The 72,089-nt window shown below is 38.0% G+C and overlaps 1 protein-coding gene and 1 pseudogene across 5 annotated transcripts; both read left to right on the forward strand.

Moving 5' to 3' along the window:
• Nucleotides 1–4,906: 4,906 nt before the first annotated feature.
• VGLL3 (vestigial like family member 3) lies at nt 4,907–54,713 on the forward strand. Of its 5 annotated transcripts, XR_004287753.1 has the most exons (6): nt 4,907–5,629; nt 19,463–19,748; nt 27,459–27,986; nt 46,366–46,402; nt 52,327–52,404; nt 54,026–54,713. XR_004287753.1 is itself a non-coding variant. In XM_032352156.1 (5 exons), coding segments are annotated over exons 1-5 (978 nt in total). In that variant the 5' UTR covers nt 4,907–5,503; the 3' UTR covers nt 52,328–52,576. The 5 variants fall into 5 exon arrangements, 4 of the variants coding, with proteins under 4 accessions (XP_032208047.1, XP_032208062.1, XP_032208039.1 ...); XM_032352156.1 differs by lacking the exon at nt 54,026–54,713 and having other exon boundaries at nt 52,327–52,576; XM_032352171.1 differs by lacking the exon at nt 54,026–54,713 and having other exon boundaries at nt 46,366–52,462.
• LOC116591743 lies at nt 52,374–54,713 on the forward strand (annotated as a pseudogene).
• Nucleotides 54,714–72,089: the final 17,376 nt, after the last annotated feature.

Here is a 72,089-nt window from a genome sequence, read left to right on the forward strand (position 1 = left end):
ACCCAAGTATGCTTCCTATGAGCCATAATTTCTAGAATGGGCTACATTATTAGGGGGTTGCTATCTATCTCCTATCCTAACCTATCAGGTTAGGCCAGAGGGCGAGTAAAATCAGCTGTTTGGGGAACTGAGAGGAGGGTTTGGATGCACAGGTTGAGAAAGCCAGGTGTGTGTATTGCAGATTCCATATGTTTTCTTACACTGATACCCAAGTTAAAGACCAAGCTGGCTGTCATCATTCGAAAAAATAAAAGCTGCTTTCCTTTTTGCCTTATCTTATCCCCAAGGGATATTGGGAAAAACCACTTCACGTTACCCCTCTAAATAAAACTGGTTTGGGGAGTTCACATCACCAAATTCCAGCTGAAAATGGGAAACATTCTGGGAAATATGGTGAGTGGGGCCAAAAATACAGTGAGTGTAAACCCCTGACTCAGAAGAACTGGGAACATTTAAGGTAATTTTGGTATTCTTTTGGAACTGCAGTGGCTGGAACCGAAAGGAGTGAGAGGTTAAACACCAATGGGTAATGTAAGATCTAGTTCCACTTCAGAACTGAACCCAAAAGGAAGTGGGACAATTTGAAAGAAGGGAGAGAAAAGATAAAAGCGTAAAATTTCAGGAACTTTAACTCAAAAGTATCAAAAACTTTAACTCCAAATTATCAAGTTCCATCTCATTATTATTTTATTCCAAGTAATTGTGACACCTGCACATACTAGACATGACAATGAGTACACCAGTGATCAGATCACATTCTCTGATCTGAGTGACTCACTACTGTTAAATGCAATTGGCCTACATTTTTTCTTCCCCACCCCTTTTCTGAAACTCCAAGATGACCAAAGAATGATCTAATCTAAAACCTCTTCTCTCACGTATATATATATATGCATAAATGGATATATATGAATATGCATGCATACATACATGTGTGTATGTGTGTTTGTGTGTATATATATATATATATAGAGAGAGGCATAAATAAATGTGGCATGTATGCACATAAATACATATGTGCTTATTTACATAGACTTAGCATGGGGAGATAGGGAGAGAACTGAATTGATTTTGGTTTTAGTGTGCCTTCTGTAGGAGACATGGATCAGACCACGTGTTTGTGTATCATTGAAAGATGTTGTAGACTAGATGATCTTTTTAATTCTTTTCCACTCTAAAACCCTAAACATCTACCAGGGAAGTCAGGTACTTTCCTGACAGGAATTATCCTACATTCTGTTAATGAGCAAGTAAAGCCTCCAGGCCTTAACAAGTTTTCTTCCCTCTCTGTCCAGTCCATGCTTCTTCTAGATTCTAATTCTGGGCAGAATTTTTCATTAGTCTCTCATTTTTCCCCTATCAGTACAATTTAGAAATGAAGGAGGTACTTCATTATAGAAAGATTTTGCCAAATACCTCCAGACTTTTGGGTCTGTGACTTATTAGTATCCAAGTACTATATCTTCGTCATATAATAAATATTTGCAACATACTAAAGGCCATATGGGGAACAAGGAAGATTCAGAAATTGTGGGTATGGCATTTTGGATTTAGTTTTGTTTTATTTTCTGAGTTAACAGATATATACTGAACATCTTCTTAATGTTAAATATATAAGATATAAATGTTCTCTGCAAGTCTAGTAGAGGAAATATATTGAACACATGATTATATTAAAAACAATAAGCTACAGATAATTAAGTTATTTGAAGATACAGTTGGAACTCTTAAGTGTTTAAAACAGAAGGCTTTCCATAGAGGAAAGGGTACTCTTGCAAACTAGTTTTGTGGCCTAATTTAGTCACTTTCCACTCCAGGTCTAAAAGTTTCTCATATTAGGAGGATCTTCTCATTCTAACATACAGTAGAAATCCTGATACAGGATCTGAAACCATGTTCCATGTTCTAACCTTCACTGATGTGCTTGGATCCTCCATGAATTTGTAAGCTCCTTGAAGAATTTTTTCTCCTTTTAAAATATTTTATTCAATGAATGCTTATTAAGCCAGGCATTACATGATTGAGATTCACAGATAAAAAAATCACAGTCCTGGGTGCCTGGGTGGCTCAGTGGGTTAAAGCCTCTGCCTTCAGCTGGAGTCATGGTCCCAGGGTCCTGGGATTGAGCCCCACATCGGGCTCTCTGCTCAGCGGGGAGCCTTCTTCCTCTCTCTCTCTCTCTCTGCCTGCTTCTCTGCCTACTTGAGATCTCTGTCTGTCAAATAAATAAATAAAATCTTAAAAAAAAAAATCAAAGTCCTTGATCTCCAGTAGCCATGGTCACGTTGTGGGAAAAAAGCAAATAGACCACTTCAAATCACGTAATCAGTATGGTGAGAGCAGGATTCAGAGGGTGTTGGAGTTGCAGAGAGTAGAGGCCTCAAAGCTGGTCTTCAGTGGATGTTTTGAAAGATAATTCTCGAAAGAACAAAAAGGAGTTTGCAAGTGAATAAAGTTGAGTGTGTTGGTACAGAAGTTCGGGTCATGCATAAAAAGGGAAGGTCATAGGAGATACCACGTTCTTTCCTGGAAAGGGAGGTCTCAATTCGCGTGGCTGAATGGATAGTTTATAGAAGATGATGACAAAGGGACCCAGAATTTAAAGGTTAAAGAGTTGAGGTTGTGGGGGCCTATTATAAATGTTTTTTAAAGTTAAACAAAACATTATTACTCTGTTGGATTTGCAGTGGCTGGGACAGAAAACAGTAAGAAGATAAATTGTGGAGGTGCCTGGGTGGCTCAATGGGTTAAAGCCTCTGCCTTTGTCATGATCCCAGAGTCGTAGGATGGAGCCCCCACATCGCTCAGCAGGGAGCCCGCTTCCCTTCCTCTCTCTCTGTCTGCCTCTCTTCCTACTTGTGATCTCAGTCAAATAAATAAAACCTTAAAAAAAAAAAAAGATAAATTGTGTGAAGAATGCATCAGAAGACAAAACTATTAGGGCCTGGAAATCAGGTAGAAGCCGCCTTCAGGAGTCTGGGTGAAAGATGCTGCATGAACTAAGGGTTATAGCAGGAGAGATAAATGATGAGGGAAGAGAGTCAGTACAAGTGTAAAGCTGGGATCAAGTGGACTCAGATTGGGACTGTGGGAAAATATCAGTGCTATCACGACTGAGGTTCCTATGGAACATCTGTGTGGAACCATCTAAATAGAAGTCAAATAGTTGAACCTGGAACACAGGAAAGGATGACCAGAGGATGTCATTTTTTGAAAAGGCAGGGACAACATTTCAAATAAGTTCATATATGTCTTATTGATAGGAGTGCTTCTTCATTACAAAAGGCACAAAATCCGAACTGTGAATGCCCTTCATAAATGTATTTTTAATATTTAGTAGATGAAAGAATGAATGAGTGAATAGGAGCTGTTATGAGTAGCAGAGTTCCTGTCAAATACTATAGTTATTTGAGTGTGTAAATGTGTGTATGTGTGAATATATATGTATTTATGTATGTGTGAATGTGTAGTTATGTATACACACATACACATTCATATCAAGTTAGCAATATATTAATACTGTACATCTCTGGTATAGTATATGAGTCTGCTAGGGCTGCGATAAAAAACCACAAGACTGGGTGCCCTGAACAACAGATATTTACTTTCTGACGTCTTTGGAGGCTAAAATTCCAATATGGGGCTCCTGGGTGGCTCAGTTGGTCTGCCTTAGGCTCTGGTCATGATCCTGGGGTCCTGGGATTGAGCCCCACATGGGGCTCCCTGCTCAGTGGGAAGCCTGCCTCTCCCTCTCTCCCTACTTGTGTGTGCTCTCTCTTTCTCTCTCTCCTGTACACACTCTCTCTCTGTCAAGGGAATGAATAAAATCTTAAAAAAAAAAAATCCAACTATCAAGCTGCCCTCAAGATTAGTTTCTAGTGAGAAGTCTCTTCCTGGCTTGTAGACTGCACCTTCTTACTGGCTGTCCCAAAGCCTTTCCTCTGTGCCAGGGTGGACAGGGATCGCTAGTGTGACGACTTCTTCTATAAGTTTACCAGTCCTAGATTAGGACCCCACTGTTAGGACCTCACTTAATCTGAACTCCCTCCTGATATGCTTTGTCTCCAAATACAGTCACATTGGGGGTCAGACTACAATATATGTATCTGGGGGGGAGGGAAACACAATTCAATCCATGACAACATCAGTACATAGGACATTCAGCTTGTCTTTTTCTCAATGGATAGTCTCTGTGAAAACAAACTGTTCTGTGTCATAAAAGGATACTTAAATAGAAGGGGAGAGATGCACTTGTTAAAGTTCAAAGAGTTAACTTATTTATAAGTTAATTATAATTCTTTTCTACTTCACCTGATTTTATCAAAATAGTTATATTCCCACAAAGAGATTTTTTGTTTTTTTGTTTTGTTTTGTTTTGTTTTTAATTTTGGAGAGGATTATAAGCCACTTGCAAGTAGATAAACCTTTAATAGCTGAATGAGTTTAATCAGTTGTTACTATTACTCTATGGAAACCGGGCAGGAAGAGCCAGAAAAGGTTGACATCCCACAAAAATTGCATACCATGAAGGTGTAAACTTAAAGCGAGATCACTTGTAGAAAACTGTGCTGCATTCTTGGCGTGTGCGCGTTCGTAATAAAGTTAACTTTCACTTACGGTTATATTTAACGCAGGGGCTAATCCCAGTTTATTTTGCGCCTGTTCTGTTTAACCTCTTTGTACACTTAGCCTTGGTTTAGCGCTGGCCTATGCGTTGGTGTTCCCCACTAAAAGCTCCTTGGGGTTGCGAAGCCCTTGCCCTGCCAGCCAGGTGACACAGGGCGGAAAGCCTGAGCTCTGAGGGCGCGGAGCCTCTCGCATACCGTTCCCCTCCCACCATCATCCCACCGCCGGGAGGCGGAGAGGGCTTCAAACTTCGCTCCAATCCGCAGCCGGCCCTCCCCGGGGTCCCCCGCTGGGCGACCCGCCCGCCGCGGACCGAGTTGGAGGAACTTTGCACAGCTCCGCGCCAGAGCCTGGAGCGGCGAAGTGCTCCCCCTCCTCTCCAGCGCCCCCCTCCCTCTGCCCCCGCCTCCCGGTCCTCGCCCAGGCGCGAGCTCCGGTGATAGGACGAGCCCCGGGCGTGCATTGTGTATATGCAAACCAGAGCCCCGGCTCCCCAGGGCTGCCCAACCCGGCCGGGGCTGCGGCGGCGGCTGGCGCTGCAGTGGGCGCTGCTGTCCTCGCCGGAGCCGGGCACTGTCATGCCCCCGCCGCGCGGCGGGCCCCTGCGTCCCGGAGCCGCTATATAAGCGCAGGGAAGGGGACAATCGGAGGGGCTGAAGATGAAGGTGCCCGCGCATGGGCCCCCACTGATTGCCAACCCCTCCCGAGCCCGCGCCCCGCGCGGAGCCCGCGGCCGCCGAGGACCCGCCTTCGCCGCAGTAGCAGCTGGAGCAGCGACAGAGGAGGCAGCTGCGGCGGTGGCGGTGGCGGCGGCGCCCGTCGCCCGAGCGCGCAGAGCGGCGGCGGCAGCTCGGGGGCCGCCGCTGCCCCGGCTGCCATGAGTTGTGCGGAGGTGATGTATCACCCGCAACCGTATGGAGCGCCCCAGTATCTGCCCAACCCTGTGGCAGCTGCAACCTGCCCCACAGCCTACTACCACCCGGCGCCCCAACCTGGCCAGCAGGTGAGTCACCGACCGGGCAGCCCGCCGGGGGCGGGGGCGGGGGCGAGGGGCACCGAGAGTATCTGTCTGGGACTCGGGCGACGTCCCGCCGGGACGGGTGGCGCGGAGGATGCTCTGGGACCTGGGGGAGCGCCGTTGAGCTGAACGGAGGAAAGGCTTCGGGAAGGGACCAGCAGCCTGGTGGACGGGTGGGGATTCGATGTGAGGCACTACCTGGCTTCATTGAGCTGGTGTCACTGGAGCTCAGAGCTGCTCCGCATAGCCACCTTAGCTCTTTGGGCTCAGTTCTTTGAAACCCACCAAGGGCATCTGTCTTAGGAGTATGTGAGTAAACTTACTTTAAATCAAATATTTTCTTTTCTTTGGAAAGGTGAAATGTTTTCAGGGTTTTCTTGATTAAGAGGATAAAATTGTGTCACCGACATAGGGGAGGCTACCTGGGTAGTGAGCTCATGGAATGACCTTTCTGGAACTTTAATGGAACAGAAATCTAATGTAATGTCTGTCAAATGTTACTAGAACTTCTCTGTAGAGTCTGTCTTCTTATGACTGTGACTGGGAGGGCAGGAATTGATCCCAAACTTCCTCATTCATTTTTTAATTCCATCAACGCGCAGAGATGTTATAGCTCAGCCTAGTAGAAGTGTGTCCCCACTCAAGAGGTAACCTTGGATCACTGGATGTTGGGTCTTCACCATGCTGAGAGTGACGGAGAATGCTGTGGATTAAAAGGGTTCTGGAAGCAGGGAGATGATATAGTTCTTTTAGAAGAGAGAGTAGGGTGTGGGGAATTTGGCACTAGGTACCCCTAGACATTCCTCTGTGGACACCAACAGAATGTGTTTCAAACCTCAGTTAGTGCTATAGAGAACACATATGTGAGTATGTGGCACTAGCTTGTACTGAAGTAGGGTCTTCAGACTCTGGGAATTCGGGAATTAGGGTTGATTTGGTGAAATTTTTAAAAATACAATTTATGCACTCCGAGGTGGAGACACTTACCAGGGAACCAGATGTGCTTCGGAAATTACCATTCACAGAATTTTTTAAAAAATTTCTTAGGAACCATATGTTTTATTATGGTCTTAAGGGTTTGGCTCTTTATTAAAACTTACATAATTAATTTTGATTTCTGTATTCCTTTTACTTGTTTCTTTGCTAGATTTGTAAGGCTACTCTTTGGAAAGAAATCATAACTTCAGTTTAGAATTTAAGGACTGTAAAATTCAGCTGATTCTGGAGCAGGGAACATGCCCCAGAGTTATTTGCTAAACAATATAAGCTTAACCGGACCAAGTAGGGCAAAAGAGGAAGGAACCCCATTTTATTGCTACCATTTTTTTTTTTTTTAATATTCAGCAGCCTTAGCATTTGAAAGCAAGATTACTTTTAGGAAAGAGAATGGGAAAACATTTTATAATTTGTGGTCGAAGATAGATTTAAACATTTTGGTTATGCTGTTTGCTTTTCTTTTATTTTAAACATAAAAGATGTTTGCTTTTAAACATAAAAGATGTTAAGTAATAGAGAAAACCATTTAGGTACAAATTGGGCAAGTGAGGCAAAGAGATGCTGGGTATCATTTTTATGTGTTTTATAAACAGTCAGTCCCAGATGAACCATCCTATTTCCTCCCTTCCCTTCCTTCATCTCAGGGACTGTAGAGGCTCTCAGTTGTCAACTGGAATGTAGACAAGCAACAGACTCACAATTACTAAGCATACAGAAAAGTATTTTTCCCCTTAAAAGATAACTTGAACTATGTAAGTTATGAATAGGGTTTTGTGCTATAGAATTGTGAAAATAATTCCATTAATATATGAATCTGTGGTGGAGGTTAGGGATTATAATACTCTTGAACTAGAAAATAAAATTCACATCGGAAAAATTATAAGTTGCTATTCATAAAATTCAGTTTTCAGTGAGAAAAACTCCAGTACGCCAACTTTTGTAACAGTGCTACAACTCGATCCCCAGATATCAGTCTTTTGCTGAGACCATCAACTGACTGAAGAATGAACTTTCTTTTTCACCTGAATCGTCCACATTGATAAGTTGCGCATATTAGTAAATGTCAACTTTACTAGACTTTAGGGTTCTGTAGGTATCCTTCAAATAGATAATTGGCTGAGATGACTTTAAGAACTTAGCTGAGAGGTGTGCTTGGAAATTTTCTTGTTACTTTTACAAAAATGGCTTGTTAGAGGATACTTTTTCTGTTGTTAAGTAAGGAAATGGACTCTAACTGGCTAGTGAAATAAAGAGACTTGATAGTGTAACTACTGTTCTTTTACTGTCAGGAGTTTATTTTGATGACCTATATTTTCTATTGGAAAAAAGAGTAAATCAGGAAATTCTTATCAGGCTGACAACATTTTTAGACTATGCGGTGCGTGGGTGAAGTGGGACTAATATTGACTTGGCCCTAATGCAGTCATCCGAGAATACATATTTTGGTTGTTTTTGCATTCCATAAGGTTTTATCATTATTATCCTTGAAGATTGTTTTCTCCATCCATGGGAAGTGACCCCTAATAGCATCTTGCCTGGGAGACAAAAATAAAGGCTACCATTCCTACAGCATTTGAAAACTTGATTTGCTGAGCAGAAAAAAGAAAAGCAGAAAAAGTGATAGAGTTATAAAGAAAGTTTCATAGTCACTAATAAAATGTTAAAAAAGAAAGCATTTCAGGTTTGTGTTCCTTCTGTAATTTGTTGTAGTGGTGTATCTTTGAGCTTATTTTTTCCCCTCGAATCCATATAGCTCAGAAGTCCTTGTAAGTTAGTATAGCATAATGGTTTATTTTTTTTCAAATATTTTATTTATTCATTTGAGACAGAGAGAGAGAGTGTGTGTAGGAACAGTGGGGAGAGGCAGTGGGAGAAGCAGACTCCCTGCTGAGCAGAGAGCCTGACGCAGGGCTCCATCACAGGACCTGGAGATCATGACCTGAGCTGAAGGCAGACGCTTAACCATCTGAGCCACTAAGGCACCCTATAATGGTCTATTATGATGGATTTTATCCACAGGTGTGTTTTTTCTCTTCATGTATGATCATATAGCTGATAATTATTTTTGAAGTAATAGAATATCATTCTCCAGGCGTGTGTACTCTGCTTTACCCTTAAAAGCACAGATACGCACTTGAAATTTTAAGTTCAGATTTTTTTTCATCAAGTATATTATGCATTGTAGGTAGTAATAGGTTGGTGTCTTAAAAAGCTAGTGAACTACATATATCTCAGGCAGCACTGTAATGCATTACTCAGGCATACAGTAGACTACATGAATCAAAATAATTTGTAAAAATGTCTGCAGAGTAAGTTTTATAGTCCCTGACATTAATTCCTAGAAGTTGCATGACTATGAGTAAATCTTAGAGTGTGTTTTATCCATACAGGGTTTGCTAAGAGATGCTAAGCTTTGTGGTCCTCATGCCCACCATCTCTTTAACATCTCCGCAAGAGAACTCTTGACTCAGTCTCTCAGCCCCTGCTCCGGAGGCATGATGACACTGCAGAACGTGTCCAGAAAGGAATGTGCTTGCATTCTAACAGTGACAGTAGGAACTAAGAGAAACAAATTTCCAAATATGTGTCAGGAAAAATTGAGGGAAATGATATAAAATCATAGATTCCCTTCATACCCGGGGGACTTCTCATCTTAAATGTAGACAGCCTGTTATTGTCTAAATCTGCCCCCCCCCATTTACTCATTTTGTCAACATTAGAAAGATACGTAAAGCTTTCAGAATCCTGTAGTTTGTTCATGAGGTGGTGAAAGCAGAAAAAAAAGATCGCCAGTTTTCTAATTGTGCATAGGGGTTTTTAACAATTATGCTCCAGGCTTCATATAAGTTATAGCGTATTTACTCTGTCCACAGCTGTGTGAATCTGCTTGCATGCTTTCACTTAAAAGAATTAAATGCTCCTAGGAGGCAGAACTCCAGTTATAAGTTTGTAAGGAGTGCCCCGCTCCCCAAACTATTTCTCTGGACTTTGATACCTTGGTTAGGTCATAAAACACACACACACACACACACACACACACGTAGTCAGAAGAAGACACCCTGAAAAAACATACTACACCCTTCCTTTTGCAAATGGGAAAAATGGATGCTCACATGGCTGAACCACCTAGCCAAAGATTTCAGAGTTAATGGTGACAAAATTAAGACCACCAGATGCCATGCTCCCCAATCTAGCATCTTTCTACCATGCCATACAGTCTTCCAAGCTTTTTTATTTTTTAATATTTTGCAATTGCATAATAGGCTTATTTTTGTCTTTAGTGCTCCAAATCAACTTTTTGATAAAGAAGATTAATATGCAGTAGATTCTTTGGCCTTGGAGCTTGAAATTCTTTCCAAGTCCTTGGTAGTGTATTTTTTTAGTTTAGGCATTCCAAAGTCCTTTTGAAAGCATTTATATTATGCTAATGACTTTTGCTATCCATTCTGCATCCTTTGTTGATGAGGCAGAATATCCACTTAGCAAATGAACATTTATTTATTTTAAAATAATCTTCAGGAAGTGGTATTAACAGTCAGCTTTAAGTGCTTCATATGTTACTGTTATTTCAACCTAAGTTTAGATTCATTAAACGGAAAGAATACAATTATATCCTAAATAGTCTCAATATACAGCCAACTTATTTAAGGTGGAGGATCCAATTTTCTTGCAACTGTAAGCAAGGACTTAAGTGGACTTACAAGAATTCATACAGGACTTCATTGAGAAAGAACAACCCCCATAATTCCACATTACACAACTTAACTTGACTACAGAAACTTAGAAGCTTAAAGTACCCAGAGTTTTATGCACCCAGTAACTTTGCAGCCAGAAAATTCAAAGCTGGAAAAAAAAAAATTAAACTTTAAAATGACTAAACTAACTGTTGTCTCTGGCAGTCAACCAGAAGAGAGATTACAATAACGATAGAAAGGGAAGGCTTGGAATCCGTACAATCATGCATAGTGGAGATATGTTTAGCAGAAAACCAAATGCCAGGATAAGGTGACAACTCTTTGGAAAGGAAAGGGTATTTTGGGCAAATGCAAGGAAGGCCTAATTCACCTTGCACTTTATAAAGTCTCCCATCTCATGAAATTGGGCATGGCAGGGACATGCGCCACAGCAAAGGAGATGAGGGTGTTCAGAGGGAAGAAGCTTGCCATCGTGCACAGAGACTGTTGGGGCTGTTGCAGCAAAGATGCTGAGCTGATCCCTTTGGATAGTGTATGTATTTCTGTCTTGTATCCTTCTGTGCAAAGGGAATGTTCAACGAGACTAAAAATATTATGCTCAGGATACTCAGGGCAGATCCTAAAGCGAACTTGTGTATTAGACTTTCTGTCTGTCATTCTAAAACTTGGGTGCTGAAGTTGGATCCCATTCCCATAGGCCCTACTTCCAGCTAGCATTAAAACACACACACACACACACACACACACCCGCCCCACAAAGAATCCCAAACTAATTAATCCAGTAATAGATAAAAATTTAAGGTATTATCTCCAGAAAAATATTTTCATTCTTCATTCAGGAAACAAAAGCTTTCTGATACTTGAATTTCAGGTTCTGGCAGACACAGTGAAGGAAATAATTGTGGGCAAAACTCTGCCCCTAATCTTTCAAAAAGCACCTCTTTAAGCAGCTGGTTTTCTGCTTTAACTATTCATTTAGGAAGACCCAACACTGCCCTGAACCAATAGACCCAAACATCTGCTGCTAAAAACAAGAAGTTGTATATGCCATATTTATAGATATCTCAATGGATACCAGATTTATGCCAATAATTTAGAAGTGTGGTCTGAACTGGGGTAACCAAACTATTTTTCATTTGTCTTGTGTTTTAGTAGAGAGGAGACAAAGAAAAGAAAGGAAGAATGACCTAAAGTAAACAGGTGTCCTTTTCTCTTAGAACTCTAATGTGGTAGTATGCCAAAACACTTGTCCTTGGCGGATGGAGTGAGGGGCGGGGCAGTTGTGGGATGTATCCTTTCTTCTTACTGTGAAGATAGATAAAGGAGATACCAAAGCTAATTCTTGGGAATTGGGCTAGATGACCCATGTCTAGGAATGAATTAGTCTTCAATGGTCTGTACGGTATTTTTGGCTGGTGTCCTGCAAAATCAGAAGAGGCAGCCAACGTAAGAATCAAAATTAAGTGTGAATTTGTCTAGGGCTCTAGCATGTTGCTTATTAGGATAGAGAGTTGGACGAGACCTCTGAGAGAATCGAGTCTCAAAACTCCTCATTTTCAGAGGAAGAAGCTGGAGGCCAGACGGTTTGGTGACTGACCCAGACTCACGGACTCATTTTGGTCAAATCCTCCTTTCTATTCCCACTCTCTTTCTCTTGCGGTTCCTTCCCATCTGGACTTCTTTGGACACAAGGAGACAATTAATAATTGACCTAATGTTACCTTCTTACTTTTATTTTTTAAAATATTAGCTACTTGGAGAAATTGGACAATTAGCTTTATGGATAAACTGTGAGGTTCTCTTTATTTACCACTGCCCTTACAATGCTCTTCCGACTAACTATGAGCAGCTTGAGTTTAATGATAGGCTATGACTTTCATCTTTGTGATGAATCCATGTCTTTGCACAATTACTGATAGAGAAGAGGAATTAATTGGTGATTCAGTGAATAACAGATGAATTTTTAAAGATGAAGTCATACCCTATGTCTAGTAATAGGATTATAAAGACGTATCAGAAAATCACATATTGGAAACTTGTTTCATTCAAAGTAGTCAGTTTGAGAGAGAACACATACCCTTGTGATGTGATCATAGCTTAAAATATTTTGGGAATGCAAATTTTGAAATTCTGTCTAAGTATGTGGCACATTTTTTTGGAACATCCTCGAAACTGGAAACTTTTCATCCTTGGAAGGGATGAGTTTGATTTTTGATAATGACCAGAATCATTGAGACTCAAGTGTGCTCAAAAATAGCTGGTCGAGTTAATAATATTTTTGGTTTGTTACTCCCAACTCTTAAGAAAAATGAAAACAAAACAAAATAAACAAACAAACACAGAATCTAGAGTTATGACTGTGTCTCACAAAATTGGCTCTGCTCACATTTCCAAAATAGGATTTCCAGAAAAATGGTGGGCAATAACATTATGTATCTGAGTTGCCAAGGGTACAATACCTTTTTTGGATAGAGACTTCAGTTTTATGTGGATGTATATCTATTTTGAAGAGCACTGCATGATTTAATAGCTGTAACTCTGTTATATGTTTACATCTCTATTTTTTTTTAATGTTATAAGTAACTTCGACTCTCCTTAGTTATGGGATGCATCTGATACCCTGCTGATTGTGGGCTTCTGTTTATTTATTCGACTAACCTAAATATATAGACATTCATTTCCTTTAGTCTGTTTTCTTGGCTCGTGTTTTGTAGTCAGACAGAAATAGGTTCTAATCCTGTCTCTGCCATTTATTAGTTCGATCATCCCAGCCAAGCAAATCAGTTTTTGCATTTGTAAATTGGAAACAATTATTTGGACAAAATATTTGTGTGCTTGTGTTTGAGAGAGGGAAGCAAAATATGATATGTGAAAGGTCTGTGGCATAGCTCTTCATCACGACCCACCCTCCCTGAACTTGATTCCTCCTCCTCTTCCAAACAGGCTAAGGATCAAAATTTCAAGTCTCTCTGATATATTTTTAACAATCTGTTACCAAGTAAATTCAGAAAAATATAATCAAGGAGCAGTCAGTTGCTTTTATGGACTTTACAATTTGAAGCATAGGGAATTTGAAACATTTATTTCAGGCCTAGCGGTCCTTTCTTAGAGGCATTGACCATGTTTTTTGAACATAAAATAATCATTGCATTTAGAGAAGAGAGCCAGTAGAAATTGGGAAAAGAAAGAAAAAGAAAAAAGAACGAAAGAAAAAAAAAAAAAGGACAAAGCTGTTTCCAAATATCCAATGATTCATTAAAATACTTTTGTTTTTTTAGGAAAAGAAGTTTCCACATATGCACAGTAATCATTTGGCATTTTGTAAGCTTAAGCCTTGGGGAGTTAGTGGTATTTGGCTCCTGACATGGAAGTCTCTCTTGTCAGACAAAATCCTTTCCCCTGCACATTCCTGTGAGAGTTTGTTCCTGTCGTGCCTTGTGGCAGGCTGTGAGGGGGCTCTCGCTATGGTCTGCATTGCCCAGGCCTACTCCTTCCTACATTGCTTTAACCTCTTCTCCTGAGTTAGTTTTCACTTTGTGGCTGCTAACTCAGTCATTGTTTCACCTAAGGCAGGGTCATTTTGCCTGGGGGAAAATTGTCATTACTCTGAAATGGGGATGAGCTAGTTCATGTGCACTAAATAAACCAATTTGTAGGTGTTGAAGTCCCTTTTGATGACGTCTTTGTTTTGGTTAACAATTCTTCAGAGCCTTGTAAGAAAAACATGAACATTTCTGAGACTTGGGTATTTTTAGGAAGTATTGTGCATCTTGAGGAAAAAAAAAAAACATTAACTAGATTGCCTTTTGACCTCAATTCAGGAAATCTAGATTCTGATGATTTGAGATTTATCCTCAACATTTTGAATGTTATATATTATTCTCAAGAAAGAATGTAACACCAGGCAAGTTTCATGCTAAGAAGCAAATACCAAGTGAATACAGAATATGGCAAAAGTGCACATGGATAATTCACTTAGTTCAATATAGGCAAGGAATTGATTTATTGTCACCAAAGCACAGATATCAGAAAGTAGCTAGCTAAGGCTTAAGGGTCTATGGAGGAGATATTAAGACAGTATGATTGTCAGCATATGAGTCAGTTACTGTTTAAATTCTGTTCCTGTTTTCTTTGTACTCACACTTAATATTTTTTAAATGTATGCAAATTGTTCAACATCATTAGTCATTAGGAAAATGCAAATCAAAACCACAGTGAAATACCACTTCGTACTCACTTGGGTGACTATAGCTGTAATAATAATTTTTTCAAAATCCAGAAAATAACAAGTGTTATTTTTCTACCAAGGGATGTGGACAGATTGGACCCCAAGTACATTGCTGGTGGCAATCTAAAGTGGTTCAGCTGCTGTGGAAACAGTTTGGCGGGTCCCTAATAAGTTAAGTGTAGTGTTACCATATGACCCAACTATCATACATACTTACCCAAGAGAATTGAAAAGAGGCGTGCAACTAAATACGTGTATACTCATAAGAGCACTATCTGCAGTAGGCAGTAGGTAGATATGACTCAAATATCCATTCGTGGATACATGGATAAACAAATTATGCTATATGCATGTAATGGAATACTACTCAGCTATAAAAAGAATGAAGTACTGGTTCAGTGTGAATGAACCTTGGAGACATTATGCTGAGAGAAAGAACCTAGAAGCAAAAAAGTCATATATGTATGATTCAGTTTTTATGAAATAGCCAAGATAGATTAATTCCTAGAGACAGAATGCGGATCAGTGGTTATTGTGGACTGGTGGGGAGGAGTCAGAACATAGGGAGTTAATATTACCTAGGTACAGAATTCCCCTTTGGGTTGATGAAATGTTTTGGAGTAGGGAGAGCTGGTGGTTATACAGCATTCTCAATGTGCTAAATGCCACAGAATCATTGACTTTCAAAAAGGTCAATTTTAGGGACGCCTGGGTGGCTCAGTTGGTTAAGCGGCTGCCTTTGACTCAGGTCATGATCCCAGCGTCCTGGGATCGAGTCCCACATCGGGCTCCTTGCTCGGCAGGGAGCCTGCTTCTCCCTCTGCCTCTAGCCTGCCATTCTGTCTGCCTGTGCTTGCGCTCTCTCTCTAACAAATAAATAAAATCTTAAAAAAAAAAAAAGGTCAATTTTATGTGAATTACACCTCAAAGAAAAAAAAATTTAAAAAAATTGGGATATCTATCAGGAGAGCAAAACTGAAAAAAGAAATACAGTACCAAGGGTAGAGAGGGATATGGAACAACAGGAACTCTCATAAACGGACTGTCCGTGTGTAGGTTGGTGAAAATTACTTGAGAAAACCAGCAATATCTGTTAGGGCTGAACCACATCCGTACTTTCCCTTTGGCCCAGCAATCTTCCTTTCAGTATATACCCCAAAGAAATACAGACGTATGTTTATTAAAAGACATACTCAGATGTTCATAGGGGTACTATTTGTAATAGCCCAAATCTGGAAACTAGCCAAATGCCTGTGAGTGGTAGGGCAGATAAATGGATTACTACATGGCAATGAGGATGCGCAGTCGATGACTACAGGCGACAATATGCAGGAATCTCGTGAACACAATATAGAGTGAAAGAAGCCAGACACAAAGGGTACATGCTATATGAGTCCATTTATATCAAGTACAAAAGACAGTTTTGGCAAATCACATTGATAGAAGTCTGGATAGTGGTGGCGGTGGCGGTTCAGGAGGTAGTGTCTTGAAGGAAACAGTGCCTTCTGGGGGTACTGATGACGTTCTAGTTCTTGATCTGTTGCTCGTTTCATTGATGCACTCAGTTTACGAAATGTGTGAACTATACATTTATGATATGTAGCCTTTTCTGTTTATATTGTTCTTCAATAAAAACATTAAAAAGTATGCAGATTCATTGCATTCTAGGAAGGTTTCAGGCCATTTGAGTACTTTAGAATTCTTATTTTAACCAGTGGTATTGATGGTGAAGCTAATCGTGTGTTCACGTGTGCGTGTGTGCTTATGCATGAGTGTGTGTGTGTGTGTGTGTGTTAAATGTAAGTATTTAAGTTGGTTCACTATAATTTGTGAAAATCGACTCACCTTTATCAGAAAAAAGTACTAGAGAATGATAGATAATGCCTTATATACTAGAGAATGATAGATAATGCCTTATATCCGGCCTATTGGTAGGTGTATCATAGGCTGTATTTTATTTGATAGTCTCCAAGCAAATGTATTTACTTATTAGAAGACCTGTCTTAAAGAGCTGGGAGAGGAAAAAAAAAAAACCATATCTTATATCCATTCAAAAAATTGTATTTAAATAGAGTCAATACATATATTTTAACAAAATCATTGGTGTTTGCTTATCAAAAGAAATAAGGTATCATTATATATTTATGTAAATGTGTATGTATATATACAGACATATATTACATGTATATGAAATGTAATGGATATAGGGAATAAATGCAACCATAAACAGAAGAATAACTTTTAGAAAATAGACTCATAAAAGATATTTTGATACAAGGCCGTTCACTTTTTGTTCACTTTTTCCCCATTTCATATTGAATTTTTCATATGCAAATTTTAGTTTAATTTATTTGTGTACAACCATTCAACACTTGGTCAAAAAAGTGTAACGTGAAATTTTACAACATTTAGAAAATTGTGTAATCTTAAATAAATTGAAAATCTATAGATTAAATTCAACTGCCATTAATTAATAAATTAAGATATTTTATTACTGCTATTACTGGTCATAATACTATGCTATCTTTATATCAGGATTTGTAGTTGTAAATCTTTTCCATATTTATAAAACTTTAATTTTATTTCATCTAAGAATTATTTGCTAATTGGGATAAAATAAAACATTGCCTTTCTTTGCATAATTAGCACAGCCCAGGCTCCTTCCTTTAAAGAATAAATGTTAAAATTGAACAAATGAAACAATTAGATTCAAAACCTGACTCTCACAAACCAATGCTGAACTAGACATTAACAGGAAAAAAAGCTCAGTTTCAGGGATAGTAATGAATACCAGTGGACATTGAAGTCACTCCCTCTAGATCAGTTTAAGCTCCTTTCATATATAAAAACAGTGCTGCTTTTTCATATTCCAGAGTACTTGGCAGAGAGTGTGTGTATATGCTTAATGGCATACTTCAGATAAATACACAGGCACACAGAAATTGTAGTGTGATTCGACTAATAAATTATAATATTTGTTTATTTTTTAATGGAATTTAAAGTCAGCAGTAATTTTAGAGGCCATTTGGTTCAACCCCCTTATTTTATACATAATCTTTGTTACCGTGGTGTTTTTGCTCTTGAAGTTAAACATAAACATGTTCAAACCTGTGCGACACAGATTGTAGGAAATATAACCGCACCGTCGTTACAACCAGCTATTCATCAACAAGGCATGTTCCCTCACAGGAATGAATTATCTATTCATCAACAAATGATAACCACATTGACACAGATTTTAAATATAAAGTAATGCATGTATTTATAAATAACAGCTCCTACATAATAACCAACAGCTCATAATATGCCTGAACATTTCAGGGCCCACCTCCCTCAAGAACAACATATTCATTGCTAGGGGGAAAGGGCTCAATTTATTGAATGATGCATTTATAATTTGGGGCTATAGATTTTTGAAGCTAGTAATTCCATTAGAAACACGAATCTGGGTTACATGTTTTGATAACATTTGCAGAACTATGTGCTTACGGAGTATTCTAGAATGATTTATTTTTTCGACTCACATTCATTTTCCAGCATGCATTTTTTTCTGGAATAAAAATAGTATAACAAAGAAACAGGTTTTGCAGGTATACAAATGATAGAGAACTCATTTCATCATTAGGATAGTAAGTTTTATAACCTTTAGCATTATCTTCTGTATATAACTCACGTTGAAGTTGTTACTTATAAAAATCATATGTACTCAATGAAAGACATTTGGAAATACTGAAAAGTAGGAATAACAACTAGAGACCTTACTAGCCAGAAAATGATAACATACAATTTTGGTGACTTTTCCTTCCCTGCGCTAGAGCCCTTGGGTAGGAGCTCTTGGGTAGATCATATACCATTTATTGAAATAGATACGCTTTATCCTTTCCATGGGATTCTGTCCTTATAAACACATATAAGTATACCTGCATATTTTTTTTTACACATTCTGGCTCCACCACTTTCATCCTCTGTGACCTTTAGCAAGTGACTTCACTTCTCTGTGCTTTTGTTTCTTCGCCTTTAACATATAGATGGTAGTAATAACCATGATGTAGAATTATAAAATTAACTGAGGTAATAAGTTCAAAGTTTTATAAGAGTGCTTGGTGTAATATACACTGATTATTATTACAGCTGTGATCATATGTTTTAAGAATATTTTAAAATTATCAAAATTTTGTCATTTTTATTTGAAAGCCACCCTAGACATTGGTAACACCTTGTATTATTTTCAGTAAGCCATAATATCATCTTTTTTCCCCTCCATGATAATGGTGGCAAGTGGAACATCTGTAAAATATGTTCCATGCAAAATGGATCTTCACACAGACTTAGCTTTGTCATTTTAGTTTGATTTTTGAGAAACGAGTTTGGCACATCTGCCAAATCCTTTTATAAGACGCTACATTCCTGTTTTTATTTTAGTTTATTTCATTTATGGAAAGCTCTTTTCTTCCCCACCCCTCCCCCCCCGGCACCCCCGCCTGTCCCCCATTCCTCTCTGTCCCAAACTATAATGTTGATGTATGTATATTCAAATTTTAAAATAGAAAATTGATGAAAAACTGGAAAAAAAAACTTTTTTAAAGCCGTTCTACTTTGCTATTTTAGATTATGAAAAAGAGAAACCAAACAAACCTGTCTGTTACACTCTGAAAATATATTGTCTGATAATGATAATTTACTTTTTTTTTTTTCAAAATTCGAAATAACAGACTTATTTTTTCAGGGTGGGAAGGAGAAGATTGGTTTGGGGAGGGAAAAGATGGAGTAAAGCACACTAAGAAGAATCAGTTTGCAAACATATGTTAATATTTAGATTTTTTTTTAAGTGAAAATTTAAGTAGTTAATGCTTTTTTACAAACTGTCTTTGATACCGTGTTTTGTTTATTCCATCCCAGAAGAAGTTAGCGGTATACAGCAAGATGCAGGACTCTCTGGAAGTCACCCTTCCCAGCAAACAAGAGGAGGAGGAGGATGAGGAGGAGGAGGAGGAGGAGGAGGAGAAAGACCAGCCTGCCGAGATGGAGTACCTTAACTCTCGCTGTGTCCTTTTCACTTATTTCCAGGGAGACATTGGGTCAGTAGTGGATGAACACTTCTCAAGAGCTTTGGGCCAAGCCAGCACCCTCCATCCAGAATCTGCCATTTCAAAAAGCAAGATGGGGCTAACCCCCCTATGGCGAGGTAAGAATTCAAAAGCAGATGCTCTCCAGGGCTCTGTCTCTGTTTCGCAACTGCCTGTACCAGGTTCCAGCTGGAGATTTGCCCCTGGAGGACGGATATCCACTTGCTTTTTAATTTTTAAGGACAGCAAGGAATTTCTTTCAGACAAACAGCTGGATCAGTTTTGTCACATGTGGAATGCAGGGTTGGAAAGGATGCAGTCACACCCCTTAAATTCCTCATGGAAAGTAGTGATGCAACCGGCCTGCGTTTATAGTGGCAGGACTGAGCTGTGAAGCGCCATTCCTTAAAGCCCCAATGGCCCAGTTTGGATCTCCAAATGATGGGTGTGCCTGGATCAGCTTTTAAAAATTAGCTCTTGTTCATTCCACTAGGTGCTACGTGGTGACATAGGAGAAATCTGAGTCTGACCCAGGAGTCCAAACTTTGAAAGCCTTCTGTGTTCTCTTGGTAGTTTTTTCTGTCTTGCTTTGTTGTGGGATGAACTCTTGGAGTTTACAATCCAGACATTATTGACTGTGTCTCCGTGGTTTAGACTATTGTTTTTACCTTGGTAAAAGTAAAGCAGTGGCCTATTGGATAGCATGTGGTAAATACTTTTAATATGTGTTTAAGGTGAAAAGTAGGAAAGCTTCAGTAAATTAGCTGGTTTTAATAAATTAGTCTGATATGTCAATAATGAATCATATTAGGATAATCTATCCTAGCAGAGAATTAAATACAATGCCTACTTTTTCTTTTCTTTTCTTTTTTTTTTTTTGGCATAATGGTATATGCAACCTACTAATCATTTAATTTGTAATACAGAAACAAGAGCCCCAAATTGTAGTTAGAAGTGAGTGATTTTCTGTAGCACTATAACAGGTTAGTTTCAAGTGAGGCGTTGTGCATATGCAAAAGCTCTACAGTCCAGTGTTTTTCCCATTATCTGTGCCACTGCATAGAGACCTTTGGACTGATGTCCAATGTTCGAGTAGAAAGGACATATAATAGTAATGTTTCTGTAACTGTTGTTATAATTTTCTTGGGACTATTGGAAATTTGGCCTTCAAGTTTACCTCCTGTCTCATTCATTGACATAAGCAGCAAATATTAAGGTCCTACTGTGTTCTAGATAGCGGGAATATATCCTCAAACTTGAGAGTCAAAGCCTCTACATTCATGAAACTTTTTGGTGGAAGAGACAGGTAGTAAGTAAATAATGAAATGCCTAGGTGTCGTTTTACTTAGGGTGATGATAGATACTCTCTCTGAGTTTGCTACATGTGGGCACAGATGGGAAGTTCAGGGAGAAGCAAGAGTGCTGCCATGAGCGTGATGAAAAGCAGAGCGCTAGCTAGAGATTAGGATTTTTATGACTGTCAGTTTAGTGTATCTGGGTAGTGCAAACATGGCAGCCTCTTCAATTTTCATCCCTCCCTCGGAGACTTAAGACTACATATATCGCATCTAGTTTTCTCACGTCATTTTCCCTAATTCCCTAATTCTCAAGATAATGCATTTCTGCCTGGAAAATCAAGGATGCAAATGAATTGGATGATTATGACTAAATTAGATGAATCAAGTTCATACCATTTATCCCAGATGAGAAAACAAAAAAGTTTTCAACGTAGAATTGATGAGCGTTAACTGTGAAATCTTTGCTTAGAGTTTCGTTATTTATAAAATCAGGGGGTTGAATTAAGTGACTGTTAACATCTCTTCTCCGTAGAGTTCTGTGATTTCAAGCGTATTATTAGAAAGTATTATTTACTTTCCATTATTGATAGAACTTTGCCATAACTATTTCTAGCTGCGAAATAGTCGGATTTTGATAAATACACATTACTTAGATGTGATTGAAAGGAGATTTACCAAAATGTAATTAAAGATTTAGAAAATAATATCCTTAAGAGAGGTCTAATAAATTGAGATTCCCATGTCTGCTGAAGAGAGTTACTGGTAATTTTGTATTAATTGCCGATGCAACACAGGTTTGGATAATGCAGTCTTTGGATTCTGTTCATTTTGGGGTTGCAATGTAGGCCTCTTACTATGTCTAACTACAACATGATTTTGGATTGAATACTTAAATCTCTCCGAGCTCAACTTCATCTATAGTATGTGTTTATTGATACATGTTTCCCAGGGTTATTGTAAAGATTTTTTGATAATGTGTATGAATGATTTGTGGCCCAGGGCTTTATGCAAGGTGCTAAATGATGAGAGAGATGCCTTTTCTCTCTTCCTTAAGTAAGTTTCCACTCATTTGGCACATAGAAAACCAACCTTGGGTTTTTTGATCTAGAAACACTGTTTTCTGGAAGTTTCTCTTTCTAGCAAAAAACAGTGTCTTGCACAAAGTAGCTGCTCAATGCTATTGACAATGTTGATGGCCATGGCGGTGATGCTTTATGCAGGAGCTGCTAACCAGCTGTATTAAATTAAAGGGTCTAATTTATAGCATGAAGTTTTTACTATGCTGCACAAGTGCTACAGTGCTACAAAGGAATTTAAAACTGAGTTATGTCTGATTGCAGAATGTATTGCCACAGTAAATCTTTAGACAAAGATAGAGTGTCAGCAATAATGGAATAATGGTCCTACACTAAGTGTGTGTCTTGATGGAGTTAAGAAAGTCCTCTTTTAGGTGTTTGTAGCCTTTAGGCAAATAATTGATAGGAAGTATTTGTACTTTACTTGGCACAATGTCACATCAATTACCTCTTATCCCAGTATATATTCTTATAGGGATTGAATAGGGCTTCTCAGTTGAGAAAACATAACAAATCTGATTGCCCTTTTATCCCCATCTAAATAGAAATATTGGCTCCAAATATGTCTATGTATTGATCTCAGTGCCCAAGTGTTATTACAAAAAGTGTGTGTGTGTGTGTGTGTGTGTGTGTGTGTAGGGAAGTGGAGCAGTGAGTTAACAAAATAAAAGTATCACTCAGGGAAAAACCTTGCTGAGTGGTGAACTTGGTATTTTGTTGCTGTTACAAAATAAATAGTTATTCCTTGGTTTAATTACGTAGTGTCTGCTTAGAGCAGCTCATTCTCATTGCGAAGACCTCTCACAAAGAGCACTAACCTGAAGCAGTAGAAGAGGAGAAAGGGAAGGAGGGCGTGAGACTGGGAAAGATGGCTGAGCGGCATCTCCAGGAGGCCCTGGAGGTCATTGCTGCCGGCAAGTTTAGGACACACACATGGAAGGTAAAGGAGGCCTGACTGAACATCATCATCCTGCCTCCTTGAAACTGCCATTTTAGTCACAGTGTCCATTGTGAGCAACTCTAGAGCAAAGTAACTGGAGGACAAACTTTGAACATAATGGTAATGCCTCATCCCTGAGTGACAGAAAACATTGGAAAATGTAGCCTTTCACCTCTGACCCAACAATTCGTTCTCATGGGAACCAGAATAAGAGGGTGGGAATTAAATGAAAGTATGGACCCTTTGGATTAAGAGTTGAGTCATATTTCTTTCACTGAAGTTAATAAAAAGGTAAATGTTATCTTTTAATGTTAATGTTTTATATCATTATTCTGAGAATATGTTTCCTGGGGATTTTAAAGGTGACTTAAGATAGAGGTTTTACAGCATTCTATTGTACCATTTTCCTTTTAACATAGCTTTCATTTTTTTTTTCAAAATTAAGTAGTAAAGTGTTTAATTTATTAAACACTTTATTAAGTAGTAAGGTGTTTAATTTTCAAAATTAAGTAGTAAAGTGTTTTATTTATGAAATTAAATGTTAAATTTTCTCTGGTTTAAATTGTTTACCCTTATGGAGTTTTTTCTTTTTTTTCAGAAATATTTAGAGCTAATATAAAAAGTATCTCATCTATTATGAAATTGAAAGAATAACTTGATGTTCCATGTTAAACTCTCCTGTGTCTTTTAAAGTATATTTCTGTATAATTCACACAGTGAGGTTACTGGGTATGCCTTGGGTGGGTTGTATTAGGCAGCATAACAATTTTGTCATTTTTGTTTTTTAGAAATAGGGGTGTGTGTGTGTGTGTGTATGTAATATTTTTAAATTCCCAAATGCAAATTGAACCAAAGTGTATTTAGACTTTTTGTATGTGTCATAATGTCAGTGCTGGCTGACATCATCCAAATATCGAGTACCACTGAGTCCAAAGTCACCACCGGGTGTTAACATCTGACAGTTCTGAATTGCCTCCACTAACCTGAAAAGTAATATTGCATGGTAATAGCTTGTGCACAAAATTTTCATATGCTTTTTCATCAAACAAATGTGGCTGTGATTAAGTACTCGTAAGCAAAGAGTCATGTAATGAAAAAAATTTACATACATATGAAATAAGTACACTGATTCCCAGGCATGAACCAAAGTATATCATCTGTTTCTTTGTATTAAGACATTTTTAACATCCAAGATACCAAATAGTGGTTTTGAAGTGTAGACGTCCATAAACATATTTTTCTCTTCAATATTGTTTCATTTACTTGAAAAATGCAACACTATCTTTGAAAAGGGCTGCAAAGATCTCTGTAGACTTTATATTAATCTCAGGAGATGTACAGACTGGGAAAATATTAAGTTGCTTCTAATTTTATTCTTCCCTGGGGCATTTTAAAGCTTTGTTCAGCCTTTATGGAGCACGTTTTTAAAAACAGATTTCCACTTCCATTGACAGTGTGTTCACTAATTACAATACAATTATTCATAAATAGGATAATATTTTGGGTAAGGAGTTTGTTCATTATTCACATTGGTGCATGCATATCCAAATGCCTAAGCATCTAAAAAATAAAATTGGGTCTAAGTATATATAAATGAAAGGAAGTAAAAGGAAAGTATCCAGGAAAATGACATAGACTCTGTAGTTTTGACATTTTAATGGGGGATTTTAATAGGGGGAACTCGGTGTCTCTGGCTCGCACCTGTGGGTGCATTGGGCTTAGCCGTTTTCATAATGGAATTCTGGCCCCGTCAGGAGATGAAAGTTAAGAGCAGAATGAAGGGTTTGCTACCCAAGGATTGAATCTGTGACAACAAAGTGGCACAGATTCAGGTTGGCAGAGCTGCACTATATAATCTAAGGAGCCTCTATTAACTTTTGCATGGGCTTTAATTTTAACATTGATAGCTCTCATTGTGGGTGTGACAGAATAGTCTACACATGGCCACCATTTAAGGCAAATCTGAATTTTCTTCTCAAGGCTTACACAACTTTCCTTGCAGGTCATTAGCAGCCACTTTTCATAGGTCAAAGGGAGACAATTCTGAAATAAAACAGACTAGCCCCAATGCCAGTAAGTTTGACCTTAAGTGTTACTTTCTGCTAGATGTGATGGTTACAAAGCGAAGTCATTCAATTAATAGTTTTCCTGGACTGTTGGAAGACTTGAAGAACAATGTGCACTTCCATCCTTTGCCTCTTGGAGAATATCATTATCATTATTTTGTTTAATTTCCCCAAAGGATTTGAGAACCTTGGAGATTTTGTAGGGGTGGGGTGGGAGGTGGGGTGGGGTGAGGAGGGAGAGACTTGAATGTGAGACACCAATGGCTGTCTGTCCAAAGAATGAATGGGGTGAATGATGGTAGCCTTGGTGTAGGGCTGACAGAGAGGGGGAGGGTCTGCAGGGCTAGTGCAACAGCCACTTGGGAAGCTGGAGAAAGGAAACATTTGAACACCGTGGTGATATCCTAATTAGTTAGTCAAATTATATATACAGTGGCTGGTTCAGGTTATGGAAGCTTTCCTCTGTGGTCAGAAAACTATGACCTGAAAATTTATGAAGTGAGAACATGGCTATGTCAGACTTCTGAATACTTCTGTTTTGGAGTACTTCTTGGGAGTTTCTTCACTCAAAGAAAAGATCTAGCTAGGTTCTCTTCTGTGGAACTTTGTATGAAAATACCATCTTATTATCCACGCATGACTCATGGGCTAAGCAACCTTATCTTCATCTATAGATAGACATCATAGGCCACTTCACAGAATGATAGAAACATAGAGCCAGAAAATATTTGGAATTTTAATTGAGATACCTCATATGGAAGAAACTGAGCCATGGAGAGATCAACAGATCCATTTGAGGTCATGAAATCAGATAAGGTAATTGGTAGGTGCTAGCTCTCTGGCTGAGCTCTCTAGACTCCTAGTCCTGAGCTTGTTCTTTTATAACCCCACCGTAGACAGCTGGCCGTAGCTGGAGTTGTGGATCTTTCCAGTCATAGATCTGACTGTATTACTCCCTGGGTTAAAACCCTTCAAAGCTCACTGGCATTTCCTCAGGACAGTGCCCACATTCATTACATGGCTGGCAAAGCCCATCTTAGCCTTTCTTGGACCCAGTCTGACTTTTTAGTCTAATTTTTTGCCACCTTCTGCCCACACAATTCTTTTTTTTCCTTATATGCTATTTTGTATATGTGTGTGTGTGTGGTGTGTGTGTGTGTGTGTGATGTTTGGCCTTTTACACATACTTTATTTGCCTAAATTACTCTTCCCAACCTCTTCACAAGGCTAGTCCTACCCACTTTTGTAATTTATTTTTTTTCTTAGGCTGCCTCTGTTCCTACTCTCTGATCTGCCTGTTATGGGAACCCCTACCAGGTCACAATGACATGTTTAGTTATCTGTCCCCTGCTAGATTGTGATCTTTTTGGCCATCCCTGACCTCCCTATGCTTGACACATAGTAGGTCATCTACAAATACGATGATTGAGTGGAGAAATTTAACTGAATAATTGTGGGGGTGGTTTCCCACTTTATCTCTAAGTGGTTTTTTTGTTTTTTTGTTTTTTTGTTTGTTTTTGTATTACCCCTCTGCCTAACCCCTTCTCCTACTTGTTCACCCTACTTGAATCTCCCCCACTCATGGTCATCACTGAATGCTAGATTTTCATGTCCCGGTTGCAATTGTGCCCTCTTATGGCACAGTTATGAAGTGTGCCAGCCACTGAGGCAGGCCACCTGCCTTCAGAGCCTCGTCTCTTACTTGCCAGCTGTGCAGTCTTGGTCTTCTTCCCTGCCTCAGTTTCCATCTCTCTAGACTGGGGGTAATAACAATAACTACCTTATTGGCATGACGATCCAATAGCATCATCCATGAAAAGCCCCAGGACTAGGATCGGGCATTTGGTCACTGTTACTAAATATCAACAACTATTATTCTCAATCAGAGACTCCCAGACCTCTACAGAAAAAATAAGCTTGGGCTGCACTCTTCTTGATGGGGAATGAGTGTTGGTGAGCGTAGGAAATTCAGTGTGATCATATTTCCGTTTATCACTTTCAGCATTAAAATGTGGTTTGAATGAAAATTGCATTTGCATTTATAAGAAGTTTGATAAATATCAGCATTTCCAATCTACTTGACTCACATACGAGGGCATAAGTTTCTTTGCCTGTGATGTTTGTACCTGTGACCTCTGCCCAGACCCAATCGCAGCAAACCACCCAGCAGGAAATGAAGCTTTTCAATCTCAGACTTGGCAAACCACAGCCCAGACTGTGACTGCATAAGCTAAGTGAACAAGGGGTGGGGGGGGGGTCACTCACTCAGCACCTTGCACCGTGTGCATTGACTTGGTATGGGATATCAGAGACTTGCCTAATATTGGTTTACCTCTGTGTGGGGAGAAAAGAGTGAATACTAATGAGCCGGCTTGTAAAATATGGGACAAGTAGAGGCAAGTCTATCCTGGAACTGAATCTTATGTAAATAATTTTTCTGTCTTCTCAGACAGCTCAACTCTCTCAAGCCAGCGGAGTAGTTTCCCGACTTCCTTTTGGACCAGCTCTTACCAGCCCCCATCTGCACCCTGCTTGGGGGGTGTTCATCCTGACTTCCAGGTCACTGCACCCCCTGGCACCTTTACCGCAGCTGACCCCAGCCCCTGGCCAGGACACGGGCTGCATCAGACTGGCCCGGCCCCGCCCCCTCCCGTGTCTGAGCCCTGGCACTATCCTTTGGCATCTCAGGTGAGCCCGTCCTACAGCCACATGCATGATGTATACATGCGACACCACCACCCCAGTGCCCACATGCACCACCGCCATCCCCACCACCACCACCACCCTTCTGCTGGCTCTGCCCTGGATCCGTCCTACGGGCCCCTGCTGATGCCCTCAGTGCGTGCGGCCAGGATTCCTGCTCCCCAGTGTGACATCACAAAGACAGATCCGACTACAGTCACCACTGCTACCTCAGCGTGGGCCGGAGCCTTTCATGGAACCGTGGACTTAGTGCCAAGTGTGGGGTTTGAAACAGGTGAGCTGGGGAATGTCCTCCTTTCCATCAAAAGAAGCCACAGTAAAGGCCTAAATATAGAAATGGGGAGGATGTTTTTAAATATTTTGAAATATTTGTTGTCTTCTATATAAAACTGAGCGTTGACAATACATCAACTTCTGCACTCCTTGCGGAAGCAGGGTGACTAGCTTGGGGGAGGTGGCAGAAATTTTTTCTCATTTCTTAAACTAGTAACCTGTGTCTTTGAAGTGGAATCTCTACTACCTTATGTTTACAAAGAATTGAACACACTTTTAAAAATCTCCGCTGTCTCTGCGCTCTCTGTACCATGTATATTGCCGAACAGAATTCAAAAGCAGTATGCTTCGGTAATTTTACCTTCTCTCCTCTTTGTCAGGTTTTACTTAGGATTTATAAAACTGCTTCCTGGGATATAAGCCATGGAATATAATCGTGGTCTTTTGCAAAGAATTAGGGAGCATATTTTAAAGAATTGGAATTCCCTTGTCTTCCTTCCTTTACCTTCTCCTCCTCCCTCTCTTTCTCTCGCTCTGTTTTAAATAGCACAAGACTTAAAAGACTCCTATGAAGTTTGTATTCAACAGATTTCGATAAAATTGGTAGGGCAAATGTTTCTTCACAGCGCCTTCAGCTCCTCTCTGGAATTCACTAGTTCTGAAAGTCATGGTGTTAAATGTTTGATCTTGGTTTTTAGATCAGACTACTCATCTTAATAGTATTAGTGGTTTTGAGTTCACAAAAATCAGAGGCATCAGAGGCTAAAACACAAGTCATTGATTACATCCCCGGAGTTTACATTCCGAAGTCACCCACCTCCACCTCCAATCCCAGGTTCTTTTCCTGGAATACTTTGTGATATATTAAGACATTTTTTTGTTTTTAAGATTTTATTTATTTGACAGGCTGAGATCACAAGTAGGCAGAGAGGCAGGAGGAAGCAGGCTCCCTGCTGGGCAGAGAGCCCAGATGTGGGGCTCCATCCCAGGACCCTGGGATCATGATGTGAGCCGAAGGCAGAGACTTTAACCCACTGAGCCACCCAGGCGCCCCATATTAGGACTTTCTTTCCAGAAGTTTAAAGAAGCTCATTCTTTTCTTAGTTTTTCTAGTTTTCTTAGTTTTATTCTTAGTGTGCAAGGTCTTTCACCTGGTTGCTGGTTCGCAGCAGAGGACTCCCTGGAGTAATCATTGCTTAGCATTAAGTTGCTGTGCCCTGACGTACATGAACATTCTTGTTTTGGTAAACTGGTTCTCTGCTGAGCTTTCCAGTGTTGCTTGTTGTTTAAACTGACCTGTTTCAGCTTCTTATTAAGTCCCTGAGTTTAAGCTGCTTCTCTGTGTAGAAGAGAACGAGATGGGGCTGATCACAAGCTTCCTTTCATTGCCACATACTATGCAGAATGAAGGCATTTCTTAAATGGGTTAATGCCCGGAATGGGATCGGATTAGAGTCCCAGTTTGGTAACTGCCATCATGGCAGCCAGTCTCTGGAGGCTCTTCCCTATCTCACTTCTGGGGTATCTATGTGGCCAGAGCTAACAGCGCTCTTAGTGGGCATAGGAAATATTTTCTCCTTTCGTAGTCAGTCCAGGCCGCTGTAACACAATACTGTACACTGGGGGGCTTAAACAACAAACATTTCATTTTCACAGTGCTGGAAGCTGGAAAGTCTGAGATCAAGGTGCCAGCACATTCAGTGTCGGTTAAGGGTCCGCTCTCTGCTTCTCGGCACTGTGTCCACGGCTGGTAGAAGAGACCAGGGAATTCTCGGGACTCTCTTTTGTAAGGGCACTAATCCCATTAAAGAAGGCTCTGCTTTCCTGACCTAATCACTTCCTTAATCATGTGCCCCCTCCTTAATACCATCGCTTTGGGGGTTAACATTTAACATATGAACGCTGGGAGGGTCACAGACACTTGGTGTATAGACTGTGCAGTGCCTAATATAAAGGGGAAAAGTGACGTGATTGCCGGCCTTTGCTCTCTGTTTCTACTCTGTCATCTGCTACCTACTTCTGCACTCCTTCTTATTTTGGGTGTGAGCTTTATTCACCTACTCATAGTTCAGAATTTTGACTTGAAATAGTCTTTGCAGGATGAAAAATTATGCTGCCTTTTGGAAGTGGAGAAGGGAGGATTTTTGTTCTTTTCAAAAAATCTACAGTGGACCCATTTGGGTCTAATATAAGTAGTTCTTAATACTTACTGAGCTGTGAATTAACATCTATTGAGTACCTACATATAAGGTATTGCCAGAGGTACTTTATTTATATTACTGCTTTTAATTCTTAAACTAAATCTGAGCTAGATGTATCTAGATTCATTAGCAATAAGGAAACAAGTCTCAGTTTTCCTATTTGAAAACTGCTTTTTAAATCTAAATGCCCAAGCTGGATCTGAACTAAAACCTACCCCAAATCTAAAAAGTTGCTAGGGTACCATCTCCCCATAAATACAGGTACATTTGACTATTAAGCCTATTACACTGTTAATAATAAGGAATGCAGGTTTGTCTGTTGGAAGGTACATAGTGTTACTCTTTGCCAGTGTGGTTTAGGATGATGATAGAGTCACCCCTGTCCCATAGCTTTGATCCAACTGAGAAAACAAAGTTGAAGAAATAAAGCAGATAAAGATCACGTTATTGGCATAATCATTGATCAGGCTGAATTGGAGGTCCTTGATTCGTTTTACTCCCACAATTGGACTTCTAGGTGTCTTCCCCTAAGATTAGATTTTGGGAGATTCAATCCTAGAAAATATCTAGACTTCAGAAAAGATTCCCTTAGCCCTCTTCCTTGTCATGTAGTTTAAAGCCTCATTGCTGTGAAAAGAGGTTGATGGTTGCCCAGATTTGCCTTGAAGAGCATGGTCTGTGGCATGAACGTGGTGTGCCCTCCTGCAAAGGGCAGAAGCAGGAGGAGGGTGTGCTTTTCAGGTGCTGGCCTGAAAGAGAGACTGGGGCAGGGGCTGAGCCATATGTACTCATTTTCTTCTCCTAAGGCCAGACGTCCTATCAAATATCGCATCTCTCTTTTTCTGGGAAGAGTTATAGCGGAGTGCTTTAGGTCAGTTTCCCCAGGAAAACAGACTCGAAGATGCAGATTTGATTATAGACCATTTATGGGGTAGAGTTCTCAGGAAAACATCTTTGTGCAATGGGAGAATTGGGCAAGAGAAGTCTCACTACGATTACATTCAACTGAGACTCAATGGATTCTATAAGAAGCTCTGGACTTGGGATTGTACTTCTTAATTGTCCTACTTTAAGTCAAGGTGGATGGGCTTTTAAACGTCTGCATTGACCAGTTACTGGATGTGTTTCTCTGGAAAGGGGACGTGACATAAGGCAAAGTGACTTTATTCTGCTAAAGGTAATTCCCAAGTCTCAGCATGGATTAGGGAGGTGTCTGACGCTCACGGCAGGGGAACAACTGAAGAATGAATGGTAGCTACCTTTCCACTTTTCCAACTATGTAAAAAGAACAGAAGTTTCTCTGTCATATCCCCAAGCCAGGAAGGTAGGATAGTTGAAAAGAATTCGAAGTGGGTTCCTCCATACAGGTTATGCAGAGTTGACTAGACCAGGTAGTCCCAAACAGTGGCTTAGCTCAGGACTCAGCAGCAACACTGTGTGGCTCCTGAGCAGTCAGGGGAAGAGCTTGTATTCAGGTGATACACATTTGAAACTCCTCAACGTTCAGCTACCAAGGCCACCAAAATATAGGCCATTTTCACATCCCGTTAGGAGGCAAATAAATTAATCCGACTATGTTGAGAGCAGTTTGGTAAAGGCTATGACGTTTTCATCCATAGGGGAAAGGTTTAATAAGTTTAGGTACATTTTTATTTTGTAGCCATTTAAAGAAATTAAGGAAATCTGGAAGACTCAAATGATACAATGCTTAGTGACAAAGGAAGTTTTGGAATATCATGTATGGTATAATCCAAGAGTCAGCAGAAGTTTTCTATAAAGGGCCTGGTAGAAATAGTCAGTGCTTTGCAGGGTCACACGATCTCTGTTTGTCACCACTACTCAACTCTGTGTTTACAGTGTAGTGTGTGTATAGCCGCAGGCAGAACTTAGAGAAATGAAGATGTCTGTGTCCCATTAAAACTTCAGTGATGGACACTGATATTTTAATTTTATTTGTCATGAAATGCTTTTCATGCAGTTGTGAAATGCTACTCTTCTTTTTGTATTTCCTTCTTTCTCAGTCATGTAAAAACATAAATCCCATTCTTCCACTCTTAGCTCATGGGCTGTGTATAAACAGAAGTGAGCCTGATTTGGCCTGTGGGCTGGAGTTTGCTGGCCTCTGGTATAGTTCCATATGTATCACTCTTATCTGTCTACACCCACACATATGCATGTGTGTGCCTGTACTCCCTCAATAAAAATTATCTGGAAGCATATATCACAACTTTTAATGGTCATTGCTCCTGGCAATTAGTGTGTGGCCTGAGCTTTGAAGCCAGACTGCCTGGTTTTAGAAGCCCCACTCTGTCACTTAGTAGCTGCAGGACTTTGTGCAAATTACTTAACCCCTTTGGTGCCTCAAATTCCTTATCTTTAAAAGATGCTTCATAGGGTTATATTGAGGATTAAATGAATTGAAGAAGTAAAACATTTACAAATGTGCTTTGAGGATAATAGGTACTCTTTAAATTTTAGCTCTCAAGGGAAGGTGATCAAGCCCCTACTTTTTGTAGCTTTAAAAAATATGTTCTTGATGGGACTCCTGGCTGACTTAGTCAAGTTAAGCCTCTGACTTTTGATTTTGGTTTGGGGTCATAATCTCAGGGTCATGGGATCGAGCCCCGCATTGGGCTCTGCTCTGGGCATGGAGTCTGCTTTGGGATTCTCTCCTTCTCTCTCTGCCCCTGCCCACCATGCTCTTTCTCTCTCTCAAATAAATAAATTTTTAAATATATGTTATTGAACTACATTTTACATATCAGATGCTTTACCGTTTTAAAGTGAGCCATTGGGTGCTTTTAGTACGTTCATGATGTTGTGCAACCGTCCTCACTATCTAATTCCAGAACATTTCCATCACTTCAACAAGAAATCCCTATATCTTAGGGATATAAAACATATCCCCATACATATTCCTTCTTCCTTCTGTGCCCTGGCAACCACTAATCTACTTTCTACCTCCATGGATTTTTCTACTTTGGACATTTCTTATGAATGTAGTCACATGGTATGTGGCCTTTTATATCTTACTCCTTTCACTTAGCCTGTGTTTTCTAGATTCATCCACATAGCATATATCGGAACTTCGTTCCTTTTTAGGAGTAGGTACTATTCTATCGTATAGACACAGCACATTTTGCTTACCATTTTTTCATTGATTCTTTCCTGCTTTTTCACTAATAAGAATGACGCTGTTATGAACACCCATGTACTGATTTTCTGTCAAGCGATGCTCTCAGTTCTTCTGGGTATGTACGTAGGGGTGAAATTTTGGGGTCGAGAGAGAACTTTACTTTTTCTTTTGCATACTTCTATATTTCTTGATTTTATCTTATTGATTATGATACAACATATTATTAGCTATGTACATAAAAATAAGATCTATCTCTATCATGCTCAGAAATTTTACAATGACATTAAGTAAATTCTGTTGCAGTATTCACTGTTCAGTGACCATAATCATATAATTTATTTCACTGAAATGCTGTCATTCTTCTTTCCTGTTATTGCCAATAATTTACTTAACATAAAATATACAATGTAATTCATCCCAACCAGTTTGAATTAATTTTTGTAAGCAAAGATTTGTTCATGAGGACTTTTTACTGAAATACAAAGTTTATTTTATTTTTAAGTTCCACTTCATCCACTATATTTAAAGTTACCAAAAGGAAAAAGGGTCGTGTTTTGTACTATGACTTCTTCTCTATAAACATAAGCTGCTCATGGCTTGAGATTGTTTTTATCTGCACAGCCACAGATTTATTTTTCTTAGGATTCCTCATGATTTTTAGCTACAGTTTTGTTACAAATTTATCATTTTTTACCTTGAGGAATGCCACAATAACTCAATATAAAATATACATAAATGATTTCTTTTTGCTGAAATACATTTAAATAGCCTAATGTTAATATATGTTGATGTATCTTCTGGCTTCTTAAAAAATTTGTCTTATAAGCATTAACCATACATTTGCATAAGTAGTAGATTTTTTTAAGGAGATCATTAAATGATTCTGCCCCAAACTATGATTATAGCCAGATACTAAACAGTATCTGGCTTATCTCTCACTAATGAGCATATCTTCAATTATTGAGTGAAATCAAGATTATGTATTACAGCATGGGACATTGACCCTTGTTAGACAGAAAAACAGTAGCTACTAGATCTTAAAATAACTTGCTGGATACAGGCTATGAAATTTTCCATAGGTACAAGAAGCTACGTTTCTAGTATTACTTCAGATGTAAAGGCATAAACATATTATTTCTGAAGAAACTTTCACAATAATGGCCTTGATTAACCTCTGAATAGAGTTACTCTTTAAAAGGCCTGGAAAACATTCTTTGAGAACTTAAATTTTGATAATGGGTAGGGAGCACTGGGCACCAATGGGGAAGTTAGGAGTAACCAAATGTCCTTTTTATCTATTTTTGTCCTCTCCGTGGATACTTGGTGTCTGATAAAGAATCAACCTTACATGTTTCTTGGAAAATTTTTTCATAAGTCCTGTATACTACATTTCACAAAATGCATTTAATTTTAATCTTCTTATCTGAAGATTTTACAAAAGGGACCTCATTCACAAAAGGCAGAATTGTATTTTGAAGCAATGTAAAATATTATTGCTCAAAATTGTTTTATACTGTTCCCTTTGAAATAGGCTGATCAAATGACTTTAGCTGTTAAGACCATGGTGGTCAGTCTTGTTCAATACTACGTGGATGCTTTACGTTGCAATCCATGAGGAGGAACATCCGTCTTTGTTTTATCAAATACAGGAAATAGAAGTCAGGATGGAAAGTAGCTAGTGAACTAGAGTAGCAAATAGGCAGTTTCCCTCCCTGAAAGAGAGGTGGACATCAAGTTACCACTTGCTTTTCCTTTCAGCCTGTAACTTTGCCATCTCTCTAGATCACATCTCAAGACCTGCACTTTCTTGTAGGTGGTCTGGTGCTGACAAGCCTGGGCAACGAAGATTGTGATTGCATGAAAGTTCTCAAAAGTAACCGTGCTAAACTATTTTAACATCCCCTTGTAAAATGTTACTAATTTTTGAATTTCATTGGGGCTATCAAAGGGATTCAAATCATAGAGCGTTATACCCACTGATCTCTTGGAAATCATTTCTCTCTCTAAACATATACATTTGCAAAAACAAACAAACAAAAAACCCTATAGGAAACCAGTAGTTATCAACCCAGTACACTTGGATATTTGTTTGATATCTGAATGTTCCAGTTGCAGGCTTTACAATGAGTGAGAAAAATGTTAAATTTGGACAGAATTTGTCAGAAAGCCACAGTAGTAGTTGACAGGACAGTATGATCTATATAAAATATTAAAGCACTAAGGTAGTTTTTATTCTAGGGAAGAGAGGACACCAAAGTAATATATGTGGTTGGTGCTCAACTAAAAGCAGTTTCCTTCCTTTCCTCTTCACGTCTTCTCATGGAGCATATATATTAGTTGTCTAAATTCTGGAGGCTATAGGGTTAGGGATTTATTGAAGCCTTTCCTGACATTTTTAGTAATTTTTTAAGTGATGAGGAAATTAGGAAATTGGCTGTAATCATGTTTTAACATAGGATAGACACAGAAGCTTACTTCTTATAATTTGATTTGAGCAGGTAGACATATTAAATGGCATATTATATAGAAGCCTGCCCTGAGACTATGTGATTTTTCAGTGGCAATTATGCTATTCAATAAAAATTTATAGATTTCTGGATACTTACCTTGAGGACATCATCTAACCTAGGATAGTGAAGATGTCACAAAGCAATAGTTGCAGCTGAAAAAGAATGTATATGTTGGCATGTTTTTTGAACTATACTTTCTCTGGACTTTTTTAAAGTTTATTATGATTTGATAACAATACTCAAGTAATTAACAACTAATTGTTTTTCTTTTTCTTTGACTTATGTCATAATCCTATTTTCCACTGAGAGGAAAAAAAAAAATCGAAGGTATGTTAAAATATTTACACACTCCTAAATGGTGTTAGTTGTATAGGGCATATGTCCAGAATGACAGTTTCGTGACCAGAAGGGTAATGGAAACCATCTCTGAGATGCATGCAAAATGCCAGGAGATCCCAGCCAGAGAGTGAGATCTGCATGAAAAGTAACTGGATGGTGAATCAGAGGGAGAAACGCATTCCAGAGCACTGCTGTCAGTTTCAAGTATCCATGGCTGGATTCTGTAGAGCCTTAATGAATTTCCCCTGCTCTCCCAATTCCATGTAGATCTTGCCCATGCTGTCTTCTGGGCCTTCCTCCTCTGAATGGTGCCATAATGTCACAGTGCCCATGGCATGGGGATTTTGTCTCTTAGAGCCTCCTCCTACTTTACAGAGCAAGTGCAGGAGCCTTCTGAGAGGATTCCAGATGGTCTGAGATTATTTGCATAATAATACTAATAATGGGGTGTGTGTGTGTGTGTAAAAGAGAAAGAGGCAAGGAGAGATGAGATTGATCTAACTGATGATTTACTATCCCCTCCCCCCAATCATTTAGGGGGTCATAAAAATGGTGGTCAGTACAGAGAACTTTTTTTTTTTTAAGATTTTTTTATTTATTTGACAGAGATCACAAGCAGGCAGAAGCAGGCAGAGAGAGAGGAAGCAGGCTTCCCGCCGAGCAGAGAGCCCGATGTGGGACTCGATCCCAGAACCCTGAGATTATGACCTGAGCCAAAGGCAGAGGCTTCAACTCGCTGAGCCACCCAGGCACCCCAGTACAGAGAACTTTAATCTTTGCAGACATGTAGAAATGTGTGTCTAGAGATGTGTATGGGAAAAGCAGAGGACCAAAAAAATAAATTCCAAGACCCACATCACCACTTAGCTGCATGATGTTGAGCAAGTCTTATAACCTGTATGTTCCTCCCCTTCCTTTGCTGCAGAATAGAGATGATACTTCTTACTCTGTCGCAGCTGGGAGATTCCAATGAACGATTGCACATGGTTGTGTTTCCTAGATGGTGCACATGAGGGAGAACTAAAGCTCTCATTATTCTTACTAAATATATTGCATTTCAAACAGAAAAAGAAATCCATACTGGAGATGTGAGACATCATGAATAACTGAGATGCAAGCATTGAATGCCTGTCACTCCCTGTCTACCTTAATTTGCTTCTGTTCCTGAAGAATAGCTGTGATATGCGGCACCTGGATGGCACACTCCACTGAGCATCTGGCTCTCGGTGTCAGCTCAGGTCTGATCTTGGGATCATGTGATAGAGCCTTGCATCTGGCTCCACACTCAGCATAGGATCTGCTTGGGTTTCTGTCTCTTCCTCTGCCCCTTTCCCCTGATCGACTGATCGATCGATCTTTCTCTCCCTCTCTCTAAAATAAATAAATAAATAAATAAATAAAATCTTAAAGAAAAGAATAATTTTTATGTTTACTAGAGCTAAATTTCCTAATACTGCTGTTTGCTGGTATTGGCCATCCAGTGAAAACTGGGTACTTTTGTATTGGTTGGGCAGACAAAATGGGAGAGGTATAATAAAAATCAAGAAAAAAAGAATTTGAAGGAATATCAGGATGTGCATCTTTAAGACATTTTTAAACAAGTTTTTTGTTCTTTTGTTTTCCTGTCTATAGCACTCTGCCTTGTGGACTGAGAAGATACTAGAAAACTGATCCTATCCCCTTGGAATTAAGTACTGTTGAGATATTTGTCCTCATCACTCATAAAGATCAAAAGGAAATTTTATGAGCAGAATGAGGCAGTTAGAGTATAGATAGACTCACCAAACTCCATTAATATGCTAATCTTTGAAAGTTGTGAACTAAAAACTGATTCATTTTTCCATTGCAGTATTAATTTTGTGAACAAGTTTCTATTTATTGCTCTGTAAATGGGGTAGCATCTTTTGATCTCTGAAATATTTTCCCAAGAACTTGCAAGCAAAACTAGGAAATGCCATCAGCTTTTGACTGTTTTCTTAACGGAGACCTTGCCAACTAGTTATGGTTGGCAGTTGGGTATTTTTTCAAACTACACCGTGTCTTCCTGAGAAAACCATATGTGCTCTTCTGAGAGGAGAGGTGTAGAGGTTGAAAAACAAAACAAAACAAAACAAAACCCTCCCAGGATATTCTAGTATGACTCTTAATGGAGAACTGCTCAAAGAATTAAAAGTCCTATTTCAGGGTCAGGGTATTTTGTGTTCACAAATTATCTTTTCAGTAATGCTTTGCTCATATCATATCACATATAGGGGTACCTTTAAAAGAAACAGCTCAAATGAAGAAATCTGTTTCAGAACTTGTTCCCAGACAGTTTCACATCAGTTTTCAAATAGGCTGCAAAGATTCCATACAAAAATTCTATACAGCTTGCGGAATTTACAGATTCTTTTTATTCCCTTCCAGCCTGTCTAATTCTTATTGTTCTATTTATCAACAATATAAGGTTTCACAAACAGTTGTCTGTGGCCAGCATGTTGTGAATTCCTTGGCAAAAAGACGACCAAAAAAAGTCTTATGAGAGACTGTTAGGGGCAAACCATACCATTCTTTGTTTAGATACAGCTTGATATACTATGTGTTTACTTTCATAATTTTTGTCAACTCTAAGCATGTGTTACAAGCCTTATTTTCATGGTTGCTTTGCCTGAACTGTATCAGGTGATGCTCGGCATCTTCAGAATCTTTGAAGCCCCATTTCTGTTTGCTTGGATTGGACAATCCCTTCTGGAAAATGTCAGAACGAGCTTGTGTTTATATCACATCTAAGTAAGATGAGAAATTACTGATGTCAGTGTAGATGATTGATACGCAACATACCTCATTCTTACCGAATATTTTCCAATATGTTTTGCTTTAATGGAGAGATTGATTACTTAAATCAAATGGGTAGAAAAAGACATTTATATTTCTGCAGTTCTGAAGTAATTTTTAAAAAATTTGGAGTCTTTTTCCACTGGACTCTGAAAAACAATCTGAGGGTTTTGAAGGGACGGTGGGTGGGAGGTTGGGGTACCAGGTGGTGGGTATTATAGAGGGCACGGATTGCATGGAGCACGGGGTGTGGTGCAAAAATAATGAATACTGTTATGCTGGAAATAAAAAAAAAAAAAATAAATAAAAAAAAAAAAAAAAAAAAAATTTGGAGTCTTTTTAAATAACTCATCCTCCTAGGTATGGTGTTTCCTGTGTTGGTGTTGTGTCCCTAATTATGTTTTTATGAGTAAGGAATGAATCCACATTAGCTCTTCCTCTGGTTGGATTATCTATTTTCTGGATCATAAAGCTGTCACTGCATAACCTAGAAACCTCTTTAAAGATGCATGTTTGGCTGCATTTGTTATCCAACAGATGTCTGGATAGTTAAAATCTCTTGGGAGTATTATAACTTGTGGTTTCAGTTACAAAAAGTGATTCAAGCATTTTTTGGTCTTGCTCCTCTCTAGTTCTGGGAGAAAGTCTGTAGAAGAAATTACAGAGGGTATTTCATTTCGCTCTTCCCCACTCCCTCTTTCCTTTATTCTTTGTCTCTGTCTTCGAAGTTTTGTTTTGTTTTGTTGTGTATATCTGCTTTTGGAATTGGTGAGCAGTGTCTATATTCCCTCCTGGTCCCCGGTGTTTCTCACCTAAGAGCTTAATTGATTTTCAAGTTTTGAGTGCAGTAAATTGCCACAATGATCCAAAACTACCCAACTCTGTAATTGATATTTTGTATTTGTCTATGAGATCGATTTTAAATTGACTTGTTCAGATTTGTAATTCCATATCCTGAGGGTTTGAGTACTTGCCAGTGTCCCTGCTAGCTGGCCATTTTAACCTGCACGAGTCTCAGGAAGTGGACATGGCCAAAGGCAATGGCTGGTGATTGTGTGAGTAGGAGAGTTTGTGGCTTCGGAGGGAGGAAGGTGGTGAGAGGGCAGGCAGCAGGCAGGCTGCAGGGGTGGGGTGGGGGGGCTGTCTGGGAAAACAGGAGCAGCGGAAACACCTGGGCACTGACCTGCTTACCACCTGCAATGGTTGCCTCAGGTGTGCAGGTGCTGTGCTTCTGACAAAAACGTAGTAAATTATGGTCTATGAGGTTCAGCGGGTTTTCCATTTCTACTCGTCTCTTGAATCTGAACTTAAATATATTTTAGCAAGTATTTAGACAGTTTTCACCTCATTGTTTCTGACAGTATGACTACATGGAAATTTTTCAGTCACTTCTAAATGTGCCTGGAGAAAACATCTTTATATACAGAAAGACATCCCTCTGCTAATAAATTATTTCACTGCCATAGTTAAGTATCTCTTACCATTGTTTTAGTGTGCAAGGGTTGTAATGATAAGAAGGTAATTGTAATTCAAGTGTCATAATAAATTTATTCTTCAGTCTGGTTCAAGAGTACATTTTGTTTGTGATGACTTTCAAAAGAATTATTGTCCAACATTGAAGTGCTAACTGTGAAGATGCTTAATGCTCATCGAACTGGCTAAAATATTTGTAAAATATGAGAAAAATAACCCTTATTTATCTACTATACAAAAAGCACTTAGAAATAAATGAGAAAATTGCTTTCTTAAATGCATAGGAAATTGTCCAAAGATAAGACACAGAGGAAGAAATGTCATAGTCACAGAATATTTACCTTCACTAAGGTGAAAAGAAATGGAAATTGAAATATATACTTTTAATCTGTAAAAAATAAGATGAATATTGGTACAAACTTGCTGAAACATGTAGCACCCAAAATGAAATATGGAAATATGCAAATTTAAGTGAACATATATGCTGAGGTTCAGCAATTATGCAAACATATTTTCAGGAATTTGTCTTATCTGCCAAAATGTTCACATTAGTAACAAGTATGTTTGTACACATGTGTGTATCCAGATGATATATATCTATAGAGAATGGGATAATTTACACTACAGGGTAGAATAAATATTCTACATCCCTCCAGAAGGGTTCATGTACATGTACTGATGTGGAGTAAAACATTTTCCAAGATAATATAGCAGGTGAAATAAGCATGTTATAGCATAGTACAAATAGTGGTACGAGTATGTGTGTACATCTAAAGTATACTTCGTGAGTTCTATGGTGACAGGGGCTTTTAGGTAGAACTTACATTTTCTAAATCCCCTGTAACTGGATATTAAGCAAGAAATCTGTGGTGTTTTGGAATTTGAAAAAAAGGTGTTTTTAAAAAGAATGAAGGGAGATGTCCACGGTGGTTAAACATTTTTTAAGTATTTACCTGAAATGAAATCATAGTTTCTGAATTGGATAGCTCTCACTCTTATTTTTTCCCCCACTTTGTGTTTCCTCTACTTTGTGTTTCTCCTACTTAGTGTTAAGGTGCTAGCTCCACATAGATTTTATTTAGAAATTCTTAACTAGCATTTAAACTGATTGCCCTGGGGCTCAGACAAACAAATGCAGTTGTATGATCATTACCAATGAAAATTATATAAAGTAGGAGAAGATAATACAACTGTCTCTTGCATCACTTTGTGATCATTTGTCAGTGTTTCCGTGTTAGATGTCGAATTGTTGGTAAAGGTTAGATATTTTGATACTGTAGCCAACACAGTGTTGTGTATACATAAGTATTATTAAAGCAGGGAAGAAGCAGGAGATTTTTTTTTTTTAATGTAGGACTAAGCTATCAGCTTTTTTTATTCTAATGGCAAGCATTTTGATCCTAAAGAGTTTCTAGACTCTTAGTACCTATGAAATGAAAAATCTATATTTATGCATCTAAGTATTTCTTGGCTTTCAGGTCATAAAATATTCTACCCACACTTCAAGGTTTTATATTCTTATGTTTTCTTCTTTTTTATCAGCAGCATGTTCCCTGGTGTACGGTTACCACATTACCTCTTTTATCTACAGCAATAAAATTAATTGGAAGCATGTTCAACTTACTGAAGAGCTATAGGCAGTGGTGTTGTCAAGTGATTATGCTGACTTAGAAGCAGGGCATGCTTTCCTAATGGGTATAACTCTGACAATCAAGCTTTCCCTAAAGCTCAGATGTGCTGGGGTGTAGTTTTTCAGAAACCTGAATTATTATTTATTTCTACCCAATAGCAGAAATCTTAACCTCATTAATGATGAGTATACTCAGTCCAACATAGTGATATTTCCATTGCTCTCAGTTTAGTACAATGTCCAGTTTAGAGTTGGAATCTTTTCTCAGATTCCATCCTCACCCTCTCCTTGGGTTTGCCTCTTTATTCCTAGAATCATTGTGTCATAAAAACTGTTAACTAAGAGGTTGCTAGTTCATGATTTTGTCATTTCCTGCCTATCCTGGCCTTTGTTTCCATACTTACCCCCTCTCCCTCACTCTGTTTCTCGGTGCATTCTCTGTACAGCGCCCTTCCAGGTAATGACCCATTTAAGTCAGGTTCAACTTCTAGCCATTGTGATCCCTCCAACATTCTCAGTTGGGGTGGCTGGTGCCATTTCTTCTGCTGTGGGGTACCCACATCACAGACATCAGACACACCAGCAGGGTCACCAACATTTTCTCTGAGCTCTCTCTTGTATCTTTTTGGGGGGTCCCGTGAAAACGTTAGGATCTTCTCACAGGACATCTAAGAGTGGAGGGAAATGAGAGCGGGAAGTGTCCAGATCTTTCATCCTTAGACACACCCCGTTGCTATCTTTACTTCCTTATTTCCAGAGCCTTTTGTAAGAGGTGAACCTCTGGGGCACCTGGGTGGCCCAGTTGGTTGAGCATCTAACTCTTGATTTGGGCTCAGGTCCTGATCTCAGGGTTGTGGAATGGATCCCTGCCCTCACTGAGTTTCTTTCTCCCTCTGTCCCTCCCTGCTTTGAATTGAGGAACTGGTCGGTGGACTTGTGTTTCCATTCAAGCTTTTCTCCTAACTGAATCCCAGACTCTCAAACTCTGAAGCCAACAATCTGATGTTTTTGTTCTCTGGTCTCATTTCTGAAAACACCTCATGAACCAGATGGCCACCCTGTGCCTTCAGTGTTCACACTGGGGAAGGGTTTTTTTTGTGGCTGTGGGGAGGGTTATATATCAAAACATATCAGTCAACGTGGAGTATCCTATTACACAACTGAAGTAGTCTTCATCTGAAGTATAATAAACTACTGTGTAATCAATGACTGCACCTTAAAAAGCTAAAAAACATTACAGATGTATAGTTTAAAAAGGTTACTAAAAGAGTCTATTTTTAACTCCGACATTGGTTCTGTTGTCAGGTGATTTCTAAACAGTGTGAAAAGGAATATTAAAAAATATTTTTTCTTCAGATTGATTTAATGAAAGGATTTTTGACTTGGGGAATTGTGGGTAGTAGAGGTTATTAGTGACATAGCCTCTGGCAAATATAGTCCATATGGGGGCAGCCATATACATTGTGGTTGAGACCTTTGACTGAGACATCAGACCACCTTGTTTTCAATCCTAGCTCTGCCACTTAATAGTTTCATAATTTCTCTTAGTCTTAATTTTCTCATTTGTAAAATAAATATTACTGTAGCATGGTTGGGAGCATTACATGAAATATTTCATGAGAAGCGCTTCACACAGTGCCTGTCATATTCAGCTGTAAGAAAATGTTCACTGACATTTTTATGATGTTTATTTTCTTTTCTACTAAAAATCTCACAGACTAAACAATAAAATTAAAACTGAGTTATTGATATCAAGAAGATAAACATGGGTGATTTCAGACAGCCTGTGGGGAGATTTCAGTATATGTTACGAACCAATTTCCTATCAGTTTGAGTTAGGAAAGTGAGAGGCAGAACAAGCCCGAATAGGAGAACATAGCAGAGTAGATTTTGTGTTTTGGTAAGAAAAGCTAGGGAAACCCCAAATGTATGTAGACCACATACAGTCAATGATTTTGTCGTCCCCAACCCTTGCTGAAAACTAAACATGCCAGCTGACTCTTAAATATCCTGATCTATCCTCATCAATTGTCTAATAAGAAAAATCCTAGCTGCTTCTCTCCTGCAATTTATTAGTAGTAGGGTGTTTTGTTTGTGGTTGTTCATTTTCTTGTGTTTTACCTATGCCTAACTTTTAAAATTTATGCATATTTTTGAAATACCTGGTAATTAAAGCAAAGGTTTGATAGACTGTACCATCACCAAGAAGCAGCTAAACCACAAGGACCACATTAGCTATTTAATACATTTGGAAAAAAAAAATACATTTGAGGCCTTAGACGAATTGATTTTTTTTTTTTTTTTAAGGTTTGCATTAGAGTAATGCAAAGACTTGGAAACAAAAACAATGAGATGAAGTTATAAGGAGAGAATGCCCTCTGTTAATTCTGGTTGGAAAATGTGGAGCTATGATAAGTAATGCAATAGTTGTCTGCAGAAAAAGGCTAACATGATTTTGAAGGAGTCATATGTCTTTGCAAAGCAAACTAGGGATTGCCTTTATCTAAGAGGGAAAAAAAAGACACTCAAACCACTTGATGATTCCAACACTATTCATGACTTGCCGTGCTGACATTCTATAGATTGATGGGGTCTTCAAGTGTTGGAAATACTGAGTCATACAGAAGATGAGACGTTTCAATAATGAAAAAAATATTTATGCAGTCAGCAAATTGTCAGTTAAGGTGGTTTAGATTATAAGAGTCACCAAACAGAGACTGTGTCAGGTTACAAATTATCCTAACCACAAAATCATTTGAAAACGAGTAGAGCAAATTTAGTGAATGAGTATACCCCAAATCCTTTTATTTCTTCCTTCCCTTCTTCCTCCTGTTTCTCCTCCTCCTCCTCTTTTTTTGAAAGGAAAACTGTTGACTCTGTATCTAAACATAATACTGGTCTCAAGAGAAAACAAAAATTAAGATGAAACTAATCTTTTTTTCAGAAAGTGTTGCTTTTCCCCCCAGTATGCAAGTGCTATAGGATATAGATGGTGACTTGTGTTTCTATGAGGTGCTTTGTCTTTTTCTCTTTGTTCTCTCTCCCTTTATGTAGTCTTTTTGTAGATTGTCTTAATGTCTCCCATCAATGACTGACTAATTGTGTCTGTTTTGTAATGATACCCATTGTTTTATAAAATTCTTCCGACAAGTTGGAGGGACAAGAAATGAAATCATTGCAGCTGTTTTAGTAACAATTTTAATTTAAAACCCTACTGGCTCATTTAACCATTCCATTTCTGACATCCAGCCCAGACTTACAACCGTTTTAGATCAAGGATCAAGAAAACACCCTGCGATCTGAGCACCCGCACAGCAGCAGACATGCTGCCTTTCTACCCACTCCTTAATGTTTTGGTATTTGGTTTTAATCATTGCTTTGTCTGTCCTCTTCTAAATGATTATGCCAAAAATAAAGGAACCTGAGGTAAGTGACTTCAAGTAGGTATAAGCTGAAGGTGCTATGCTAATTGTCCACCTCAGAAATCAGTCAACTGACTGTACTGGAACCAAATCAGAATCACAATTTCCATTTTCTGTTTGATAAACTTCTTAATCACTTTAGCTTTGAGTTGGAATTCATACATGTTCACTTATTTTCCTTTGGTTACTACTTTTAAAACCTTATCTGTAAATTTTATTTTCTTGCTATGAAGTATAGATTTTTATAAGCCATCTTAAATATTTCCTGGAGGACAATGTGAAAAAATAAGTACATTTATAAAAATAATATTTTGTGCTATTAGCTATGAACCAACTGTGTCTATTTTACTGAACACTATTAGATCCAGTTTTTAACCATGTCTCATTGCTCACCATATTGGATGGTGACTACATTTCCATGGACTACATTTCCAAAATAGCACCAGAATTGACTTTAACTTGTTTTCTCCAAATATCAGCTCCTTTTGGAATTAGAAATAAAAAGGTTTTGTTTATATTATTTTATTGTACTTATTATCACTCATACTCTAAGAAAATAAAGAACTACAGTAAGGAATTTATACTATACCAAAAGAAATAAAGAAGAAGAACTTCTACTATCCAAATAGCACTGCGCTGGTCTAGAGTCTTTGTCCACTGCTGTATTATTTGGCTTTGTGAAAATTGTGAACTCAAGCATGGAATTTTTTTGAGATCAGGTCATCCTTAGTCCATACCCCACACTGGCCTAGATTGTCTTTTTGGCTTCTATATCCAATGCCTTGTAGATGATGCCCACTTTTGAGTACTTCCTATATTAAAGCTTTTCGTTTTTCTCACTCTCACCTTTCCCAGGTCTACAGCATCAAGACAAGAGCAAGGAATCACCATGGTACTGAAACACAGTATTAGCAAGTCAGGTTGGAGTGTGACTCCGTGGGCCCACTGGGAAAGATGCTGCCAGGATTTCCCATTCTGCAGTGGGACACGATAGACATGCAAGAAGAGGAAGTATCAGCCAGCTGACTTTGGTTGGGAGCCTTTTCTTGAGAAAGCAGAGTGGGTTCTAGACATTGAAGAAAAGCATTTTTGTTTGTTTTTTTCCCCTCATCTGAGCCTTTGCCAACTGTGCAACTCTTTTTTAAGTCTTGCTTTTATGGATACATGGTTTAATTTTTGTTTCCTTTGGATTTTTTTTTTTTCCTTTTTGAACCAACCACCTTGTCAGGAAAAGATGAACCACAAATGAAAATGCTCATTCTTTCAGGAATACAATTTTGTAGCTCTATGTGTATCTATTTTTGTAGAAATACGGAAAGTTTGATTTAGCATTGATGGGCTATTTTTGAGGGATGTATTTTTTTTAATATTGTAAAAATTGTTAAGTTCTGTTTAAAGAACTTGCTCTCAGAGAAGCACTGGCAAAAATGTTGAAAAGGCTTATCTTTAAGATGTCTGTAATATGCTCTGTGCTTTCTAGGTTACCTCAAGTGTTTGACCGTTTCTCCTTTTTTACAAAAGTAGCACCATAGCCAAGCCAATATAGTATTGTTTTATACTAAATCTCAGTGAAGATTTAATGCCATGCTAGCTCACTTAGCTTTGAGTTATATGCATAGCTTGAAAAGGAAGTGTTTTAATGACCACACTTAAGAAAGGATATTTCATTACTTCGATTTGTCCCAAAGAGTACTTGGAAGTTGACTAAGTTTTGCAGAAACTTTAAATCAGAGGGAGAGTTTGCCTAGAGTATATAATTGTCTTTTTAGCCCATCCAACTTTGATAAATGGAACCAGTTTATATCCAACTACTGGGGAAAAAAATGCATTTACCCATGCTACCTTTGATTGCCAGTGGCTTGGTTTCCTTGTTTCTATTTATGCAATCATGGCAATTTTTAAGGTCCTATTTAAGTGGACTTTTTTTCCCTAGAGATGTTCAAGGGACAATATTTGGGAAGGTACTAGATGCATCACAAAGCCTTTAATTCAATGATTATTTCTGATCATTTTACTCATCATTGTAAATTAAAAAATAATATATATGTAATACTTTAAACATCTTTTTTTCAAGACTTTCTTGTTTGTTTAAATCTGGTCTTAGTTGATTGAACTCTTTTAAGAAAACTTTTTAGAGCAAAATGAAATTTAAATTGGAATTTATGCCACAGTTACTTAAATTGGGGTTACAAATGGACTATTCTTTGAAATTTATCCTTGAAAACTCAGGATTCAACTTGGGATGGCCCTCAGGATCTAAATAAGGTGAAGTTGGAATTACCATTAAGACCTTGTTAGGAAAATATTAGGGTTATAAAAATAGCAGTTATGAAGAATTTTTGATGCAAAGTCCATTCTCATCTAGCTGCTTCCAGAGATGGGTCACATTAAAAAGTTAGTGTTATATAGAAGTTTTAGTTTGGTAAAAGTTTCTCAAATGTGCCCCATCCTGGTCTTAACCCATATGAAATACAGTGTTTAATGAAATACCACTTTCCACTTTAAATTGTGTATATCTTGTGCATATACATTTTAGCTATAAGAGCAGCACAACCTCTGCTCAGCTAGGCAGGGCTCTTATAGATAATTTAAAGTAGTTCCCTTATCTCTGTTTTTTGCATTGATTTTCTTTCCTGGTGCTTCTGGTGAGTTATAAATCTATACACTCTCTTATATTGTTATCATAAGTTGCTTCTTCTTAACCAAACTCTCCTTAACACAATGTGCATATTTTTACCAAATGTGAGGTCAAAACTTAAGGAATTTTCGACTTATAAATCATAGTACAAATGATATGAACTTAGATTTCTAGGGAGTGGTTTGGTTAAATTATCTATATTTTGATCTATAGTTTGATTCGTTATAGTTATATGTACTTTGCCCAATATGTGGAGCATGAAGTTAAATGAATCTGTAAAATTGGTTTCCTCTTGTGTCCTCCTGAGTTTTCAAAGTCAAGTATTCATGCAGTTCCCAGGGGATGACTCCCTGGGAATTATTTATTTTCCTCCCCTTCTCTTGGAACCTATTAATTTCCTTTGCAGTTTCTCTTAGAATAGCATTGTACTCCAGCTCATTCAGGTCATTCAATTGGAGTTTCCCAATTAAGGGAGAAGAAAAGTGTTAACTCTCTGCTCCTTTCCTTACTCGCCATTGTACTGAATTCAAGGAGTGAGAGACAAGTGTATAGCTACACCCTGAATTTGGACTGTGTTCTGTGCCACTCCTGATAACTACAGTATGAAAGGTTCGTTGGCTCTGGGGTCCAAGAAAAGTTGGAGATCTGAATTCTGCTGTATCCAGGAAAGATTTGTAAGTGAGGTCTCCTGTTAAGAAAAGGCATTGTTGACATACTGCAAGGATTAGATCTTTAAACAGGCAAGGAATGGATCAAAGTCTAAGTAAAAAGAGAGTGCGTGTCTCTATCATTGTCTGGCATCCCCTTGGTGTTCTGTTTTGTTTTGTTTATTTGACTGGTACCCCCTTGTTACGATCATATTACCTACACCACCTTAAGTAAAAGAGGATGAGTTTTAATTTAACATGATATTCTGAATTTAAGTTTAAAATGCTGTCACTCTCTGGGTGTGCTCTTCGCATATCAAAATGATGCTGTTGAACTTAGAGGCTTCTAACCTGCTTCACTGAGGGCTACCAACTTTCTTCCCCATTCATTTGGAACCACTCCACCTTTGACTACTTTAAAAATTAGACTTCTTTCAAGGTTTTTAAAGGTCTCTGAGCTAGACCCTACTAAATCATCTCATTTATTTGACATCGAGTCAAGGCTTTGACTGCTATAAACCAACATAAGTTAAGGAACAACATAAAAGTGTTAAGTTAGATCTCAACAGGCTATTTTGTCCCTCACTGTTTATTTGAAAAGAGCATCTAAATATTATACAAACCAGTGTTTCTTTTTAAGAAGGTTAACCATCCCCTCTGAACTTTCATCTGCCATGTTTTTTTTTCTTTCTCTGTCCTCTTGAAATTATTTACATTATTATTTTAAGCAAAAATGGCCAGGGTTGCTCTACATTTTGCAAATGGGAACCAGTGGGTTGCAAATAATTTAAGGAATTAATTCTTTTAACTTTATAAAAAAACTTAAAAAAAGACAAATTTTAGTCACTGGTATAAAACATGCCCTTGCAGAGCTCAATATTCATTTTGGAAATCATATTCCTATGCTAAGACCTGCAGAACAGGCAGGATCTATCCAGTTTTTGCATTGGCTATCTAGTTTAATGTTACATTTGTTATTTGAAGTTGCAATCAGAAACAGTATTTCAAGAAACTAAATTCTATTTCTTAACGAGTGTCCCTTTGTTACATAATATTGCCAAATTAAGTCAGTGGGGCAATGGCATTAGTGGTAGAAAAGGAAAATTTATATATTGGAGTGTTGACTGAGGAATGAATAGAGAAGCAAAATGAATTCATGGAAAAGAGCATTGACTTGTGCGTTAGGTCATTGTCTGAATTCTGGCTTGGCCACAATTAGGTATGTGTGATTTGGGTTTTATTTATCTTATGAGCAAAGTGAGATAACTACCTAAGTGGCAGGCTGTGAAGTCTGAAAATCATATCTTTCTATCTATCTATCTGTGTATCCATCTATCTGTCTATCATCAGTCATCTCTGTCTCATAGTAAATGTTCAGTAAGCACCACAGTGTACCACAAATGTCTGTCAATTAAGTAAGTCATAAAATTGAGCTCCCAGATGTCCCTTCTTTATACTTCCCATATCCACTTCTGCAGCAATCAAATAGATATATGACTGCTTTTTCATCACAAATTGTTGCAAGAGAATCTTTTCCACTACTATTTGTTGAAGATAAAATGTAAATTTCTTAATTATTTCTGTTACTTTAGTGTGTCACTTATGAAGGAAAATAAATTAACATTTTAGTGGTGTGTAGATCCAACTGTGAGTTTTCTTACATTTCCAAAACCCTATTCATCCAGGATCCTATGTATTATTTTCTCTCATATTAAGGCAACATCTTTACTAAATCACCAAAATTTATATTTTTTTCAGTTCTATTTTGGCTTCTTTAGCACCTGGAATAAAAACCTCTTTTTTGAAGTTATTCTTTTTTTTTTTTTTTTTTCACTTGCCTTGGAGGAAAAATTGCAAAATATGATGGAAAAAAATCGTTTGCATGAAAAGGGGAGGGAAAAAAATCCCTTTACAATCTCAGCAGATTTACTCTGCTTGAGAAAAAAGAAACAATTTTATTGGAAGCAGATGTTGACACTGTGTCAGTTATTGAAGATGGAAAGAGTTCACTTGAACCATTGCAGTTACAAAGGAGTATTGATGGCAGTTAGAATCCCTGTGATTGATCACCTTCACAACAGACATAAGGACAGCAGAAAAGCAGAAACTGTATGAGACCAAGACTGAAATCCGCCTGCTGATTTTCATGTACAGGATCTTAAGAACCCAGTTTCGCTTCGTTTTGTGTTTTCTTTCCTCCAGGATAAAAGACATGTCTTTCAGAAAATTTAAAGCTTCTTTGAGAAATTGAAATTTATTCTCTGAAAACATGGCCTAAGAGCTCTTTAAATCACTTATTAAAGTATTAAAACTCTTATATAAAAGTCATTTTCAAAAAATAGTTTTAGTTAAAAAACGTGTGTGGAAGACAAATAGATAAGCTGCACAAAAGTAGATGGTTGAAGATTGGGGTATGGGTGGACCCTCTAGGAAGACCTCAGTCTCAAGAGCTTCAAAATGTTAATTACCTTGGTAACTTGGTCATGGACATTGGGCACAGAACAGACTTTCGGAATTTTTCAGCAGGCTTTTTTCTTTTAGTGCGCTCTGGGAATTTCACCCTATACACTTTTCCAAAATATAGAAATAGCCATTATTATTAAAATATCCTAATTTTCTTATTTCCTTTATTGTCCATTATCCTTTATTTGTTTATTTGAAAAATATTTGTATAGTTTCAAATAATTGATCAAACAAGTATTCACTTGAAATTGCAAATTAATTAGATTCAATAAATTTATCTGAATCTCCTTCTAAAGTTCCAGGAAATACTAATTGGATTAAGTGTAATTTACCAGTTCCATTATATAAGAAAATTATGATACCTTCTAGAAAGGGCAGGTTACTGTCAATTAGCTTCTTTTTTTAACAATTTCTGGACTACTAAATTTTGACGTAAGAATAGCTCTTTTAGAATATAAGATTCTTTAGGAGATTTTTGTTTGGTGTATGCATAAGATGTGAACTTTTCTAATATCTCTTTATACTAATAGAGATGTACATTTTTTTATTCTGTGGCTAGGGCAGAAATTAATAATGATTATTTACACACATGATTTAATTCCTTAGATTATTTACAATCTTGGATATTATATATGATTTAAAAAGACTATTCCATACATTTTTCTGGATATACAGTATAGGGAAGAGTTTCCATGTGAATTCTTTGTATCATTTTAAAATGCATATGTTGAAAGGGAAAACAGATTAATTTTTATCATATAAATCTAGGAAGCTGAAATAACTTTTATAAGAAATAATGTGGAAGACTTTATATTTGTCACTTGATTAAGTAAACTGAAAACTATTAATAGAAATATTATCCTGCACCATTGAAGTACAATAAAATTCCAGACTTGATAGTTTGATGAGCAATTTTATGCTATCTTAATTTTACATTTCTAGAAAGACAAGTAATCTTGCCTATGTTGTCAGTCTTAATTTACAAAGTTCATAAAACTTTTGGTGTCACAAACTAATTAAAAAGTCTTAATTTTTTTTTTTCTGTTCTTTTTCTGGGGTTCGGGAAAGAGACATTTTCGTATTTCTGTTCATTCTTCAAATGCTGGTCGCATAATATGTCAGTGATAAAAGATGGTGGAGGACTTTGTAAGTAAAAACAATGTTATCTTCAATATGTTCAATAAATAATTTAATGTGAATTTAATGTTTGTATTTTAAGGTAGCATTTTGGTTTGGTCTGCATTTCTTGACAATTAACTAAAGCTCTGTTTTCTTCTTATCCGATTAAGCAATTTATAAATATCTTTGGAAATTAAAACATTTTAGCGTTTTGTTTGTTTGTTTTATGAGGTTAATTTCTAAGGCCAGGGAATCTAATTGTTACAGTGAGGAGTGGGTTAGAAGCGAAGTGTTTATAATGGAAGGGCAAGTGAAATGGGCTATGTTAGTTATATAACAGCAGGAAGCTTGTGAATGAATTTAGTACAGTGCTTCAAAATTATCATTGACTATGAGAAGTGCATTTTTTTGCTTTGTTTTTACACTTGTTGGTTACAGAACTTAATATAAGTATTATGAAAAAATCCAAAAAACAAACAACAAAAAAAAGAAACTTTCCTAACAATTCATTGGCACTGAACAACTGCACCTGGAAAGGAAAATTCTAAGAATTTTTGAAGGAAGCTGGAGTTTTCCTGCATTGGACTCTACTTTCTTCTTAAATGGATCTTTCATTTAGAAGTGCAAAAGTCTAGAAATAAGTGTTTGAATCAGTAGGCTCTCCAACATATTAGGTGAGATAATTTCGCATTCTTAACTGTTAGCCATATTTAAACGAGATTAGTGTTATGAGTTTTCTATGGCCACTGTAAAAAATTACCACAAACTTAATGGCTTCAAACAACACATTTATTATCTTAACCACCCTGTAGGTCACTGCTCTCAGGCTAAAATCAAAGTGTCAGCTGCATTCCTTCTTGGAAGCTCTAAGGGAGAGTCTCTTTCCTTGTTGCAAGCTTCTAGAGTCCTTGACTAATGGCCCCCTTCCTCCATCTTCTAAGCCATCAGCTACTCGTCAAGTCCTTCTCACATGGCATCACTCTGACCTCTCTTTTGTGCCTCTCTCACATGTTTAAAGACCTTTGTAATTACATTGAGTCTGCCTGCATAGCCTCCTCATCTCAAGGTTCTTAATTTAATTACATCTGCAAAGTTCTTAAATGTAAGGTGACATTCACAGGTCCTAAGGATTAGGATGTGAGATTTTTTTGAAAGGGGCATTATTCTACCACCACAATTAGTAGTAGATTTCGATATATTTTTTCATCAGCTCTGTAACCTGAGAGTATTTAGTGTATCACTGAAACTAGCAAGGCTTATTCCATGTTTACAATGGTCATTTGTGGAGGATTCATCTTCCTTCACTTAAATAATGGCATATGAAGGGAATTTCTGTTGTTACTTCAAACATTTCACGTGGTTATTATAGTGCCTTGGAATCTAAAGGACTATGCGGTATTTATGTCAGACCAAGCATTCGGGGGGTGGAGAGCAGGACATCTGGTGCAGATTCTTCCTAGCTGAAGTGTGTTTTCTCTGGGGATAATCAACTACCATTTAATGGTTTTGCCTCCTTTTTGGGGGACGTGTGATCATCCTGTGATGCCCTAAGTCTCCAACCTTCTCATTTGACCTGCTTATACACATATGACAAAAATATCTATATGTGACCACACTGACACAGTAAAGCTTTTACATTTTTGTTCAGATTGAATCATTACATCTGTTACCAGTTAAGCAGTGGAACAACTGTGATGGAAAGCAAACATGTTTTGATGCATTTAATGTGGAAAGTAGGTACCTGTACTCTGGAATGTTGTTGATCAGTAAATGAGCTAGACTGTCTTCGAAACGACACTCAAGTACAACCGTTTTACTTTCCACACCAAGTTTGGCTGTGGCTGAATGAAGGACACCAGCATGGATCTTTGCTTTTGCACTTGTAAAACACACTGTTTGCAGAGAGCCAAATATAGCAACAGAGGATTTATTATCTTGCCAAAAAATACAAAATCTGTTCCCCTTTAAACACGACACTCTATCCTTTTCTTGTGGATCTTGCTAAAAGGAAAATAAAGCTTTAAACAACCCCATTCCTTCTGCTGGAAGTTTCTTAATTTTTTTCAAATGGGCTATGTGTGGTTTTGTGTTTTTATATTTCCTAAAGAAAATGGCTATATGAGAAATCCAGCCATTATTAAGCATTTTTCCTACAAAACAAAAAACAAGAAACACACCAAAAAAGCACCAAGCAAAAAAAACCCTAAAAACAAAATATTTCTAAATCAAAGATTAGAATCAATAGTAGTTAAGAATATCACACTTTGGTGGCTTCAAGACAGAGTATCACTGGGTGATGTTCTGTGTTTCATTTTGTATTGAACCAAAAAATAATTTAAAAAAGAAATTGTCTTCAACCAACCAGGTGTTTTCTTTGCCTTAGAACTTGGGTGTTTTGCTCTGAATGTTGTCCGATGCGTAGATGGATTAGTCTAGATTATAAAATTGATAACAACAGTTAACTCTTCTGCTTGGTCTATGATGTATACACAGAATTTTTAAAACAGTTTTGTAAACATCACCAAGAAAATAAGCTTTCGAGTGACAGCTTTACCAGACATCTTCATGTGGGATTTTAAAACAAACACAAGGCTGTTTGGAAATACTTGGTATATGTAAATATGCAGAATATGCTGAACAGTGCGAACAGCTGTAGGGTGTACTCCCTCATCCTTGAGCAGAATATTTTGGTGGCAGTGGTGGTTGTTTTTTCCATCTTTGTTTCTCATCTCCCTCACCAACCCCCCACCCGTCTCCACCCACTCACCCGTCCACATACAAAAGCACATAACTTAACACACACACCCCTTCCACACTGTTTCCAAGAGAATCACTTCAGCAGATTCCCCCTGGAAAAGGTGGGTGGCGCCTTGAAGGACTGTTTGAGTTACACGATGTCATAAAGTCTGCGCTTCCCCGAACTTGCTTGCACTTGCTCTGACACCAGCCTTGCACACAGCCCAGACACTCTGCAGGCCAGATTCCATTATGGCTTGTCATTGCAAGGCGAGGGAATGTCTGGTTGAGCGTGGCCTTCCTGCTCTGATGTTCCCAAAGAACAGAGAATAATCACTTTAAATGTGTGCTATCAGGTTCTGTAACATCAAGGCACTCATTCGTTTATTTAAAAAAAAAAATTTTTCCTTTCTGCCTACAGCTTAAAAAAAGGAGGGAGGACCCAAGAGAAATTAAAAATGAGTCTCTTCTTAACACATTTGGACTAGTTTGGAGACGAGAAGGTGGAAAATGTGAAGTGAGAAACCCTGGGACCTAGGATCAGATCCAGTCATAATTTGTTGATATCATCTAGTCAGTTTCCTTATCAGTAGCATAACGATCAAATAAAATAAATGTAAATTGCTTTGAGAAAATTAATAGTACTGTATAGATACAAAGAGAAGGAACTGACATTTATTAAAACTCCTCGTATATCATGAGCATTGCATGAATTTAAAGAATTCTCGCAAATAGCAACATGTAGACAGCATTATTTGGGAGGCAGTGAGCATTATAAAAACCATACAGATTTCTTTTTTTTTTTAATTTTATTTATTTATTTGACAGAGATCACAAGTAAGCAGAGAGAGAGGAGGAAGCAGGCTCCCTGCTAAGCAGAGAGCCCGATGCAGGGCTCAATCCCAGAACCCTGGGATCATGACCTGAGCTGAAGGCAGAGGCTTTAACCCACTGAGCCACCCAGGCGCCCCTGCAGATTTCATTTTTAATGATGCTCCTTAGAAGCTGGAAGTCCTTGGACAATTTCCTCAGCCTCTTTAAGTCTCAGTGTGTCCACCTGTCAAATGAAGATATTAAAACTACTCCAAACAATTGTTACAGCAATTAAATAACATACATAAATCATTTATCACTAAGTAAATAGTATGCTTTTCTTCTTATTAACCTTATTTTTAGTAATTTAGGGAATTTAGGAAATCAGTTAAGTCCTTGCCCAGGGAACTTGACTACAAGTGGCAGAGCCAGATTCAAACCCAGATTTAACCAAGAAAAGAATCTTAGACCACCACACCACCCTTTAAAGTGAAGGTATTTGCAGTGAGAATATTTTAATAATTTCTTAGCCAACTGGAATAATTCCCATTTTATTCTTCCTCCAAATCCTATGAAAATGGAGCAGTAGAAATCTCTTGGCTCCTGGAACCTCAGAAATTAATGTTTCTTGGCTCCTGGAACCTCAGAACTTACTGTATGTGTATGTGCATGTAACCTATTTTTTTCTCCTCCCATCTACTTTTTCTACAGATCACCTATATATGCTAACAACATTCATACAAGCAAAATGAAGTAATGATTCCAGTCCCTTGGGGCTATGGTCTTGAAGTCATATGGATTTTAAATTCTTTAGCCTCAATGCTTAACAGTGGGTATAGTGTCCATGTTGACTATTTGAGATAAGCCAACTACCTTCCTATTAGGCAGTTCCCATTCATAAAAACATGTCTTTAAAGAGCCATCTTTTTCAAGGAAATATTCTCAGATGCAACCACTGCTTCTTGCTCTCTGCTCTATGTTTGGGCCTGTGAAGCTTCTGAACTTGTCTGTTTCCTGGCCCCATGATAATGCCCTTAGACTTATCAGTAGAATTCAACTGCTTTGATGTTGAACTTTTTATTGTGCTTCCCAAAGAAGTTTGTACCTGTTTTGACTTCTTTGGTTCCTCATAATAGGGTCTTTCCTGCCCCAGCCCTGCTGACTCTAGCTCCTGGAGTGAGCCAGGATCCAGCGGTCCTGAAGGCAGAAAATGATTAACTTTGGCAAGCTGATCACCCAAGGGCTGATCTAGGATCTGAATCCTATAAAAGTTGTGCAGAGGGGAGCTTTTTAAGAAGAAACAAAAATCATACTAAGTTATGAGAGTGAGTATTTAGAGTATGTATGAGAAATCCCAACAAATTTTGTAAAGGTGATGAACATAAACACAAAATTCAGAAAAATCATGCAAATTTGTATTCACTACCTGCTCAAGCCATATGTATAACATAACATACTACTCTTCCAACAATTAGCACATTTATCTTTGTTTTATCTTTAGTACATTTCAAACATGTTTCTTTCCTTTCTCCTATTTGGTGGTAGAACAGGTAGGTTCTGTTCATAGAGTAATACGTTCTCAGCCCCTCTTGACACAACATCGTGAGGGGTTGCAGTATTCCTAGACACCATTTGTTCCCTAGGACATGAATACTTAATTATATATGGAGGTATGAATATATCCTGCTGAATGTAAATTCAAACTATATGTATCTAGTAGATAGCTTGATTTTTACCAACCCGCAAAGGGAAGTGTGGTGGAGGGGATATCTGAGTGAAGGAGAGAGTATTTTTATATGCTTGTCATTAAAATAGCTTACCTTTTAAAATCTGCAAAAACTTCTGTCAAGATGAATGTTAGTTAGGATTCATCTCAGAGCTTTGGAAGATGGTCCATGCAAATAAGGCGTCCAGAAGCTTTATTCTCATTGGCTTAGGACAAATCATGCCTCTTAAATGTGTCACCCATGGTTTTGTTTTGTTTTTTGTTTTGTTTTGTTTTGTTTTTGTTGTTGTTTTTTAAAAAGGTCCTACTTATAAGAGCATTGATATGTGGCTTCACAGTTTTACTTCTCTGGTTTCTGTATGTTACAGTACATTAAACTACAAATCCAAAGATGATAAGAGTTCCATACCAAGTAACCAAGATTTAAAAAGGCTTCCATTTGAGAGAGGGAGACAGAAGAAAAAGCTGAAATATTTTGGAAGGAATTTAATATAGACAAGGAGAAAATAGTTTATGAGATGACTGAACTGAAGAATTTATGTGCAAATAACCTGAAGCTGAGAACAGTAAGGAATGAGTTACCTCCTGCAAAAAACAGTCTTGTTTTTATTTTTTTTTCTTTTTAATTTTTTATTAACATATAATGTATTATTAGCCCCAGGGGTACAGGTCTGTGAGTCGCCAGGTTTACACACTTCACAACACAATCTTGTTTTTCTTAAGGATTAAAAAAAGACTATATGGGGCACTTGGGTGGTTCAGTGGGTTAAACCTCTTCCTTTGGCCCAGGTCATGATCTTGGGGTCCTGGGATCGAGTCCCACACCGGTCTCTCTGCTCAGCGGGGAGCCTGCTTCCCCCTCTCTCTCTGCCTGCTACTCTGCCTGCTTGTGATCTCTCTCCCTCTGTCAAATAAATAAAAAACTTAAAAAAAAAAGGCTATATGATGTTTGCAGCTATTCATGATCATGAACCAGAATTATGTAACATGTTCAAAAAAATGCACTTATTGTATAATGAAACAAAGAATGCTTTCTTAGATTATCTGAAAAGAAATGGATTTCTTACCTAGATCTGTCATTAACAACACATGTGCTTCTAGAAAAATCACTAAATGTCCTTGGTGTGTGTTCTCATCTATAAAATAATGACATGAAAATGACAGAATCTTTAAGGCTTCTTCTAATTCTAAAAGGTCTGTGATTCTACATATATTTTTGTAAAATAAAACACATTAACCTATTTAGACATCAGAATTAAAATTTTCCTGGAACTAAAATACTTTGGAAAGAATAACCTAATTGGATTATTTAACAACTTGTTCAGATGTCAATGTAAGTCTGAGCTATAAAAAAAAAAATCCAATCATGACAATGTTGTACAGAGTGTAACAAAGAAAAATTCTGAAGAATCTCTTTGTAACAAACGCCATTGGTATTTATATAATCTGAAATTAAAAAAAAAAAAGGCAAGGGGGAGACAATTCCCTTAGAAATTAGGCATTCTGGAATTTGTATTTCTAACACAGTTTATCCCTCAAGGAGCCAATATTCAAACCTGTGTATAATTTAGACTTTTTTGCTCATCCCATGTGTCTCACGTGCTGGTTTGAATTAGTCAGTTGTGGAAAATAAAAATGTACAAATCAAAAAAAATTCGCTTACAGCATTCTTATTACTAATTATGTCCAACACAAGAGACAAAGTCACAGGCATATACCATTAAAGACACAAGTTATCTAGCCTTATCCCCTACTCACTTAGCTCTGATTGGTTTAAAAAACAAACTTGTGATGTGTCCAGCTTAGTTTTAACAAACCATGTTGGCTTCTATGATTTCAACTGGAAAACTAATCATTGAGTACATTTCAGTATCAATAAATGTTTGTTGACAAAATCTCCTTGTATCCGAATTTCATGTAATTACCTACAGCCATTCACTCTTCATCAGGAAGAACAATTTCCCAACATAATCTGAAATCATTCACCATCTCCTCATGATGCTATGCCTCATGTCAGGTAAAATGAGTTAAATGGACACAATCTCTGTGCCCTAAGAATATTTTCAACCTCCTTGGTCTGGAAGTACCATTTGTTTGGATCTCAATCACATTGTGTTCTATCAATAATTTAATGATTTGCCAAATTAATCCTATTTTATTTCCTTAATTTCTATACATAAATGTCTGCTTATCCTCAATTTTTTTTGCCCTAGTAAATATCCTAATGCATCGTTGGTCAGTTTTCACCCTCTAATAGCTTTATCATCGGTAGACTGCCCCACATGGAGCCTGAGGCACTTCTCACTGGGCAGTGGCTTTTGTTCTGTGTCTATTCTGAGGTGGAAAGAAAAATAGTTTCTCCTCTGGAGCAAAAGACTCAGTTCTAGAAAGGGCAACCACATTTGTTTTCTTGCATGTCTTTTTGCGTTCGGATCTCTTCCCAAATCTTCTGATGTTCCACTCAGTATCACAGGAGTATTGACCTCCGGCACTGGCTGAAGATTAAAGCACAGAGCGAGGAGGTGGGGATAAGCCAAGATATTTTACTGCCTCCTGCCGTATGTGCAGTTTGGGCAGCATCTCTGGCAGCAGCTACGTCTCCAGCAATGACTATGGCTCCTCTGTGGCTTCAGCTCCTGCCAGGTTCCCTGGCCCCAGGTTCCTTTAATACTGCTTCTCCCTTTTGCCTCTACATGTGGGAGTGACTTCCTGATATTGTTGTTCTGTGGTTTGCTTCTCCATCTCCTTAGCATTTCTATTACCCTGTAACCATGTTCCTAAGATGAATTTGCTATTTTAAGTACTCAGAGTGGTTTTTATTTACTAGTTGGAATGTGACAGGAATACTTTTGCCTATAAGGGATGGTCCCAGGAAACATTTTCAAGAAAAGTTTGTGGCATAGAGTTCTCATGTGAGAGCATGAGTGTAGGAATAACTCCCAGGCAGGCAAAAAGAGGGATTTTAGTAATCCAGTGGCATCACAACCACCTGAAGTATCAGGAGTCTAAGCAATTAAGTCTCCTGAACTTGGCTGCTGTAGCAGTGACAATGGTTGCAAGTATTGTAGAGGTTAGAAAAGTATTTTAGACTATACTGGAGGGCTGCCAAAGGAACGAAAGGAAAGGAAAAGGAAAGAAAAAAAAAGAAAGAAAAAGGGAGGAAGGAAGGAAGGAAAAAAAAAAGAAAAAGACAACTCAAAGTTTTGAGCTGTTATATCAAAACACAAGTAGAGGGGCGCCTGGGTGGCTCAGTGAGTTAAAAACTCTGCCTTCTGCTCAGGTCATGATCTCAGGGTCCTGGGATCGAGCCCCACATTGGGCTCTCTGCTCAGCCTCTTTCTCTGCCTGCCTCTCTGCCTACGTGTGATCTCTCTGTGTCAATTAAAGAAATAAAAATCTTTAAAGAAAACACAAGTAGAAAACCAGAAAACTTCATGACTACTTTAAATGAATGTTTTTATTCAATATAGACACAAAGGGAAGCATGGTTGATGATCAGGACTAAAATCTTATGGTACAGTTTGGATAATTATGAAGCAAAATGGTCAGACAACTTTGACAAAAATGTTCCATTAACCATAGGGGATTTAGTGAGGAAGGAATAATTCCTTTAGATGTCAGAAGAAACATTTAGGTGTTCTCAGATGAAGCTGGAAATTTTGGTCTCCCATGATTAAATAAATTCCATAACTGAATTCCTAAATTCATTTGTTACTTGAAACAACTCCCTCCTTCTTTCTGAGGATACTAGCCTTCTTGCATGATATACCTGTATCACACCTCATTGCCTCTAGATAATATTCCAATAAGACCCAGGGGAGAATCACTAGTTATCTTGGGAGAAGAGAGTCTACACATCACAAGGATTGAAAGAATCTGTCCATGTTTACCATTTGGAAACTGAGAAGCATGCACATGAGCGGATCCTGGGCATGTTAAACCAAGAAGATGGAACAAAAAAGTTTGGTTGGCTTGATCTGTTGGATCCCAGATTGAATATACTAATTTGACTGGTGGGAAATGGCTCTAATAATTTGCTTGGTTGACTGACTAAGGCATGGATGCCACAAGGGGCTAGGTTTAATGACGTCAAGATGCCAGAACTACTCTGCAAGTATTTAAAGGAAGGAATCCAACGGAATTACAAATTTGATAATGTTAGAATAAAATTATTACATGCAACTTAATTTCTCTCCTTCTGACAATGTTGCCTAAAAGTTACAGAAAACACTTTTATCCCTGGGGCATTGAGAAATGTGTTATGAGAGAAATAGCAGAATCCTTGAAAATTTGGTGCTGGCTGTCATCTGTAGATTGGGGATGATGGTGGGAGTTGCCACCCTTGAAGTAGTCTCCATGATTTTAATGGGAATTGTAGGATCCCAGAGCTGCAGAGGCCAGGTGGCGGTACTTAACCTCCAGAGATAAGGACAGCTCAGTTACCATAACTGGCTGTAGGGATGGACTGCCATTCAGAGAGTTTTAACCGCTAGGGATCTGGGGCATGGCTAAGAAATTAGAGTCCCAGCAACAAAATAAATAATCATAAAATACAACTTGATCTATGTTACGGGAAATTTGTGGAGCAGAAATCTCATGTGAGTCACTGCCTCAAGTCATGACCTCTTACCCAATTCTTCCACCCCAGCTAGTCTATAAACCTGATCCCCCAGTTGAAGGAAACACCAGGACCCTCTTGAGAATGGCCTTGGAACACTGTCACGTGAACTGATTTTAAATGTCTCTCTAAGCATCCCCTGATATGGTATATAGCTATTTTATCTGCCACTCTGCATTAGAGAAAGGAAAAAAAATCCCAGATACTGACCCTGAGTTCACCCTAATCCCTGTGGACCTGAAAGGTCACTATGGTTCATTGAAACTTACGGAAATTGGCTGGTGAATGGTTTTGGCCCCAGTCTGTCTCAAAGTGGGCCTATAGAATCCATGGGTCCATCCTTTGGTTTTTGTCCCAGGTCCTGATCACATAGTTGGGTAAAGTAGATGAAGAAAATGACAGAATCCCCTCTAGTGGTCATTATGACAAGAAGGGCCGCATGTTAGTCCCTGGAATTGTCCATCCATACCTAAAGAGTAAACCAGAAGCAAAACTCTGGAGGAACTATGTCTATCAGCTTCCTCTACACAGAATTAGATAGAGGAATAGCAATTTCCAGGATCTCCACATTTAAATCATCCACAAAAAGCAGGAGGGGCCTTGGAGCACTGCTATAGACTGTCATAAACTCAATCAGGTGATGGCTCCAATTATAACTACTCTCCCAGGTGTGTATCCTCAGTACAAGAAAGTCTTTGGAACTCAGTACACAATTATTATTATTATTTTTTTAAAGATTTTATTTATTTGACACAGAGAGAGATCATAAGCGGGCAGAGAGGCAGGCAGAGAGAGAGGAGGAAGCAGGCTCCCTGCTGAGCAGAGAGCCCAATGCGGGGCTTGATCCCAGGACCTGAGATGATGACCTGAGCCGAAGGCAGAGGCTTTAACCCACTGAGTCACCCAGGCGCCCCTCAGTACACAATTATTGATCTGGCTGGCAAAGAGCCTATATCCTTTTTCTCTCCATAATAATCTGCAAGGATTAAGAGAATTTCACCCATCAGCGACATCAGAATACTGAATCTATAAATATATAAGGTATAGAGACTGCTCTATCTTAGGGCTTTTTAATTTTCCTGGCTTCTGTATATGATAAAGTCCTCAAGTCCTTGACCAGGATGTTCCTCAGCACATTCCTCTAGTCCATGACAGTGATGCCGATTGAGTCTGGTAAGGAAGAAGCAGCAAGAATAACTTAAAAACCTAGGAAGTTCTCTGTGCAAAGGGAGCAGGAAATAAATGAAAATCCCATCTTCTGCCTTGTCAGCCACATTTCTAAAAGCATAGGGGAAAATTCTAAGCTGAACGGCAGGTTGCTATAACTTGCACAGTACATCTCTCAGAAGAAAAAATGACTTTGGGGGAGCAAAACTTGTTTTCATAAATACAGATACACAAGTGGATTTACCGTAGTTGTGCACCTTGCTTCTTCCTCCAGCACCAGCATCCGTACAATGACAGAGCCTCACCGTCAAGACATCCCACAGCTCACAGCTTCTGAGAAACCCATTTCACAGCCAGAGAAGAGGGTGATCCGCATCCATCAAAATGCACTTAATTCAGGCACCGACTGTTCTGGTAGGGTAGTGGAACAGCTAACGCTTCCATCTGGGGGTCATCTGGGCAATGTGCTCCAAGGTTGGTTTTGCTGGCTTACAAAGTTTGCTGAACCTGCTTTGAAACTGGAACTAATGCGCTGTGTGACCTTTTCCACTATCCCAAGACCCTAGTGTGGGGACTGAGGGAAGTAGGAGTAATTCTCTCACCGGTACATTTATAAACCTAATAAGAGACAAATCTAGATGGACCTCAGGCTCCTTTTCTCTTCGTTTTTGGTACCTTAGCAGAGAGCTGGTTCAGTCGGGGTAAGAACCCACAGAGAAACAAGAAAGGCTTTAATTTATGTCTGCATTCTGGGCACGCAAGCCCTTCTCAGGGCACTCCGTATGCAGCCCTGAGTCATTTTAATGCTTCCTCTGTAACATCATACTTGGGCCCAGAGATAACTTGATATATTTCTCCTTTCTTAGCCTAGCTAGGATTTTTTCTATCTCTTTTTAGGCTCACCTATGAATGTGCAATGCAGTGTGGCCTTGGGGCTCACTGGCTGTCTTGGCATGATCTCACTTGCTCTTCTAGCCTTTTATCCTGGCAGGTCTCCTTTGGGAGAACAGTAATCAGGGTGCATCCAGGCCATCTCGACCCAAGATGTGGAGTTCAGGGGACTATATATGCTTCTCACACACATATATGCACACACACACATACAAATGCTTCTCTAATAAACTCTCTATATACACTATAGGCACATGCGCTCCTCATAGTGTATATTTGTGCCTCCTTTGCAACAAACAATCCACTTGGCAAGTTTTTGCTTTACTGTCCTGCAGGTTTGAGGGCTGCTTTGCTATGATCTCTAATGAAGGAATAGTTTTACCAGAGGATACAACAGTTGTTTTATTAAAGTGGGAGTGGGCACGAACACCTGGCTATTTTGGGCTCCTCATGGTTCTGAACTAATGGGTATGGAGGACGGTTATAAAACCAAGGGGGAAAATAGATTGCTAGTAATTTGTGGTAAGAAGAAATATGTGTGGAATTCAGGGGATTCTTAGAATAGATCTTATTACTTCCATATTTCAAAATAAGATCAGGGAAGATAACGTAAAACCTATAAAGGCAAGTCCCAGAAACTCAGATCCTTCAGAAATGTAGGTTTGATTAACCTTGTAGGTGATAAACCTGACCATCTGTGAGAGGCTGAGGGCACGAGTAGCATAGTTATACGGGTTAGATAAAATAGCCCTCAAGCACCAAAGACACAGTACCTTTAGCACTTATTATTTGGGGAGTTTGTGGAGTTACAACTACTCCTGCTCTTTTTTTGGTCCCTGAGGTCAGTTCCCAGGAGAGAAAAATGATTCAGACATAAGTTCATCTCACAGGAGCTCAGGATCTGTAAAATAGGAAAACCTATTTAATTTTCTGCTTCCTTATCTGTCAGACTTGAGAGGGTCAAGGTGGTCACTTTGGCTCAGTCCTTGAAGCAGCTGCGTTTTTTTGTAACCATGTTAGTGCTTTTATTGCTACCATCCTGCATGAATTGGCCCTGCACGGAAAGCTTATTTCTTCTCCTGATTTTCAGGATACCAAATAAATGTAGATCTGACTCCATTTTATAATTTTGATTCAGCACATGTCATTTTTCCTTATTACAACTTTTTTGTTTTTGTTTTTGTTTTTTTTTTTAAATTAGGATTTGTCCTCCTCATTTAGGCAAAACCTTTCTTGTCTCTCTGGACCAGATTCCCTGACCAACGCTTGTCCCATAAGCAGGACTTGAGCATAAAAGAAATTCTCATTTTATTCCCTCGAATAATTTCACACCACATTTAAAGCAAATAGACATCTTGAATCCAGGTAAGATAGAGTTCTTCAGTATATAAGTACGCAGTTTAAAGTAGACATTTTTATTTTTGCATATGTCTTATCTTACTATCTCATTTTTTTTTTCATTGTTATTTTTTAAGGACAGAGACATTAATTGCATTTTAAGATGTCTGTGCATTAAACACTTTGCCTTCATGACTTACTGGCTATGCATGCTTAATACATCTCTCCTAGTTAATAAGGAATTTATGGCCCACATTTTGGAGACACTAAGATGTTATGCACATGCAAACTATTATTTTTTTCTGCAGGAAGCATCTTCAAATTATCCCCAGTTAATGAAGACACCCTGTCTAGAGCTAACCACCTACATTGCTAGCTTTGGATTTCTGAATTTAAAATATGACTTCTTGCTAGTTTTCTTCCTTACAGTCACAGATATTTTATACGTGGAAACTCTTTATAGGCCTTTTTTTTTTTTTTAAAGATTTTATTCATTTATTTGAGAGAGAGAGAGAACAAGCAGAAGGAGCGGCAGAGGAAGAGGGCCAAGCAAACTCCCCACCTCGTGGGGAGCCTGATGTGGGCTGGGCTTGATCGCAAGACCTTGAGATCATGACCCAGGTCAAAGTCAGATGTTTAACTGACTGAGCCACCAAGGTGCCCCACAGATCTCTGAAAATGATTTTTGTACTGTTATCTCAAAGGATTTTTTTTTTACATGTCTTCGTTTAACTTAGCTTTGCATGCACAGAGTTTGAATTGTATTTATGTGGGAAATTTTATAAAAGAAACATTTCACCTTTTTAAATTGAACATTTCTTGACTGCAAATGACCTTTCCAGTGTCATTATTAACATAGCTAATTTTATTTTAAAACAACAAGCTCTGACCAGCTGCATTATCACAAAGCAAGGTTACATTACTTGAAATGCTTTAAAAAAATTAATCTAGAATGACTTGTTGGAAATACAGATAAGCTTTACAATTTCTAGAAAGTATAAGGGATTCATGTAATTCTGGATTTTTTCCTCTTAGGTCTAATGTACTTTAAACTTTTAAAGAAATCTACTTTTTGGAGTTTAAAATGGTTTATACATTTGATGAGAGCATACAAGGCTCCCATGGTTGGAGAGTTATGAAACATTATAAAGATTTTGCCAATGATCCAGCATTCTAATATGCCCCAGTCATAGTTCTTGATATCACTAGTATTAGAGTTATAGAAATTATCCTACTGGTACTAGAATATCTCCTCTAAGTTTGATCAGGAATGACTGATACTATTGTTTCAAATTCTAGAACCATTTCAGTATCTCAACATGCTAATAATTAAAGGATACTGTTCTTCAGCTTCTGACACAATCTCAACTCTACAATGACAGTCGAGTGACACCAGAAGGGGTATTTCAACTTTTGAAACTAAATTTATGAATTTTTACAGATAAAGGAGTTTATCTTAAATATTAAAACATGCTTGTAATTAAAAATGCCAAACCCATTTAATGTATGTTAGTTCCCTAAAATTACTTGAACCTTCTGTAAAGAGTTTCAGAATAAGTTTTATTTGAAGTAAAGAGTATACAGATTCCTTGAACATCAAACTTTATACAAACGTATAAATTAACAAAATGTTAAAAAGTAAAAACTCTTTTCAATCTGAGTCATCTCATTGTTTCGTCTTCTCAGCACATATTATGTAGATAATTCATTATATTTTACTTAATGTAATGTTTGTTTGGAGTCTCCAGTTATTTGGGAATGTCTCTGATTATTCTTATTGAAGGGTAAGCATGGTACATCACTGTTTTAAACAGGATAGGAACGGTAGGCTGAAAGTATAATTATAGGACCTCAAAGGCTTAATGTAAGAAAAATTTACTCTACACTCAGTGTAGAAATTGACAGGGACCTCTATCCACTCTAGAACCCAGAATAAGGAAGGTTTTGCATACTGAAGTTCCAACACTTGGAAACTTGAGTCTTTTCTGTTTCTGTTTTTTATTTTTATTTTATTTTATTTTTTTTGTAGTGGATTCATTTTGGAAGTTAAACATGTTCTTCCTTCTGTTCATATTTAGTTGACTCAAACTATTCCCATGGTCCTATCCAGCTAAATGAACATGGGAAAAGCTGGGCAGGAAATACTTGGTGAACATTTTCTCCACTGTGGCCACCAACGGTAACAAATATGTATTGAGTACCTATAAATATGTAAATCACTGAGCAAAATCCTGAGCACAGAACAATATATCAATCCCCAAATATCCTCTGGAAACCTATAAGCCAACCATGGAATTATTTCTTCAATAATATAGTCATCCAACTGAAATGATACAACTTCTCCAAAGGATTCCAAAAATCAAGTATTCATTTACATTTGGAAGAAAAAGAATAACCAGTAAAAATAATGAAATATTGTAGAGTATTTTTCCTATGGATAGGAACATAGTTATATATTACTATTATATGCATTTATATGTACAATTATTATAATATGCAATTTTAAATTAATTACAGTTTAAAAATAATGACAGAGAACTTAAATGCCTTACTCAAGAGATACAGCCAATAAATAAGGATACAAGGTATAATTCATCTGAGTCTAGACCACAAATTACCCTGCCTTAAGGGCACAACTTAGTAGTTCTCTACCTGCAAAAGAATATTCCAACTGCCGAAATCCAAGGCAAGTCAAATGGTCAGGCACAATGATAGATTTCTCTTGATGTCTGTGTTACTTTTGTTTTTCTGTTGAACCACTGAGATGAATCTTCCTTTGAGCAGCTCATTTTTGTGATACTTTATTAAATTTTTACATTGATGGTGTATAATTTTTCAGGGTTCACAGGGAAACAGAAGCAATGGGTGTGTGTGTGTGTGTGTGTGTGTGTGTGTGTGTGTATGAATTTTATTTACTTATTTATCCACTTATTTGCTTGTTCATTCATTCATTTGTTCATTCATTGGGCAAATTCCAAATTGGCAGGGTAGGTTTGTAGGTAGGAACCCTACCTGAGGGAGAGGTTGATGTTACAGTTACAATTCTAACTGTATGCTACAGTTAGAATTGGAAGACAGACTGTGGTCAGAGTTCCCTCTTCCTTTGGGGATTGTCAGTTTTTGTTTCCTGTTTTTTTTTTTTTTTTTTCTCTTCAGATGTATTTGAGTCAGAATAGGAAAGTCATGCTGAATTACAGTTACCAAACTTCAGGTGCTTAATGCAAGAGACATTTGTTTCAACTGGTTGCTAAGATCCGCTAACATTAGGGAGGATAATTTGTTTTACTCAGTCTACTGATTTGAATGTTAATCTCATCTGAAAAATACCTTCACAGCAAAATATAGACTTGTGTTTGACCAAATATCTGGGTTCTGCAGCCTAACAAAGTTGACATATAAAATTCACCATCATAGTTCAGAAAGCTACTGGTAAAATCCTTAGAAAATTATTTAAAGAAATATTTTTTCTCACATATTAATATAATCCTTATTTTTATCATCAGGTTTATAGAATGAATGCATGACACCCAAATGTCTTTCTAGACTTATTTTACATTTAAATATGCTTAAAAAGCACACAATTGGGATATGTGGGTGACACAGTCAGTTGAGCAACTGACTCCTGGTTTTGGCTCAGGTCATGATCTCAGGGTCCTGAGATTGAGCTCCGTGTTGAATTCGGCTCAGCACAGTCTTCTTGACATTCTCTCTCCCTCTCCCCCTTCTGCTTGTGCTCTCTCTTTAGCTCTCTCCCTCTAAAAGAAATAAATACATCTTTTTAAAAATATAAAATACACAAAAGCACACAATTAAACCCAAGTCTATAGGATTTTTACTGAAAATGAGTAGGTGACATTGTTGATTTCATCCTTCCTCTTCCCAAAGAGAAGATCTTCTCCAAGTAAATATAGCTCAATGACTTAATAAGTATTCACACTGCACCTGTTGAAAGCCAGTAAGAAGCCCTATTGTCTCCTGTATCTACTGTGTCATTCATTTTCTATTGTATACATCCTTACAGTCTTAATTATATTTTCACATACTTTGGCCTTGATTCCCCAATATTATTTCCCTAGAGAATAATATGCTTCTTTACATAAGGGATTGTGTCTCTTATTGGTAAGCTCCATAGTACTGTACACAAAGCAAGTGATTTAAAATATTGCTTTGATATGTTGTAAGTGAAATCTCTCCTATTTCAGAGATTTTTATTTAGAGAGGAATGAAATCATTACAAAAACTTGACTTTTTCAAGAAGAATGGCTTAAGTACATCTTTGGAAAAATTCAGTGTGAGAAGTATTGAATCAAGCCTCAGGAGGTCTGGCATCTCCTTCTGGCTCAGTGACCAACTAAAGGACTGACTCCAGGCAGGTCAACCTTTCTTGTACCTAAGACCCCCACCTGGCAAAAGAAAGACTTGGACCAGAAAGCATTAAGGCCCTAAAGATTCTAAGGTTCTATAATTCTTTGAAATACTCTAGGATTTTATTGACATCTTTATTTCTCCTAAAATTATCTTGGTTACATTATTCATACTAAGATAATCCCCTTAAAGTATGATGAACATTGAAATAACACCTTGAAATTGTTTTTTGCAATTCTCAGAAGAAAAATTTTGTAGAAAGAATTATATAATTAATAAAGGAAATCCAGATGGCCCATGATAAACAGAAACATTCTGGTGTTGTATCATCCTGTTGTAGTTGAAAGATATTTTGAAAAAGAAAAATAAAAGCAATGAATAATTTTGAAAGGATTAACTTTCTTCAGCATGATGGCTGACATTTCTGATTATTTTCTATGTCGTTATGATTGACAGTTTGAATAAATCTAAAAGAAATATTAGTAATCCAGCCCCAAATAGTGTAAAAAATCTCCATGTCCAGAATGAGTGTCAAACTCCCAACATAATCCACAATTACAAGACTCCTGCAAATCACAGTCCCGTTATTTTTTTAAATGGGAAATATACAAGCATAGTAATTGCTTCTTGGTAAGATACTTTTTTTTTTTTTTTTTTAGGGGTCAAATTTAAAACATCTGCAGACAGATGGAAGGGAAACTAGAGTCAGGGCTGTTACCAAAATCTCCTGCAGCTGTCAGGGTGTATTTGAGGCCATCATAAGGGTTCATTAGCAACAGGCGGTACTACATCCTGGGAGAAAGAAACAGGACCTGGCGGGAGAGGGATGTCCTTCTCCTGGCTAATTGTTTTGGCTAATGTGAGTGAGGGATGATTAGATTCATCCTTGCAGAATACTGTTCCCCTGGGCCTGGACTGAAGCTTCTACTTGAAATTTTTAGTATACTTTCTGGTCATCAGACCACATGGTAACTTCCAGTCATTCTAGGGAGAACCAACTCAAGCCTCAGGCACTGATTCCTCACACCTCCCACACCCACATTCTTCCTGTTATGATCATCACCCAATTTCTCTTGCTTATTTTAACCTTTGAAGAGAAGGAGAAAAAGAACAAGGAGTTCAGCACACCATAGGACTTGACCGTATTGTGAAATACAAAAAAAAACTAGCCTGTACAGTAGAAGCAGGGGCCTTCTGGAGATATTGGACCCATTTCATACTGGATACACCATCTGGGCCCTTCTTAGTTTCCATATTCTTCAGGTGATAACCATTCTAACCATTGTTTTTTTTTTAAATTTTCTATTTCTTTGTCTCATGAAAACAAATTCAAGATGCTCTTGCTTGGTGTCATAACTTGACAAAATCAAAAACACTAGGTTGCCATCAAAAAGGAAGGGAAAGGGGAAAAGACATGCAAAAGAAATATTTGCTCACAGCAAAAAGAATATTCACCTAACAGCTATAATGCATATTTTGTTTTAATTGATGCTTGGGGGTTCTTTTCCTCTTCTCTTATGTACTCTGTAGTTTTTACTAAATAGAAAGATGATTTCATATTGAAATTCTCCACAGTAGCCAAACAGTTCTACTATTGTTTCTCAGGCATGTCACATGACTTTCATAATGTGTGCTCACTACATCCCTTCTGTCAAGAGTACTCTGATATACTTATTTCCCTTGTCTCAATATTACTCATCTTTTAAGATCCTTCCCAGCCATTTTATACTTTGTATGTCACACGTATTACCTGCGACATTTATTAGCCACATAGTAAATCCTGTTTGGGACCATTATCTTTCTGTGCTTGTACAATTTCCCCAAACAGACTCTAAACCCTTAGTGGCCAAGGTCTGTGATACATTTCTTTGTGTTTGCCATATCCTTAAAATATCTTACACAGAGTAGGAATTCATGGGATGATGATAATGGTAATAACCTGAGGTCCCATTGGAATAGAAAGTGGTTTAAACAAATACTTGTGGAGATAATTGCATCATGTAATATTTTTAAGATGTCATAACAAAAATATGTTCAAAGACAAATATTTCTGTGGGC

This window comes from Mustela erminea, chromosome 1 (assembly GCF_009829155.1).
Source record: "Mustela erminea isolate mMusErm1 chromosome 1, mMusErm1.Pri, whole genome shotgun sequence".
In the NCBI taxonomy this organism is placed as follows: domain Eukaryota; kingdom Metazoa; phylum Chordata; class Mammalia; order Carnivora; family Mustelidae; genus Mustela; species Mustela erminea.

Bases quoted from the DNA above. Each gene is read 5' to 3' on its own strand.
- VGLL3 (XM_032352171.1), top strand. From the start codon at position 5,504: ATGAGTTGTGCGGAGGTGATGTATCACCCGCAACCGTATGGAGCGCCC. The intron at 5,630-19,462 runs GTGAGTCACCGA...ATTCCATCCCAG, and splicing joins CGCCCCAACCTGGCCAGCAG to AAGAAGTTAGCGGTATACAG. The intron at 27,987-46,365 runs GTGAGCTGGGGA...CACCTTTCCCAG, and splicing joins AAGTGTGGGGTTTGAAACAG to GTCTACAGCATCAAGACAAG.